Source organism: Telmatherina bonti, assembly GCF_933228915.1.
Source record: "Telmatherina bonti genome assembly, chromosome: 15".
Taxonomy (NCBI): domain Eukaryota; kingdom Metazoa; phylum Chordata; class Actinopteri; order Atheriniformes; family Telmatherinidae; genus Telmatherina; species Telmatherina bonti.
The window spans coordinates 38,189,327-38,261,415 of record NC_136613.1 but is presented as its reverse complement, the minus strand read 5'-3'; positions in this window follow the sequence as shown (position 1 = coordinate 38,261,415).

Sequence of the window (72,089 nt, the reverse complement as noted above, 5' to 3'; positions counted from 1 at the left end):
CCACTTCTGGGGTTTCTAAAACCAGTCCACTTCCAGGATTTCTAAAACCAGTCCACTTCTGGGGTTTCTAAAACCAGTCCACTTCTGGGATTTCTAAAACCAGTCCACTTCCAGCATTTCTAAAACCAGTCCACTTCCAGGATTTCTAAAACAAGTCCACTTCCAGGATTTCTAAAACCAGTCCACTTCTGGGATTTCTGAAACCAGTCCACATCTGAGATTTCTGAAACCAGTCCACTTCAGGGATTTCTGAAACCAGTCCACTTCTGAGATTTCTAAAACCAGTCCACTTCTGGGATTTCTAAAACTAGTCCACTTCTGGGGTTTCTAAAACCAGTCCACTTCCAGGATTTCTGAAACCAATCCACTTCCGGGATTTCTAAAACCAGTCCACTTCTGGGATTTCTAAAACTAGTGCACTTCCAGGATTTCTAAAACCAGTCCACTTCCAGGATTTCTAAAAGCAGTCCACTTCTGGGATTTCTAAAACCAGTCCACTTCCAGGATTTCTAAAAACCAGTCCACTTCCAGGATTTCTAAAACCAGTCCACTTCCAGGATTTCTGAAACCAGTCCACTTCCAGGATTTCTGAAACCAGTCCACTTCTGGGGTTTCTAAAACCAGTCCACTTCTGGGATTTCTAAAACCAGTCCACTTCTGGGGTTTCTAACACCAGTCCACTTCTGGGGTTTCTAAAACCAGTCCACTTCTGGGATTTCTAAAACCAGTCCACTTCTGGGGATTCTAAAACCAGTCCACTTCCAGGATTTCTAAAACCAGTCCACTTCCAGGATTTCTAAAACCAGTCCACTTCTGGGGTTTCTAAAACCAGTCCACTTCTGGGATTTCTAAAACCAGTCCACTTCTGGGGTTTCTAAAACCAGTCCACTTCTGGGATTTCTAAAACCAGTCCACTTCTGGGGTTTCTAAAACCAGTCCACTTCCAGGATTTCTAAAACCAGTCCACTTCTGGGGTTTCTGAAACCAGTCCACTTCTGGGATTTCTAAAACCAGTCCTCTTCCAGTATATCTAAAACCAGTCCACTTCTGGGATTTCTAAAACTAGTCCACTTCTGGGATTTCTGAAACCAGTCCACTTCTGGGGTTTCTAAAACCAGTCCACTTCCAGGATTTCTGAAACCAATCCACTTCCGGAATTTCTAAAACCAGTCCACTTCTGGGATTTCTAAAACCAGTCCACTTCTGGGGTTTCTAAAACCAGTCCACTTCCAGTATTTCTAAAACAAGTCCACTTCCAGGATTTCTAAAACTAGTCCACTTCAGGGATTTCTGAAACCAGTCCACTTCCAGTATTTCTAAAACAAGTCCACTTCCAGGATTTCTAAAACCAGTCCACTTCAGGGATTTCTGAAACCAGTCCACTTCTGAGATTTCTGAAACCAGTCCACTTCAGGGGTTTCTAAAACCAGTCCACTTCTGGGGTTTCTAAAACCAGTCCACTTCCAGTATTTCTAAAACCAGTCCACTTCTGGGGTTTCTAAAACCAGTCCACTTCCAGGATTTCTAAAACTAGTCCACTTCTGGGATTTCTGAAACCAGTCCACTTCTGGGGTTTCTAAAACCAGTCCACTTCTGGGGTTTCTAAAACCAGTCCACTTCTGGGGTTTCTAAAACCAGTCCACTTCCAGTATTTCTAAAACAAGTCCACTTCCAGGATTTCTAAAACCAGTCCACTTCTGGGATTTCTAAAACTAGTCCAATTCTGGGATTTTTTAAACCAGTCCACTTCTGGGGTTTCTAAAACCAGTCCACTTCCAGGATTTCTGAAACCAATCCACATCCGGGATTTCTAAAACCAGTCCACTTCTGGGATTTCTAAAACCAGTCCACTTCTGGGGTTTCTAAAACCAGTCCACTTCCAGTATTTCTAAAACAAGTCCACTTCCAGGATTTCTAAACCTAGTCCACTTCAGGGATTTCTGAAACCAGTCCACTTCCAGTATTTCTAAAAATAGTCCACTTCCAGGATTTCTAAAACTAGTCCACTTCAGGGATTTCTGAAACCAGTCCACTTCTGAGATTTCTGAAACCAGTCCACTTCAGGGGTTTCTAAAACCAGTCCACTTCTGGGGTTTCTAAAACCAGTCCACTTCCAGTATTTCTAAAACCAGTCCACTTCTGGGGTTTCTAAAACCAGTCCACTTCCAGGATTTCTAAAACTAGTCCACTTCTGGGATTTCTGAAACCAGTCCACTTCTGGGGTTTCTAAAACCAGTCCACTTCTGGGGTTTCTAAAACCAGTCCACTTCTGGGGTTTCTAAAACCAGTCCACTTCCAGTATTTCTAAAACAAGTCCACTTCCAGGATTTCTAAAACCAGTCCACTTCTGGGATTTCTAAAACTAGTCCACTTCCAGGATTTCTGAAACCAATCCACTTCCGGGATTTCTAAAACCAGTCCACTTCTGGGGTTTCTAAAACCAGTCCACTTCCAGTATTTCTAAAACCAGTCCACTTCTGGGGTTTCTAAAACCAGTCCACTTCCAGGATTTCTAAAACTAGTCCACTTCTGGGATTTCTGAAACAAGTCCACTTCTGGGGTTTCTAAAACCAGTCCACTTCTGGGGTTTCTAAAACCAGTCCACTTCTGGGGTTTCTAAAACCAGTCCACTTCCAGTATTTCTAAAACAAGTCCACTTCCAGGATTTCTAAAACAAGTCCACTTCAGGGATTTCTGAAACCAGTCCACTTCTGGGGTTTCTGAAACCAGTCCAATTCCAGTATTTCTAAAACAAGTCCACTTCCAGGATTTCTAAAACTAGTCCACTTCTGGGATTTCTGAAACCAGTCCAATTCTGAGATTTCTGAAACCAGTCCACTTCTGAGATTTCTGAAACCAGTCCACTTCAGGGATTTCTGAAACAAGTCCACTTCCAGTATTTCTAAAACAAGTCCACTTCCAGGATTTCTGAAACCAGTCCACTTCTGGGATTTCTAAAACCAGTCCACTTCCAGGATTTCTAAAACCAGTCCACTTCTGGGATTTCTAAAACCAGTCCACTTCCGGGATTTCTAAAACCAGTCCACTTCTGGGGTTTCTAAAACTAGTCCACTTCTGGGATTTCTAAAACTAGTCCACTTCTGGGGTTTCTAAAACCAGTCCACTTCCAGGATTTCTAAAACCAGTCCACTTCTGGGGTTTCTAAAACCAGTCTACTTCCAGGATTTCTGAAACCAGTCCACTTCCGGGATTTCTAAAACTAGTCCACTTCCAGGATTTCTAAAACCAGTCCACTTCTGGGGTTTCTAAAACCAGTCCACTTCCAGGATTTCTAAAACCAGTCCACTTCTGGGATTTCTAAAACGAGTCCACTTCTGGGGTTTCTAAAACCAGTCCACTTCAGGGATTTCTGAAACCAGTCCACTTCCAGGATTTCTAAAACAAGTCCACTTCCAGGATTTCTAAAACCAGTCCACTTCTGGGGTTTCTATAACCAGTCCACTTCTGGGATTTCTAAAACCAGTCCACTTCTGGGGTTTCAAAAACCAGTCCACTTCTGGGATTTCTAAAACCAGTCCACTTCCAGGATTTCTAAAACCAGTCCACTTCTGGGATTTCTAAAAGCAGTCCACTTCCGGGATTTCTAAAACCAGTCCACTTCTGGGGTTTCTAAAACTAGTCCACTTCTGGGATTTCTAAAACTAGTCCACTTCTGGGGTTTCTAAAACCAGTCCACTTCCAGGATTACTAAAACCAGTCCACTTCTGGGGTTTCTAAAACCAGTCCACTTCCAGGATTTCTGAATCCAGTCCACTTCTGATATATCTAAATCGAGTCCACTTCTGAGATTTCTGAAACCAGTCCACTTCTGAGATTTCTGAAACCAGTCCACTTCAGGGATTTCTGAAACAAGTCCACTTCCAGTATTTCTAAAACAAGTCCACTTCCAGGATTTCTAAAACAAGTCCACTTCCAGGATTTCTAAAACCAGTCCACTTATGGGATTTCTGAAACCAGTCCACTTCTGGGGTTTCTAAAACCAGTCCACTTCCAGGATTTCTAAAACCAGTCCACTTCTGGGATTTCTGAAACCAGTCCACTTCCGGGATTTCTAAAACTAGTCCACTTCTGGGATTTCTAAAACTAGTCCACTTCCAGGATTTCTAAAACCAGTCCACTTCTGGGGTTTCTAAAACCAGTCCACTTCCAGGATTTCTAAAACCAGTCCACTTCTGGGATTTCTAAAACGAGTCCACTTCTGGGGTTTCTAAAACCAGTCCACTTCCAGGATTTCTAAAACAAGTCCACTTCCAGGATTTCTAAAACCAGTCCACTTCTGGGGTTTCTAAAACCAGTCCACTTCTGGGATTTCTAAAACCAGTCTACTTCTGGGGTTTCTAAAACCAGTCCACTTCTGGGATTTCTAAAACCAGTCCACTTCCAGTATTTCTAAAACCAGTCCACTTCTGGGGTTTCTAAAACTAGTCCACTTCTGGGATTTCTGAAACCAGTCCACTTCTGGGGTTTCTAAAACCAGTCCACTTCCAGGATTTCTGAAACCAATCCACTTCCGGAATTTCTAAAACCAGTCCACTTCTGGGATTTCTAAAACCAGTCCACTTCTGGGGTTTCTAAAACCAGTCCACTTCCAGTATTTCTAAAACAAGTCCACTTCCAGGATTTCTAAAACTAGTCCACTTCAGGGATTTCTGAAACCAGTCCACTTCCAGTATTTCTAAAACAAGTCCACTTCCAGGATTTCTAAAACCAGTCCACTTCAGGGATTTCTGAAACCAGTCCACTTCTGAGATTTCTGAAACCAGTCCACTTCAGGGGTTTCTAAAACCAGTCCACTTCTGGGGTTTCTAAAACCAGTCCACTTCCAGTATTTCTAAAACCAGTCCACTTCTGGGGTTTCTAAAACCAGTCCACTTCCAGGATTTCTAAAACTAGTCCACTTCTGGGATTTCTGAAACCAGTCCACTTCTGGGGTTTCTAAAACCAGTCCACTTCTGGGGTTTCTAAAACCAGTCCACTTCTGGGGTTTCTAAAACCAGTCCACTTCCAGTATTTCTAAAACAAGTCCACTTCCAGGATTTCTAAAACCAGTCCACTTCTGGGATTTCTAAAACTAGTCCAATTCTGGGATTTTTTAAACCAGTCCACTTCTGGGGTTTCTAAAACCAGTCCACTTCCAGGATTTCTGAAACCAATCCACATCCGGGATTTCTAAAACCAGTCCACTTCTGGGATTTCTAAAACCAGTCCACTTCTGGGGTTTCTAAAACCAGTCCACTTCCAGTATTTCTAAAACAAGTCCACTTCCAGGATTTCTAAACCTAGTCCACTTCAGGGATTTCTGAAACCAGTCCACTTCCAGTATTTCTAAAAATAGTCCACTTCCAGGATTTCTAAAACTAGTCCACTTCAGGGATTTCTGAAACCAGTCCACTTCTGAGATTTCTGAAACCAGTCCACTTCAGGGGTTTCTAAAACCAGTCCACTTCTGGGGTTTCTAAAACCAGTCCACTTCCAGTATTTCTAAAACCAGTCCACTTCTGGGGTTTCTAAAACCAGTCCACTTCCAGGATTTCTAAAACTAGTCCACTTCTGGGATTTCTGAAACCAGTCCACTTCTGGGGTTTCTAAAACCAGTCCACTTCTGGGGTTTCTAAAACCAGTCCACTTCTGGGGTTTCTAAAACCAGTCCACTTCCAGTATTTCTAAAACAAGTCCACTTCCAGGATTTCTAAAACCAGTCCACTTCTGGGATTTCTAAAACTAGTCCACTTCCAGGATTTCTGAAACCAATCCACTTCCGGGATTTCTAAAACCAGTCCACTTCTGGGGTTTCTAAAACCAGTCCACTTCCAGTATTTCTAAAACCAGTCCACTTCTGGGGTTTCTAAAACCAGTCCACTTCCAGGATTTCTAAAACTAGTCCACTTCTGGGATTTCTGAAACAAGTCCACTTCTGGGGTTTCTAAAACCAGTCCACTTCTGGGGTTTCTAAAACCAGTCCACTTCTGGGGTTTCTAAAACCAGTCCACTTCCAGTATTTCTAAAACAAGTCCACTTCCAGGATTTCTAAAACAAGTCCACTTCAGGGATTTCTGAAACCAGTCCACTTCTGGGGTTTCTGAAACCAGTCCAATTCCAGTATTTCTAAAACAAGTCCACTTCCAGGATTTCTAAAACTAGTCCACTTCTGGGATTTCTGAAACCAGTCCAATTCTGAGATTTCTGAAACCAGTCCACTTCTGAGATTTCTGAAACCAGTCCACTTCAGGGATTTCTGAAACAAGTCCACTTCCAGTATTTCTAAAACAAGTCCACTTCCAGGATTTCTGAAACCAGTCCACTTCTGGGATTTCTAAAACCAGTCCACTTCCAGGATTTCTAAAACCAGTCCACTTCTGGGATTTCTAAAACCAGTCCACTTCCGGGATTTCTAAAACCAGTCCACTTCTGGGGTTTCTAAAACTAGTCCACTTCTGGGATTTCTAAAACTAGTCCACTTCTGGGGTTTCTAAAACCAGTCCACTTCCAGGATTTCTAAAACCAGTCCACTTCTGGGGTTTCTAAAACCAGTCTACTTCCAGGATTTCTGAAACCAGTCCACTTCCGGGATTTCTAAAACTAGTCCACTTCCAGGATTTCTAAAACCAGTCCACTTCTGGGGTTTCTAAAACCAGTCCACTTCCAGGATTTCTAAAACCAGTCCACTTCTGGGATTTCTAAAACGAGTCCACTTCTGGGGTTTCTAAAACCAGTCCACTTCAGGGATTTCTGAAACCAGTCCACTTCCAGGATTTCTAAAACAAGTCCACTTCCAGGATTTCTAAAACCAGTCCACTTCTGGGGTTTCTATAACCAGTCCACTTCTGGGATTTCTAAAACCAGTCCACTTCTGGGGTTTCAAAAACCAGTCCACTTCTGGGATTTCTAAAACCAGTCCACTTCCAGGATTTCTAAAACCAGTCCACTTCTGGGATTACTAAAAGCAGTCCACTTCCGGGATTTCTAAAACCAGTCCACTTCTGGGGTTTCTAAAACTAGTCCACTTCTGGGATTTCTAAAACTAGTCCACTTCTGGGGTTTCTAAAACCAGTCCACTTCCAGGATTACTAAAACCAGTCCACTTCTGGGGTTTCTAAAACCAGTCCACTTCCAGGATTTCTGAATCCAGTCCACTTCTGATATATCTAAATCGAGTCCACTTCTGAGATTTCTGAAACCAGTCCACTTCTGAGATTTCTGAAACCAGTCCACTTCAGGGATTTCTGAAACAAGTCCACTTCCAGTATTTCTAAAACAAGTCCACTTCCAGGATTTCTAAAACAAGTCCACTTCCAGGATTTCTAAAACCAGTCCACTTATGGGATTTCTGAAACCAGTCCACTTCTGGGGTTTCTAAAACCAGTCCACTTCCAGGATTTCTAAAACCAGTCCACTTCTGGGATTTCTGAAACCAGTCCACTTCCGGGATTTCTAAAACTAGTCCACTTCTGGGATTTCTAAAACTAGTCCACTTCCAGGATTTCTAAAACCAGTCCACTTCTGGGGTTTCTAAAACCAGTCCACTTCCAGGATTTCTAAAACCAGTCCACTTCTGGGATTTCTAAAACGAGTCCACTTCTGGGGTTTCTAAAACCAGTCCACTTCCAGGATTTCTAAAACAAGTCCACTTCCAGGATTTCTAAAACCAGTCCACTTCTGGGGTTTCTAAAACCAGTCCACTTCTGGGATTTCTAAAACCAGTCTACTTCTGGGGTTTCTAAAACCAGTCCACTTCTGGGATTTCTAAAACCAGTCCACTTCCAGTATTTCTAAAACCAGTCCACTTCTGGGGTTTCTAAAACTAGTCCACTTCTGGGATTTCTAAAACTAGTCCACTTCTGGGGTTTCTAAAACCAGTCCACTTCCAGGATTTCTAAAACCAGTCCACTTCTGGGGTTTCTAAAACCAGTCCACTTCTGGGATTTCTGAAACCAGTCCACTTCCGGGATTTCTAAAACCAGTCCACTTCTGGGATTTCTAAAACCAGTCCACTTCTGGGGTTTCTAAAACCAGTCCACTTCTGGGGTTTCTAAAACCAGTCCACTTCCAGTATTTCTAAAACAAGTCCACTTCCAGGATTTCTAAAACTAGTCCACTTCTGGGATTTCTGAAACCAGTCCACTTCTGAGATTTCTGAAACCAGTCCACTTCAGGGATTTCTGAAACCAGTCCACTTCTGAGATTTCTGAAACCAGTCCACTTCAGGGGTTTCTAAAACCAGTCCACTTCTGGGGTTTCTAAAACCAGTCCACTTCCAGTATTTCTAAAACCAGTCCACTTCTGGGATTGCTAAAACTAGTCCACTTCTGGGGTTTCTAAAACCAGTCCACTTCCAGTATTTCTAAAACCAGTCCACTTCTGGGATTGCTAAAACTAGTCCACTTCTGGGGTTTCTAAAACCAGTCCACTTCCAGTATTTCTAAAACCAGTCCACTTCTGGGATTGCTAAAACTAGTCCACTTCTGGGATTTCTAAAACCAGTCCACTTCTGGGATTTCTGAAACCAGTCCACTTCTGGGGTTTCTAAAACCAGTCCACTTCTGGGGTTTCTAAAACCAGTCCACTTCCAGTATTTCTAAAACCAGTCCACTTCTGGGATTGCTAAAACTAGTCCACTTCTGGGGTTTCTAAAACCAGTCCACTTCCAGTATTTCTAAAACCAGTCCACTTCTGGGATTGCTAAAACTAGTCCACTTCTGGGGTTTCTAAAACCAGTCCACTTCCAGTATTTCTAAAACCAGTCCACTTCTGGGATTGCTAAAACTAGTCCACTTCTGGGATTTCTAAAACCAGTCCACTTCTGGGATTTCTGAAACCAGTCCACTTCTGGGGTTTCTAAAACCAGTCCACTTCTGGGGTTTCTAAAACCAGTCCACTTCTGGGGTTTCTAAAACCAGTCCACTTCTGGGGTTTCTAAAACCAGTCCACTTCCAGTATTTCTAAAACAAGTCCACTTCCAGGATTTCTAAAACTAGTCCACTTCTGGGATTTCTGAAACCAGTCCACTTCCACTATTTCTAAAACCAGTCCACTTCCAGGATTTCTGAAACCAGTCCACTTCCAGGATTTCTGAAACCAGTCCACTTCTGGGATTTCTAAAACCAGTCCACTTCTGGGATTTCTAAAACCAGTCCACTTCTGGGATTTCTAAAACCAGTCCACTTCTGGGGTTTCTAAAACCAGTCCACTTCTGGGGTTTCTAAAACCAGTCCACTTCTGGGATTTCTAAAACCAGTCCACTTCTGGGGTTTCTAAAGCCAGTCCACTTCCAGGATTTCTAAAACCAGTCCACTTCCAGGATTTCTAAAACCAGTCCACTTCTGGGATTTCTAAAACCAGTCCACTTCTGGGATTTCTGAAACCAGTCCACTTCTGGGGTTTCTAAAACCAGTCCACTTCCAGGATTTCTAAAACCAGTCCACTTCTGGGATTTCTAAAACGAGTCCACTTCTGGGGTTTCTAAAACCAGTCCACTTCAGGGATTTCTAAAACCAGTCCACTTCTGGGGTTTCTAAAACCAGTCCACTTCCAGTATTTCTAAAACAAGTCCACTTCCAGGATTTCTAAAACTAGTCCACTTCTGGGATTTCTGAAACCAGTCCACTTCCACTATTTCTAAAACAAGTCCACTTCCAGGATTTCTGAAACCAGTCCACTTCCAGGATTTCTGAAACCAGTCCACTTCTGGGATTTCTAAAACCAGTCCACTTCTGGGATTTCTAAAACCAGTCCACTTCTGGGATTTCTAAAACCAGTCCACTTCTGGGGTTTCTAAAACCAGTCCACTTCTGGGGTTTCTAAAACCAGTCCACTTCTGGGATTTCTAAAACCAGTCCACTTCTGGGGTTTCTAAAACAAGTCCACTTCCAGGATTTCTAAAACCAGTCCACTTCCAGGATTTCTAAAACCAGTCCACTTCTGGGATTTCTAAAACCAGTCCACTTCTGGGATTTCTGAAACCAGTCCACTTCTGGGGTTTCTAAAACCAGTCCACTTCCAGGATTTCTAAAACCAGTCCACTTCTGGGATTTCTAAAACGAGTCCACTTCTGGGGTTTCTAAAACCAGTCCACTTCAGGGATTTCTGAAACCAGTCCACTTCCAGGATTTCTAAAACAAGTCCACTTCCAGGATTTCTACAACCAGTCCACTTCTGGGGTTTCTAAAACCAGTCCACTTCTGGGATTTCTAAAACCAGTCCACTTCTGGGGTTTCTAAAACCAGTCCACTTCTGGGATTTCTAAAACCAGTCCACTTCCAGGATTTCTAAAACCAGTCCACTTCTGGGATTTCTAAAACCAGTCCACTTCCGGGATTTCTAAAACCAGTCCACTTCTGGGGTTTCTAAAACTAGTCCACTTCTGGGATTTCTAAAACTAGTCCACTTCCAGGATTTCTGAAACCAGTCCACTTCTGGGGTTTCTAAAACCAGTCCACTTCTGGGGTTTCTAAAACCAGTCCACTTCCAGTATTTCTAAAACCAGTCCACTTCTGGGATTGCTAAAACTAGTCCACTTCTGGGGTTTCTAAAACCAGTCCACTTCCAGTATTTCTAAAACCAGTCCACTTCTGGGATTGCTAAAACTAGTCCACTTCTGGGGTTTCTAAAACCAGTCCACTTCCAGTATTTCTAAAACCAGTCCACTTCTGGGGTTTCTAAAACCAGTCCACTTCCAGTATTTCTAAAACAAGTCCACTTCCAGGATTTCTAAAACTAGTCCACTTCTGGGATTTCTGAAACCAGTCCACTTCTGAGATTTCTGAAACCAGTCCACTTCCGGGATTTCTGAAACCAGTCCACTTCTGAGATTTCTGAAACCAGTCCACTTCAGGGGTTTCTAAAACCAGTCCACTTCTGGGGTTTCTAAAACCAGTCCACTTCCAGTATTTCTAAAACCAGTCCACTTCTGGGATTTCTAAAACTAGTCCACTTCTGGGGTTTCTAAAACCAGTCCACTTCCAGTATTTCTAAAACCAGTCCACTTCTGGGATTGCTAAAACTAGTCCACTTCTGGGGTTTCTAAAACCAGTCCACTTCCAGTATTTCTAAAACCAGTCCACTTCTGGGATTGCTAAAACTAGTCCACTTCTGGGATTTCTAAAACCAGTCCACTTCTGGGATTTCTGAAACCAGTCCACTTCTGGGGTTTCTAAAACCAGTCCACTTCTGGGGTTTCTAAAACCAGTCCACTTCCAGTATTTCTAAAACCAGTCCACTTCTGGGATTGCTAAAACTAGTCCACTTCTGGGGTTTCTAAAACCAGTCCACTTCCAGTATTTCTAAAACCAGTCCACTTCTGGGATTGCTAAAACTAGTCCACTTCTGGGGTTTCTAAAACCAGTCCACTTCCAGTATTTCTAAAACCAGTCCACTTCTGGGATTGCTAAAACTAGTCCACTTCTGGGATTTCTAAAACCAGTCCACTTCTGGGATTTCTGAAACCAGTCCACTTCTGGGGTTTCTAAAACCAGTCCACTTCTGGGGTTTCTAAAACCAGTCCACTTCTGGGGTTTCTAAAACCAGTCCACTTCTGGGGTTTCTAAAACCAGTCCACTTCCAGTATTTCTAAAACAAGTCCACTTCCAGGATTTCTAAAACTAGTCCACTTCTGGGATTTCTGAAACCAGTCCACTTCCACTATTTCTAAAACCAGTCCACTTCCAGGATTTCTGAAACCAGTCCACTTCCAGGATTTCTGAAACCAGTCCACTTCTGGGATTTCTAAAACCAGTCCACTTCTGGGATTTCTAAAACCAGTCCACTTCTGGGATTTCTAAAACCAGTCCACTTCTGGGGTTTCTAAAACCAGTCCACTTCTGGGGTTTCTAAAACCAGTCCACTTCTGGGATTTCTAAAACCAGTCCACTTCTGGGGTTTCTAAAACCAGTCCACTTCCAGGATTTCTAAAACCAGTCCACTTCCAGGATTTCTAAAACCAGTCCACTTCTGGGATTTCTAAAACCAGTCCACTTCTGGGATTTCTGAAACCAGTCCACTTCTGGGGTTTCTAAAACCAGTCCACTTCCAGGATTTCTAAAACCAGTCCACTTCTGGGATTTCTAAAACGAGTCCACTTCTGGGGTTTCTAAAACCAGTCCACTTCAGGGATTTCTAAAACCAGTCCACTTCTGGGGTTTCTAAAACCAGTCCACTTCCAGTATTTCTAAAACAAGTCCACTTCCAGGATTTCTAAAACTAGTCCACTTCTGGGATTTCTGAAACCAGTCCACTTCCACTATTTCTAAAACAAGTCCACTTCCAGGATTTCTGAAACCAGTCCACTTCCAGGATTTCTGAAACCAGTCCACTTCTGGGATTTCTAAAACCAGTCCACTTCTGGGATTTCTAAAACCAGTCCACTTCTGGGATTTCTAAAACCAGTCCACTTCTGGGGTTTCTAAAACCAGTCCACTTCTGGGGTTTCTAAAACCAGTCCACTTCTGGGATTTCTAAAACCAGTCCACTTCTGGGGTTTCTAAAACCAGTCCACTTCCAGGATTTCTAAAACCAGTCCACTTCCAGGATTTCTAAAACCTGTCCACTTCTGGGATTTCTAAAACCAGTCCACTTCTGGGATTTCTGAAACCAGTCCACTTCTGGGGTTTCTAAAACCAGTCCACTTCCAGGATTTCTAAAACCAGTCCACTTCTGGGATTTCTAAAACGAGTCCACTTCTGGGGTTTCTAAAACCAGTCCACTTCTGGGGTTTCTAAAACCAGTCCACTTCCAGTATTTCTAAAACCAGTCCACTTCTGGGATTGCTAAAACTAGTCCACTTCTGGGGTTTCTAAAACCAGTCCACTTCCAGTATTTCTAAAACCAGTCCACTTCTGGGATTGCTAAAACTAGTCCACTTCTGGGATTTCTAAAACCAGTCCACTTCTGGGATTTCTGAAACCAGTCCACTTCTGGGGTTTCTAAAACCAGTCCACTTCTGGGGTTTCTAAAACCAGTCCACTTCTGGGGTTTCTAAAACCAGTCCACTTCTGGGGTTTCTAAAACCAGTCCACTTCCAGTATTTCTAAAACAAGTCCACTTCCAGGATTTCTAAAACTAGTCCACTTCTGGGATTTCTGAAACCAGTCCACTTCCAATATTTCTAAAACCAGTCCACTTCCAGGATTTCTGAAACCAGTCCACTTCCAGGATTTCTGAAACCAGTCCACTTCTGGGATTTCTAAAACCAGTCCACTTCTGGGATTTCTAAAACCAGTCCACTTCTGGGATTTCTAAAACCAGTCCACTTCTGGGGTTTCTAAAACCAGTCCACTTCTGGGGTTTCTAAAACCAGTCCACTTCTGGGATTTCTAAAACCAGTCCACTTCTGGGGTTTCTAAAACCAGTCCACTTCCAGGATTTCTAAAACCAGTCCACTTCCAGGATTTCTAAAACCAGTCCACTTCTGGGATTTCTAAAACCAGTCCACTTCTGGGATTTCTGAAACCAGTCCACTTCTGGGGTTTCTAAAACCAGTCCACTTCCAGGATTTCTAAAACCAGTCCACTTCCAGGATTTCTAAAACCAGTCCACTTCTGGGATTTCTAAAACGAGTCCACTTCTGGGGTTTCTAAAACCAGTCCACTTCAGGGATTTCTAAAACCAGTCCACTTCTGGGGTTTCTAAAACCAGTCCACTTCCAGTATTTCTAAAACAAGTCCACTTCCAGGATTTCTAAAACTAGTCCACTTCTGGGATTTCTGAAACCAGTCCACTTCCACTATTTCTAAAACAAGTCCACTTCCAGGATTTCTGAAACCAGTCCACTTCCAGGATTTCTGAAACCAGTCCACTTCTGGGATTTCTAAAACCAGTCCACTTCTGGGATTTCTAAAACCAGTCCACTTCTGGGATTTCTAAAACCAGTCCACTTCTGGGGTTTCTAAAACCAGTCCACTTCTGGGGTTTCTAAAACCAGTCCACTTCTGGGATTTCTAAAACCAGTCCACTTCTGGGGTTTCTAAAACCAGTCCACTTCCAGGATTTCTAAAACCAGTCCACTTCCAGGATTTCTAAAACCAGTCCACTTCTGGGATTTCTAAAACCAGTCCACTTCTGGGATTTCTGAAACCAGTCCACTTCTGGGGTTTCTAAAACCAGTCCACTTCCAGGATTTCTAAAACCAGTCCACTTCTGGGATTTCTAAAACGAGTCCACTTCTGGGGTTTCTAAAACCAGTCCACTTCAGGGATTTCTGAAACCAGTCCACTTCCAGGATTTCTAAAACAAGTCCACTTCCAGGATTTCTAAAACCAGTCCACTTCTGGGGTTTCTAAAACCAGTCCACTTCTGGGATTTCTAAAACCAGTCCACTTCTGGGGTTTCTAAAACCAGTCCACTTCTGGGATTTCTAAAACCAGTCCACTTCCAGGATTTCTAAAACCAGTCCACTTCTGGGATTTCTAAAACCAGTCCACTTCCGGGATTTCTAAAACCAGTCCACTTCTGGGGTTTCTAAAACTAGTCCACTTCTGGGATTTCTAAAACTAGTCCACTTCTGGGGTTTCTAAAACCAGTCCACTTCCAGGATTTCTAAAACCAGTCCACTTCTGGGGTTTCTAAAACCAGTCCACTTCCAGGATTTCTGAAACCAGTCCACTTCCGGGATTTCTAAAACTAGTCCACTTCTGGGATTTCTAAAACCAGTCCACTTCTGGGATTTCTGAAACCAGTCCACTTCTGGGGTTTCTAAAACCAGTCCACTTCTGGGGTTTCTAAAACCAGTCCACTTCCAGTATTTCTAAAACCAGTCCACTTCTGGGATTGCTAAAACTAGTCCACTTCTGGGGTTTCTAAAACCAGTCCACTTCCAGTATTTCTAAAACCAGTCCACTTCTGGGATTGCTAAAACTAGTCCACTTCTGGGGTTTCTAAAACCAGTCCACTTCCAGTATTTCTAAAACCAGTCCACTTCTGGGATTGCTAAAACTAGTCCACTTCTGGGATTTCTAAAACCAGTCCACTTCTGGGATTTCTGAAACCAGTCCACTTCTGGGGTTTCTAAAACCAGTCCACTTCTGGGGTTTCTAAAACCAGTCCACTTCTGGGGTTTCTAAAACCAGTCCACTTCTGGGGTTTCTAAAACCAGTCCACTTCCAGTATTTCTAAAACAAGTCCACTTCCAGGATTTCTAAAACTAGTCCACTTCTGGGATTTCTGAAACCAGTCCACTTCCACTATTTCTAAAACAAGTCCACTTCCAGGATTTCTGAAACCAGTCCACTTCCAGGATTTCTGAAACCAGTCCACTTCTGGGATTTCTAAAACCAGTCCACTTCTGGGGTTTCTAAAACCAGTCCACTTCTGGGGTTTCTAAAACTAGTCCACTTCTGGGATTTCTAAAACTAGTCCACTTCTGGGGTTTCTAAAACCAGTCCACTTCCAGGATTTCTAAAACCAGTCCACTTCTGGGGTTTCTAAAACCAGTCCACTTCCAGGATTTCTGAAACCAGTCCACTTCCGGGATTTCTAAAACTAGTCCACTTCTGGGATTTCTAAAACTAGTCCACTTCCAGGATTTCTAAAACCAGTCCACTTCTGGGGTTTCTAAAACCAGTCCACTTCCTGGATTTCTAAAACCAGTCCACTTCTGCGATTTCTAAAACCAGTCCACTTCCAGGATTTCTAAAACCAGTCCACTTCTGGGATTTCTAAAACCAGTCCACTTCTGGGATTTCTAAAACCAGTCCACTTCTGGGGTTTCTAAAACTAGTCCACTTCTGGGATTTCTAAAACTAGTCCACTTCTGGGGTTTCTAAAACCAGTCCACTTCCAGGATTTCTCAAACCAGTCCACTTCTGGGGTTTCTAAAACCAGTCCACTTCCAGGATTTCTGAAACCAGTCCACTTCCGGGATTTCTAAAACTAGTCCACTTCTGGGATTTCTAAAACTAGTCCACTTCCAGGATTTCTAAAACCACTCCACTTCTGGGATTTCTAAAACCACTCCACTTCCGGGATTTCTAAAACCAGTCCACTTCTGGGGTTTCTAAAACCAGTCCACTTCCAGGATTTCTAAAACCAGTCCACTTCTGGGGTTTCTAAAACCAGTCCACTTCTGGGATTTCTAAAACCAGTCCACTTCTGGGGTTTCTAAAACCAGTCCACTTCCAGGATTTCTAAAACCAGTCCACTTCCAGGATTTCTAAAACCAGTCCACTTCCAGGATTTCTAAAACCAGTCCACTTCTGGGATTTCTTAAACCAGTCCACTTCTGGGATTTCTGAAACCAGTCCACTTCCAGGATTTCTAAAACCAGTCCACTTCCAGGATTTCTAGAACCAGTCCACTTCCAGGATTTCTAAAACTAGTCCAATTCTGGTATTTCTGAAACCAGTCCACTTCCAGGATTTCTAAAACCAGTCCACTTCAGGGGTTTCTAAAACCAGTCCACTTCTGGGGTTTCTGAAACCAGTCCACTTCCAGGATTTCTAAAACTAGTCCACTTCTGGGATTTCTGAAACCAGTCCACTTCTGGGGTTTCTAAAACCAGTCCACTTCTGGGGTTTCTAAAACCAGTCCACTTCTGGGGTTTCTAAAACCAGTCCACTTCCAGTATTTCTAAAACAAGTCCACTTCCAGGATTTCTAAAACTAGTCCACTTCTGGGATTTCTGAAACCAGTCCACTTCTGAGATTTCTAAAACCAGTCCACTTCCAGGATTTCTGAAACCAGTCCACTTCTGGGATTTGTGAAACCAGTCCACTTCTGGGATTTGTGAAACCAGTCCACTTCCGGGATTTGTAAAACCAGTCCACTTCCGGGATTTGTAAAACCAGTCCACTTCCGGGATTTGTAAAACCAGTTCACTTCCGGGATTTGTAAAACCAGTCCACTTCAGGGATTTCTGAAACCAGTCCACTTCCAGGATTTCTAAAACAAGTCCACTTCCAGGATTTCTAAAACCAGTCCACTTCTGGGGTTTCTAAAACCAGTCTACTTCCAGGATTTCTGAAACCAGTCCACTTCCGGGATTTCTAAAACTAGTCCACTTCCAGGATTTCTAAAACCAGTCCACTTCTGGGGTTTCTAAAACCAGTCCACTTCCAGGATTTCTAAAACCAGTCCACTTCTGGGATTTCTAAAACGAGTCCACTTCTGGGGTTTCTAAAACCAGTCCACTTTAGGGATTTCTGAAACCAGTCCACTTCCAGGATTTCTAAAACAAGTCCACTTCCAGGATTTCTAAAACCAGTCCACTTCTGGGGTTTCTATAACCAGTCCACTTCTGGGATTTCTAAAACCAGTCCACTTCTGGGGTTTCAAAAACCAGTCCACTTCTGGGATTTCTAAAACCAGTCCACTTCCAGGATTTCTAAAACCAGTCCACTTCTGGGATTTCTAAAAGCAGTCCACTTCCGGGATTTCTAAAACCAGTCCACTTCTGGGGTTTCTAAAACTAATCCACTTCTGGGATTTCTAAAACTAGTCCACTTCTGGGGTTTCTAAAACCAGTCCACTTCCAGGATTTCTAAAACCAGTCCACTTCTGGGGTTTCTAAAACCAGTCCACTTCCAGGATTTCTGAAACCAGTCCACTTCTGATATATCTAAATCGAGTCCACTTCTGAGATTTCTGAAACCAGTCCATTTCTGAGATTTCTGAAACCAGTCCACTTCAGGGATTTCTGAAACAAGTCCACTTCCAGTATTTCTAAAACAAGTCCACTTCCAGGATTTCTAAAACAAGTCCACTTCCAGGATTTCTGAAACCAGTCCACTTCTGAGATTTCTGAATCCAGTCCACTTCTGGGATTTCTGAAACCAGTCCACTTCTGGGGTTTCAAAAACCAGTCCACTTCCAGGATTTCTAAAACCAGTCCACTTCTGGGATTTCTGAAACCAGTCCACTTCCAGGATTTCAAAAACAAGTCCACTTCCAGGATTTCTAAAACGAGTCCACTTCTGGGGTTTCTAAAACCAGTCCACTTCAGGGATTTCTGAAACCAGTCCACTTCCTGGATTTCTAAAACAAGTCCACTTCCAGGATTTCTAAAACCAGTCCACTTCTGGGGTTTCTATAACCAGTCCACTTCTAGGATTTCTAAAACCAGTCCACTTCTGGGGTTTCAAAAACCAGTCCACTTCTGGGATTTCTAAAACCAGTCCACTTCCAGGATTTCTAAAACCAGTCCACTTCCAGGATTTCTAAAACCAGTCCACTTCTGGGGTTTCTAAAACCAGTCCACTTCTGGGATTTCTAAAACCAGTCTACTTCTGGGGTTTCTAAAACCAGTCCAGTTCTGGGATTTCTAAAACCAGTCCACTTCCAGTATTTCTAAAACCAGTCCACTTCTGGGGTTTCTAAAACTAGTCCACTTCTGGGATTTCTAAAACTAGTCCACTTCTGGGGTTTCTAAAACCAGTCCACTTCCAGGATTTCTAAAACCAGTCCACTTCTGGGGTTTCTAAAACCAGTCCACTTCCAGGATTTCTGAAACCAGTCCACTTCCGGGATTTCTAAAACCAGTCCACTTCTGGGATTTCTAAAACTAGTCCACTTCCAGGATTTCTAAAACCACTCCACTTCCAGGATTTCTAAAACCAGTCCACTTCCAGTATTTCTAAAACCAGTCCACTTCTGGGGTTTCTAAAACTAGTCCACTTCTGGGATTTCTAAAACCAGTCCACTTCTGGGATTTCTAAAACTAGTCCACTTCCAGGATTTCTAAAACCACTCCACTTCTGGGATTTCTAAAACCACTCCACTCCTTGGATTTCTGAAACCAGTCCACTTCTGGGGTTTCTAAAACCAGTCCACTTCCAGGATTTCTAAAACCAGTCCACTTCTGGGGTTTCTAAAACCAGTCCACTTCTGGGATTTCTAAAACCAGTCCACTTCTGGGGTTTCTAAAACCAGTCCACTTCCAGGATTTCTAAAACCAGTCCACTTCTGGGATTTCTAAAACGAGTCCACTTCTGGGGTTTCTAAAACCAGTCCACTTCAGGGATTTCTGAAACCAGTCCACTTCCAGGATTTCTAAAACCAGTCCACTTCCAGGATTTCTGAAACCAGTCCACTTCCAGGATTTCTAAAACCAGTCCACTTCTGGGGTTTCTAAAACCAGTCCACTTCCAGGATTTCTGAAACCAGTCCACTTCCGGGATTTCTAAAACCAGTCCACTTCTGGGATTTCTAAAACCAGTCCACTTCTGGGGTTTCTAAAACCAGTCCACTTCTGGGGTTTCTAAAACCAGTCCACTTCCAGTATTTCTAAAACAAGTCCACTTCCAGGATTTCTAAAACTAGTCCACTTCTGGGATTTCTAAAACCAGTCCACTTCTGGGATTTCTGAAACCAGTCCACTTCTGGGGTTTCTAAAACCAGTCCACTTCTGGGGTTTCTAAAACCAGTCCACTTCCAGTATTTCTAAAACCAGTCCACTTCTGGGATTGCTAAAACTAGTCCACTTCTGGGGTTTCTAAAACCAGTCCACTTCCAGTATTTCTAAAACCAGTCCACATCTGGGATTGCTAAAACTAGTCCACTTCTGGGATTTCTAAAACCAGTCCACTTCTGGGATTTCTGAAACCAGTCTACTTCTGGGGTTTCTAAAACCAGTCCACTTCTGGGGTTTCTAAAACCAGTCCACTTCTGGGGTTTCTAAAACCAGTCCACTTCCAGTATTTCTAAAACAAGTCCACTTCCAGGATTTCTAAAACTAGTCCACTTCTGGGATTTCTGAAACCAGTCCACTTCCACTATTTCTAAAACAAGTCCACTTCCAGGATTTCTGAAACCAGTCCACTTCCAGGATTTCTGAAACCAGTCCACTTCTGGGATTTCTAAAACCAGTCCACTTCTGGGATTTCTAAAACCAGTCCACTTCTGGGATTTCTAAAACCAGTCCACTTCTGGGGTTTCTAAAACCAGTCCACTTCTGGGATTTCTAAAACCAGTCCACTTCTGGGGTTTCTAAAACCAGTCCACTTCCAGGATTTCTAAAACCAGTCCACTTCCAGGATTTCTAAAACCAGTCCACTTCTGGGGTTTCTAAAACCAGTCCACTTCTGGGATTTCTAAAACCAGTCCACTTCTGGGATTTCTGAAACCAGTCCACTTCTGGGGTTTCTAAAACCAGTCCACTTCCAGGATTTCTAAAACCAGTCCACTTCTGGGATTTCTAAAACGAGTCCACTTCTGGGGTTTCTAAAACCAGTCCACTTCAGGGATTTCTGAAACCAGTCCACTTCCAGGATTTCTAAAACAAGTCCACTTCCAGGATTTCTAAAACCAGTCCACTTCTGGGGTTTCTAAAACCAGTCCACTTCTGGGATTTCTAAAACCAGTCCACTTCTGGGGTTTCTAAAACCAGTCCACTTCTGGGATTTCTAAAACCAGTCCACTTCCAGGATTTCTAAAACCAGTCCACTTCTGGGATTTCTAAAACCAGTCCACTTCCGGGATTTCTAAAACCAGTCCACTTCTGGGGTTTCTAAAACTAGTCCACTTCTGGGATTTCTAAAACTAGTCCACTTCTGGGGTTTCTAAAACCAGTCCACTTCCAGGATTTCTAAAACCAGTCCACTTCTGGGGTTTCTAAAACCAGTCCACTTCCAGGATTTCTGAAACCAGTCCACTTCCGGGATTTCTAAAACTAGTCCACTTCTGGGATTTCTAAAACTAGTCCACTTCCAGGATTTCTAAAACCAGTCCACTTCTGGGGTTTCTAAAACCAGTCCACTTCCAGGATTTCTAAAACCAGTCCACTTCTGGGATTTCTAAAACGAGTCCACTTCTGGGGTTTCTAAAACCAGTCAACTTCTGGGGTTTCTAAAACCAGTCCACTTCTGGGATTTCTAAAACTAGTCCACTTCTGGGATTTCTAAAACTAGTCCACTTCTGGGGTTTCTAAAACCAGTCCACTTCCAGGATTTCTAAAACCAGTCCACTTCTGGGGTTTCTAAAACCAGTCCACTTCCAGGATTTCTGAAACCAGTCCACTTCCGGGATTTCTAAAACCAGTCCACTTCTGGGATTTCTAAAACTAGTCCACTTCCAGGATTTCTAAAACCACTCCACTTCCAGGATTTCTAAAACCACTCCACTTCTGGGATTTCTAAAACCAGTCCACTTCTGGGATTTCTAAAACTAGTCCACTTCCAGGATTTCTAAAACCACTCCACTTCTGGGATTTCTAAAACCACTCCACTTCTGGGATTTCTGAAACCAGTCCACTTCTGGGGTTTCTAAAACCAGTCCACTTCCAGGATTTCTAAAACCAGTCCACTTCTGGGGTTTCTAAAACCAGACCACTTCTGGGATTTCTAAAACCAGTCCACTTCTGGGGTTTCTAAAACCAGTCCACTTCCAGGATTTCTAAAACCAGTCCACTTCTGGGGTTTCTGAAACCAGTCCACTTCCAGGATTTCTAAAACCAGTCCACTTCTGGGATTTCTGAAACCAGTCCACTTCTGGGATTTCTGAAACCAGTCCACTTCTGGGATTTCTGAAACCAGTCCACTTCCAGGATTTCTAAAACCAGTCCACTTCTGGGGTTTCTAAAACCAGTCCACTTCCAGGATTTCTGAAACCAGTCCACTTCCGGGACTTCTAAAACCAGTCCACTTCTGGGATTTCTAAAACCAGTCCACTTCTGGGGTTTCTAAAACCAGTCCACTTCTGGGGTTTCTAAAACCAGTCCACTTCCAGTATTTCTAAAACAAGTCCACTTCCAGGATTTCTAAAACTAGTCCACTTCTGGGATTTCTAAAACCAGTCCACTTCTGGGATTGCTAAAACTAGTCCACTTCTGGGGTTTCTAAAACCAGTCCACTTCCAGTATTTCTAAAACCAGTCCACTTCTGGGATTGCTAAAACTAGTCCACTTCTGGGGTTTCTAAAACCAGTCCACTTCCAGTATTTCTAAAACCAGTCCACTTCTGGGATTGCTAAAACTAGTCCACTTCTGGGATTTCTAAAACCAGTCCACTTCTGGGATTTCTGAAACCAGTCCACTTCTGGGGTTTCTAAAACCAGTCCACTTCTGGGGTTTCTAAAACCAGTCCACTTCTGGGGTTTCTAAAACCAGTCCACTTCCAGTATTTCTAAAACAAGTCCACTTCCAGGATTTCTAAAACTAGTCCACTTCTGGGATTTCTGAAACCAGTCCACTTCCACTATTTCTAAAACAAGTCCACTTCCAGGATTTCTGAAACCAGTCCACTTCCAGTATTTCTGAAACCAGTCCACTTCTGGGATTTCTAAAACCAGTCCACTTCTGGGATTTCTAAAACCAGTCCACTTCTGGGATTTCTAAAACCAGTCCACTTCTGGGGTTTCTAAAACCAGTCCACTTCTGGGGTTTCTAAAACCAGTCCACTTCTGGGATTTCTAAAACCAGTCCACTTCTGGGGTTTCTAAAACCAGTCCACTTCCAGGATTTCTAAAACCAGTCCACTTCCAGGATTTCTAAAACCAGTCCACTTCTGGGGTTTCTAAAACCAGTCCACTTCTGGGATTTCTAAAACCAGTCCACTTCTGGGATTTCTGAAACCAGTCCACTTCTGGGGTTTCTAAAACCAGTCCACTTCCAGGATTTCTAAAACCAGTCCACTTCAGGGATTTCTGAAACCAGTCCACTTCCAGGATTTCTAAAACAAGTCCACTTCCAGGATTTCTAAAACCAGTCCACTTCTGGGGTTTCTAAAACCAGTCCACTTCTGGGATTTCTAAAACCAGTCCACTTCTGGGGTTTCTAAAACCAGTCCACTTCTGGGATTTCTAAAACCAGTCCACTTCCAGGATTTCTAAAACCAGTCCACTTCTGGGATTTCTAAAACCAGTCCACTTCTGGGATTTCTAAAACCAGACCACTTCTGGGGTTTCTAAAACTAGTCCACTTCTGGGATTTCTAAAACTAGTCCACTTCTGGGGTTTCTAAAACCAGTCCACTTCCAGGATTTCTAAAACCAGTCCACTTCTGGGGTTTCTAAAACCAGTCCACTTCCAGGATTTCTGAAACCAGTCCACTTCCGGGATTTCTAAAACTAGTCCACTTCTGGGATTTCTAAAACTAGTCCACTTCCAGGATTTCTAAAACCAGTCCACTTCTGGGGTTTCTAAAACCAGTCCACTTCCAGGATTTCTAAAACCAGTCCACTTCTGGGATTTCTAAAACGAGTCCACTTCTGGGGTTTCTAAAACCAGTCCACTTCTGGGGTTTCTAAAACCAGTCCACTTCTGGGATTTCTAAAACCAGTCCACTTCCAGGATTTCTAAAACCAGTCCACTTCTGGGATTTCTAAAACCAGTCCACTTCTGGGATTTCTAAAACCAGTCCACTTCTGGGGTTTCTAAAACTAGTCCACTTCTGGGATTTCTAAAACTAGTCCACTTCTGGGGTTTCTAAAACCAGTCCACTTCCAGGATTTCTAAAACCAGTCCACTTCTGGGGTTTCTAAAACCAGTCCACTTCCAGGATTTCTGAAACCAGTCCACTTCCGGGATTTCTAAAACTAGTCCACTTCTGGGATTTCTAAAACTAGTCCACTTCCAGGATTTCTAAAACCACTCCACTTCTGGGATTTCTAAAACCACTCCACTTCTGGGATTTCTAAAACCAGTCCACTTCTGGGGTTTCTAAAACCAGTCCACTTCTGGGGTTTCTGAAACCAGTCCACTTCCAGGATTTCTAAAACTAGTCCACTTCTGGGATTTCTGAAACCAGTCCACTTCTGGGGTTTCTAAAACCAGTCCACTTCTGGGGTTTCTAAAAACAGTCCACTTCTGGGGTTTCTAAAACCAGTCCACTTCCAGTATTTCTAAAACAAGTCCACTTCCAGGATTTCTAAAACCAGTCCACTTCAGGGATTTCTGAAACCAGTCCACTTCTGAGATTTCTGAAACCAGTCCACTTCAGGGGTTTCTAAAACCAGTCCACTTCTGGGGTTTCTAAAACCAGTCCACTTCCAGTATTTCTAAAACCAGTCCACTTCTGGGATTGCTAAAACTAGTCCACTTCTGGGGTTTCTAAAACCAGTCCACTTCCAGGATTTCTAAAACTAGTCCACTTCTGGGATTTCTGAAACCAGTCCACTTCTGGGGTTTCTAAAAACCAGTCCACTTCTGGGGTTTCTAAAACCAGTCCACTTCTGGGGTTTCTAAAACCAGTCCACTTCCAGTATTTCTAAAACAAGTCCACTTCCAAGATTTCTAAAACTAGTCCACTTCTGGGATTTCTGAAACCAGTCCACTTCCACTATTTCTAAAACAAGTCCACTTCCAGGATTTCTAAAACTAGTCCACTTCTGGGATTTCTGAAAGCAGTCCACTTCAGGGGTTTCTAAAACCAGTCCACTTCTGGGGTTTCTAAAACCAGTCCACTTCCAGTATATCTAAAACCAGTCCACTTCTGGGATTTCTAAAACTAGTCCACTTCTGGGATTTCTGAAACCAGTCCACTTCCAGGATTTCTAAAACTAGTCCACTTCTGGGGTTTCTAAAACCAGTCCACTTCTGGGGTTTCTAAAACCAGTCCACTTCCAGGATTTCTAAAACCAGTCCACTTCTGGGATTTCTAAAACCAGTCCACTTCCAGGATTTCTAAAACCAGTCCACTTCTGGGATTTCTGAAACCAGTCCACTTCTGAGATTTCTGAAACCAGTCCACTTCAGGGATTTCTGAAACCAGTCCACTTCTGAGATTTCTAAAACCAGTCCACTTCTGGGATTTCTAAAACTAGTCCACTTCTGGGGTTTCTAAAACCAGTCCACTTCCAGGATTTCTGAAACCAATCCACTTCCGGGATTTCTAAAACCAGTCCACTTCTGGGATTTCTAAAACTAGTCCACTTCCAGGATTTCTAAAACCAGTCCACTTCTGGGATTTCTAAAACCAGTCCACTTCTGGGATTTCTAAAACCAGTCCACTTCCAGGATTTCTAAAACCAGTCCACTTCCAGGATTTCTAAAACCAGTCCACTTCTGGGATTTCTGAAACCAGTCCACTTCTGGGATTTCTGAAACCAGTCCACTTCTGGGGTTTCTAAAACCAGTCCACTTCCAGGATTTCTAAAACCAGTCCACTTCTGGGATTGCTAAAACGAGTCCACTTCTGGGGTTTCTAAAACCAGTCCACTTCAGGGATTTCTGAAACCAGTCCACTTCCAGGATTTCTAAAACAAGTCCACTTCCAGGATTTCTAAAACCAGTCCACTTCTGGGGTTTCTAAAACCAGTCCACTTCTGGGATTTCTAAAACCAGTCCACTTCTGGGGTTTCAAAAACCAGTCCACTTCTGGGATTTCTAAAACCAGTCCACTTCCAGGATTTCTAAAACCAGTCCACTTCTGGGATTTCTAAAACCAGTCCACTTCCGGGATTTCTAAAACCAGTCCACTTCTGGGGTTTCTAAAACTAGTCCACTTCTGGGATTTCTAAAACTAGTCCACTTCTGGGGTTTCTAAAACCAGTCCACTTCCAGGATTTCTAAAACCAGTCCACTTCCAGGATTTCTGAAACCAGTCCACTTCTGGGATTTCTAAAACCAGTCCACTTCTGGGGTTTCAAAAACCAGTCCACTTCTGGGATTTCTAAAACCAGTCCACTTCCAGGATTTCTAAAACCAGTCCACTTCTGGGATTTCTAAAACCAGTCCACTTCCGGGATTTCTAAAACCAGTCCACTTCTGGGGTTTCTAAAACCAGTCCACTTCCAGGATTTCTAAAACCAGTCCACTTCCAGGATTTCTGAAACCAGTCCACTTCCGGGATTTCTAAAACTAGTCCACTTCTGGGATTTCTAAAACTAGTCCACTTCCAGGATTTCTAAAACCAGTCCACTTCTGGGGTTTCTAAAACCAGTCCACTTCCTGGATTTCTAAAACCAGTCCACTTCTGCGATTTCTAAAACGAGTCCACTTCTGGGGTTTCTAAAACCAGTCCACTTCAGGGATTTCTGAAACCAGTCCACTTCCAGGATTTCTAAAACAAGTCCACTTCCAGGATTTCTAAAACCAGTCCACTTCTGGGGTTTCTAAAACCAGTCCACTTCTGGGATTTCTAAAACCAGTCTACTTCTGGGGTTTCTAAAACCAGTCCACTTCTGGGATTTCTAAAACCAGTCCACTTCCAGGATTTCTAAAACCAGTCCACTTCTGGGATTTCTAAAACCAGTCCACTTCTGGGATTTCTATAACCAGTCCACTTCTGGGGTTTCTAAAACTAGTCCACTTCTGGGATTTCTAAAACTAGTCCACTTCTGGGGTTTCTAAAACCAGTCCACTTCCAGGATTTCTAAAACCAGTCCACTTCTGGGGTTTCTAAAACCAGTCCACTTCCAGGATTTCTGAAACCAGTCCACTTCCGGGATTTCTAAAACTAGTCCACTTCTGGGATTTCTAAAACTAGTCCACTTCCAGTATTTCTAAAACCAGTCCACTTCTGGGATTGCTAAAACTAGTCCACTTCTGGGGTTTCTAAAACCAGTCCACTTCCAGGATTTCTAAAACTAGTCCACTTCTGGGATTTCTGAAACCAGTCCACTTCTGGGGTTTCTAAAACCAGTCCACTTCTGGGGTTTCTAAAACCAGTCCACTTCTGGGGTTTCTAAAACCAGTCCACTTCCAGTATTTCTAAAACAAGTCCACTTCCAGGATTTCTAAAACTAGTCCACTTCTGGGATTTCTGAAACCAGTCCACTTCCACTATTTCTAAAACAAGTCCACTTCCAGGATTTCTAAAACTAGTCCACTTCTGGGATTTCTGAAACCAGTCCACTTCAGGGGTTTCTAAAACCAGTCCACTTCTGGGGTTTCTAAAACCAGTCCACTTCCAGTATATCTAAAACCAGTCCACTTCTGGGATTTCTAAAACTAGTCCACTTCTGGGATTTCTGAAACCAGTCCACTTCCAGGATTTCTAAAACTAGTCCACTTCTGGGGTTTCTAAAACCAGTCCACTTCTGGGGTTTCTAAAACCAGTCCACTTCCAGGATTTCTAAAACCAGTCCACTTCTGGGATTTCTAAAACCAGTCCACTTCCAGGATTTCTAAAACCAGTCCACTTCTGGGATTTCTGAAACCAGTCCACTTCTGAGATTTCTGAAACCAGTCCACTTCAGGGATTTCTGAAACCAGTCCACTTCTGAGATTTCTAAAACCAGTCCACTTCTGGGATTTCTAAAACTAGTCCACTTCTGGGGTTTCTAAAACCAGTCCACTTCCAGGATTTCTGAAACCAATCCACTTCCGGGATTTCTAAAACCAGTCCACTTCTGGGATTTCTAAAACTAGTCCACTTCCAGGATTTCTAAAACCAGTCCACTTCTGGGATTTCTGAAACCAGTCCACTTCTGGGGTTTCTAAAACCAGTCCACTTCTGGGATTTCTGAAACCAGTCCACTTCCAGGATTTCTAAAACCAGTCCACTTCCAGGATTTCTAAAACCAGTCCACTTCCAGGATTTCTAAAACTAGTCCAATTCTGGTATTTCTGAAACCAGTCCACTTCCAGGATTTCTAAAACCAGTCCACTTCAGGGGTTTCTAAAACCAGTCCTCTTCTGGGGTTTCTGAAACCAGTCCACTTCCAGGATTTCTAAAACTAGTCCACTTCTGGGATTTCTGAAACCAGTCCACTTCTGGGGTTTCTAAAACCAGTCCACTTCTGGGGTTTCTAAAACCAGTCCACTTCTGGGGTTTCTAAAACCAGTCCACTTCCAGTATTTCTAAAACAAGTCCACTTCCAGGATTTCTAAAACTAGTCCACTTCTGGGATTTCTGAAACCAGTCCACTTCTGAGATTTCTGAAACCAGTCCACTTCAGGGATTTCTGAAACCAGTCCACTTCTGAGATTTCTGAAACCAGTCCACTTCAGGGGTTTCTAAAACCAGTCCACTTCTGGGGTTTCTAAAACCAGTCCACTTCCAGTATTTCTAAAACCAGTCCACTTCTGGGATTGCTAAAACTAGTCCACTTCTGGGGTTTCTAAAATCAGTCCACTTCCAGGATTTCTAAAACTAGTCCACTTCTGGGATTTCTGAAACCAGTCCACTTCTGGGGTTTCTAAAACCAGTCCACTTCTGGGGTTTCTAAAACCAGTCCACTTCTGGGGTTTCTAAAACCAGTCCACTTCCAGTATTTCTAAAACAAGTCCACTTCCAGGATTTCTAAAACTAGTCCACTTCTGGGATTTCTGAAACCAGTCCACTTCCACTATTTCTAAAACAAGTCCACTTCCAGGATTTCTAAAACTAGTCCACTTCTGGGATTTCTGAAACCAGTCCACTTCAGGGGTTTCTAAAACCAGTCCACTTCTGGGGTTTCTAAAACCAGTCCACTTCCAGTATATCTAAAACCAGTCCACTTCTGGGATTTCTAAAACTAGTCCACTTCTGGGATTTCTGAAACTAGTCCACTTCCAGGATTTCTAAAACTAGTCCACTTCTGGGGTTTCTAAAACCAGTCCACTTCTGGGGTTTCTAAAACCAGTCCACTTCCAGGATTTCTAAAACCAGTCCACTTCCGGGATTTCTAAAACAAGTCCACTTCCAGGATTTCTAAAACCAGTCCACTTCTGGGATTTCTGAAACCAGTCCACTTCTGAGATTTCTGAAACCAGTCCACTTCAGGGATTTCTGAAACCAGTCCACTTCTGAGATTTCTAAAACCAGTCCACTTCTGGGATTTCTAAAACTAGTCCACTTCTGGGGTTTCTAAAACCAGTCCACTTCCAGGATTTCTGAAACCAATCCACTTCCGGGATTTCTAAAATCAGTCCACTTCTGGGATTTCTAAAACTAGTCCACTTCCAGGATTTCTAAAACCAGTCCACTTCTGGGATTTCTAAAACCAGTCCACTTCTGGGATTTCTAAAACCAGTCCACTTCCAGGATTTCTAAAACCAGTCCACTTCCAGGATTTCTAAAACCAGTCCACTTCTGGGATTTCTAAAACCAGTCCACTTCCAGGATTTCTAAAAACCAGTCCACTTCCGGGATTTCTAAAACCAGTCCACTTCCAGGATTTCTGAAACCAGTCCACTTCCAGGATTTCTGAAACCAGTCCACTTCTGGGATTTCTAAAACCAGTCCACTTCTGGGATTTCTAAAACCAGTCCACTTCTGGGGTGTCTGAAACCAGTCCACTTCCAGGATTTCTAAAACCAGTCCACTTCTGGGATTTCTAAAACCAGTCCACTTCTGGGGTTTCTAAAACCAGTCCACTTCTGGGATTTCTAAAACCAGTCCACTTCTGGGGTTTCTAAAACCAGTCCACTTCCAGGATTTCTAAAACCAGTCCACTTCTGGGGTTTCTGAAACCAGTCCACTTCCAGGATTTCTAAAACCAGTCCACTTCTGGGATTTCTGAAACCAGTCCACTTCTGGGATTTCTGAAACCAGTCCACTTCTGGGATTTCTAAAACCAGTCCACTTCCAGGATTTCTAAAACCAGTCCACTTCCAGGATTTCTAAAACAAGTCCACTTCCAGGATTTCTAAAACCAGTCCACTTCAGGGGTTTCTAAAACCAGTCCACTTCTGGGGTTTCTAAAACCAGTCCACTTCCAGTATTTCTAAAACCAGTCCACTTCTGGGGTTTCTAAAACCAGTCCACTTCCAGGATTTCTAAAACAAGTCCACTTCCACTATTTCTAAAACAAGTCCACTTCCAGGATTTCTAAAACCAGTCCACTTCTGGGATTTCTAAAACGAGTCCACTTCTGGGGTTTCTAAAACCAGTCCACTTCAGGGATTTCTGAAACCAGTCCACTTCCAGGATTTCTAAAACCAGTCCACTTCTGGGGTTTCTAAAACCAGTCCACTTCTGGGATTTCTAAAACCAGTCCACTTCTGGGGTTTCTAAAACCAGTCTACTTCTGGGATTTCTAAAACCAGTCCACTTCTGGGATTTCTGAAACCAGTCCACTTCCGGGATTTCTAAAACCAGTCCACTTCTGGGGTTTCTAAAACTAGTCCACTTCTGGGATTTCTAAAACCGGTCCACTTCTGGGGTTTCTAAAACCAGTCCACTTCCAGGATTTCTAAAACCAGTCCACTTCTGGGGTTTCTAAAACCAGTCCACTTCCAGGATTTCTGAAACCAGTCCATTTCTGGGATTTCTAAAACGAGTCCACTTCCGGGATTTCTAAAACCAGTCCACTTCAGGGATTTCTGAAACCAGTCCACTTCCAGTATTTCTAAAACAAGTCCACTTCCAGTATTTCTAAAACCAGTCCACTTCCAGGATTTCTGAAACCAGTCCACTTCTGGGGTTTCTAAAACTAGTCCACTTCTGGGATTTCTAAAACCAGTCCACTTCCAGGATTTCTAAAACCAGTCCACTTCTGGGATTTCTAAAACCAGTCCACTTCTGGGATTTCTAAAACCAGTCCACTTCTGGGGTTTCTAAAACCAGTCCACTTCCAGGATTTCTAAAACCAGTCCACTTCTGGGGTTTCTAAAACCAGTCCACTTCCAGGATTTCTAAAACCAGTCCACTTCTGGGGTTTCTGAAACCAGTCCACTTCCAGGATTTCCAAAACCAGTCCACTTCTGGGATTTCTGAAACCAGTCCACTTCTGGGATTTCTGAAACCAGTCCACTTCTGGGATTTCTGAAACCAGTCCACTTCCAGGATTTCTAAAACCAGTCCACTTCCAGGATTTCTAAAACCAGTCCACTTCCAGGATTTCTAAAACTAGTCCAATTCTGGTATTTCTGAAACCAGTCCACTTCCAGGATTTCTAAAACCAGTCCACTTCAGGGGTTTCTAAAACCAGTCCACTTCTGGGGTTTCTAAAACCAGTCCACTTCCAGGATTTCTAAAACCAGTCCACTTCTGGGATTTCTAAAACGAGTCCACTTCTGGGGTTTCTAAAACCAGTCCACTTCAGGGATTTCTGAAACCAGTCCACTTCCAGGATTTCTAAAACCAGTCCACTTCTGGGGTTTCTAAAACCAGTCCACTTCTGGGATTTCTAAAACCAGTCCACTTCTGGGGTTTCTAAAACCAGTCCACTTCTGGGATTTCTAAAACCAGTCCACTTCTGGGATTTCTGAAACCAGTCCACTTCCGGGATTTCTAAAACCAGTCCACTTCTGGGGTTTCTAAAACTAGTCCACTTCTGGGATTTCTAAAACAAGTCCACTTCTGGGGTTTCTAAAACCAGTCCACTTCCAGGATTTCTAAAACCAGTCCACTTCTGGGGTTTCTAAAACCAGTCCACTTCCAGGATTTCTGAAACCAGTCCATTTCTGGGATTTCTAAAACGAGTCCACTTCCGGGATTTCTAAAACCAGTCCACTTCAGGTATTTCTGAAACCAGTCCACTTCCAGTATTTCTAAAACAAGTCCACTTCCAGTATTTCTAAAACCAGTCCACTTCCAGGATTTCTGAAACCAGTCCACTTCCGGGATTTCTAAAACTAGTCCACTTCTGGGGTTTCTAAAACCAGTCCACTTCCAGGATTTCTAAAACAAGTCCACTTCAGGGGTTTCTAAAACTAGTCCACTTCTGGGGTTTCTAAAACCAGTCCACTTCTGGGATTTCTAAAACCAGTCCACTTCTGGGATTTCTAAAACTAGTCCACTTCTGGGGTTTCTAAAACCAGTCCACTTCCAGGATTTCTAAAACAAGTCCACTTCAGGGGTTTCTAAAACTAGTCCACTTCTGGGGTTTCTAAAACCAGTCCACTTCCAGTATTTCTAAAACCAGTCCACTTCTGGGATTTCTAAAACTAGTCCACTTCTGGGGTTTCTAAAACCAGTCCACTTCCAGGATTTCTAAAACTAGTCCACTTCTGGGATTTCTGAAACCAGTCCACTTCTGGGGTTTCTAAAACCAGTCCACTTCCAGTATTTCTAAAACAAGTCCACTTCTGGGATTTCTAAAACTAGTCCACTTCTGGGATTTCTGAAACCAGTCCACTTCTGAATTTCTGAAACCAGTCCACTTCAGGGATTTCTGAAACCAGTCCACTTCTGAGATTTCTGAAACCAGTCCACTTCAGGGGTTTCTAAAACCAGTCCACTTCTGGGGTTTCTAAAACCAGTCCACTTACAGTATTTCTAAAACCAGTCCACTTCTGGGATTGCTAAAACCAGTCCACTTCTGGGATTTCTGAAACCAGTCCACTTCTGGGGTTTCTAAAACCAGTCCACTTCTGGGGTTTCTAAAAACCAGTCCACTTCTGGGGTTTCTAAAACCAGTCCACTTCCACTATTTCTAAAACAAGTCCACTTCCAGGATTTCTAAAACTAGTCCACTTCTGGGATTTCTGAAACCAGTCCACTTCAGGGATTTCTGAAACCAGTCCACTTCCAGTATTTCTAAAACAAGTCCACTTCCAGGATTTCTAAAACTAGTCCACTTCGGGGATTTCTGAAACCAGTCCACTTCTGAGATTTCTGAAACCAGTCCACTTCAGGGATTTCTGAAACCAGTCCACTTCTGGGATTTCTGAAACCAGTCCACTTCTGGGGTTTCTAAAACCAGTCCACTTCCGGGATTTCTAAAACCAGTCCACTTCTGGGATTTCTAAAACGAGTCCACTTCCGGGATTTCTAAAACAAGTCCACTTCCAGGATTTCTGAAACCAGTCCACTTCTGAGATTTCTGAAACCAGTCCACTTCCAGTATTTCTAAAACCAGTCCACTTCTGGGGTTTCTAAAACCAGTCCACTTCTGGGGTTTCTAAAACCAGTCCACTTCCAGGATTTCTAAAACCAGTCCACTTCTGGGGTTTCTAAAACCAGTCCACTTCTGGGGTTTCTAAAACCAGTCCACTTCCAGGATTTCTGAAACCAGTCCACTTCCGGGATTTCTAAAACCAGTCCACTTCTGGGGTTTCTAAAACCAGTCCACTTCTGGGGTTTCTAAAACCAGTCCACTTCTGGGGTTTCTAAAACTAGTCCACTTCTGGGATTTCTAAAACCAGTCCACTTCCGGGATTTCTAAAACCAGTCCACTTCTGGGATTTCTAAAACCAGTCCACTTCCAGGATTTCTAAAACCAGTCCACTTCCAGGATTTCTAAAACCAGTCCACTTCTGGGATTTCTGAAACCAGTCCACTTCTGGGGTTTCTGAAACCAGTCCACTTCTGGGGTTTCTAAAACCAGTCCACTTCTGGGATTTCTAAAACCAGTCCACTTCTGGGATTTCTAAAACCAGTACACTTCTGGGATTTCTAAAACTAGTCCACTTCTGGGATTTCTGAAACCAGTCCACTTCTGGGATTTCTAAAACCAGTCCACTTCCGGGATTTCTAAAACCAGTCCACTTCTGCGATTTCTAAAACCAGTCCACTTCTGGGATTTCTGAAACCAGTCCACTTCTGGGATTTCTAAAACCAGTCCACTTCTGGGGTTTCTAAAACCAGTCCACTTCTGGGATTTCTAAAACCAGTCCACTTCTGGGATTTCTGAAACCAGTCCACTTCCGGGATTTCTAAAACCAGTCCACTTCTGGGGTTTCTAAAACCAGTCCACTTCCGGGATTTCTGAAACCAGTCCACTTCCAGGATTTCTAAAACCAGTCCACTTCTGGGATTTCTAAAACCAGTCCACTTCTGGGATTTCTAAAACCAGTCCACTTCCAGGATTTCTAAAACCAGTCCACTTCCAGCATTTCTGAAACCAGTCCACTTGTGGAATTTCTAAAACCAGTCCACTTCCGGGATTTCTAAAACCAGTCCACTTCTGGGATTTCTAAAACCAGTCCACTTGCGGGATTTCTGAAACCAGTCCACTTCTGGGATTTCTAAAACCAGTCCACTTCCAGGATTTCTGAAACCAGTCCACTTCTGGGATTTCTAAAACCAGTCCACTTCCGGGATTTCTAAAACCAGTCCACTTCTGGGATTTCTAAAACCAGTCCACTTCTGGGATTTCTGAAACCAGTCCACTTCTGGGATTTCTAAAACCAGTCCACTTCCAGGATTTCTGAAACCAGTCCACTTCTGGGATTTCTAAAACCAGTCCACTTCCAGGATTTCTAAAACCAGTCCACTTAAGGGATTTCTAAAACCAGTCCACTTCTGGGATTTCTAAAACCAGTCCACTTCCAGGATTTCTAAAACCAGTCCACTTCCAGGATTTCTAAAACCAGTCCACTTCCAGGATTTCTGAAACCAGTCCACTTCTGGGGTTTCTAAAACCAGTCCACTTCTGGGATTTCTAAAACCAGTCCACTTCTGGGATTTCTAAAACCAGTCCACTTCTGGGATTTCTGAAACCAGTCCACTTCCGGGATTTCTAAAACCAGTCCACTTCCGGGATTTCTAAAACCAGTCCACTTCCAGGATTTCTAAAACCAGTGCACTTCTGGGATTTCTAAAACCAATCCACTTCTGGGATTTCTAAAACCAGTCCACTTCCGGGATTTCTAAAACCAGTCCACTTCTGGGATTTCTAAAACCAGTCCACTTCTGGGATTTCTAAAACCAGTCCACTTCTGGGATTTCTAAAACCAGTCCACTTCTGGGATTTCTAAAACCAGTCCACTTCTGGGAGTCCACTTCTGGGATTTCTAAAACTAGTCCACTTCTGGGATTTCTGAAACCAGTCCACTTCTGGGATTTCTAAAACCAGTCCACTTCTGGGATTTCTAAAACCAGTCCACTTCTGGGATTTCTGAAACCAGTCCACTTCCGGGATTTCTAAAACCAGTCCACTTCTGGGATTTCTAAAACCAGTCCACTTCCAGGATTTCTAAAACCAGTCCACTTCCAGCATTTCTGAAACCAGTCCACTTCTGGAATTTCTAAAACCAGTCCACTTCCGGGATTTCTAAAACCAGTCCACTTCTGGGATTTCTAAAACCAGTCCACTTCTGGGATTTCTAAAACCAGTCCACTTCTGGGATTTCTAAAACCAGTCCACTTCTGGGATTTCTAAAACTAGTCCACTTCTGGGATTTCTGAAACCAGTCCACTTCTGGGATTTCTAAAACCAGTCCACTTCCGGGATTTCTAAAACCAGTCCACTTCTGCGATTTCTAAAACCAGTCCACTTCTGGGATTTCTGAAACCAGTCCACTTCTGGGATTTCTAAAACCAGTCCACTTCTGGGGTTTCTAAAACCAGTCCACTTCTGGGATTTCTAAAACCAGTCCACTTCTGGGATTTCTGAAACCAGTCCACTTCCGGGATTTCTAAAACCAGTCCACTTCTGGGGTTTCTAAAACCAGTCCACTTCCGGGATTTCTGAAACCAGTCCACTTCCAGGATTTCTAAAACCAGTCCACTTCTGGGATTTCTAAAACCAGTCCACTTCTGGGATTTCTAAAACCAGTCCACTTCCAGGATTTCTAAAACCAGTCCACTTCCAGCATTTCTGAAACCAGTCCACTTCTGGAATTTCTAAAACCAGTCCACTTCCGGGATTTCTAAAACCAGTCCACTTCTGGGATTTCTAAAACCAGTCCACTTCCGGGATTTCTGAAACCAGTCCACTTCTGGGATTTCTAAAACCAGTCCACTTCCAGGATTTCTGAAACCAGTCCACTTCTGGGATGTCTAAAACCAGTCCACTTCCGGGATTTCTAAAACCAGTCCACTTCTGGGATTTCTAAAACCAGTCCACTTCTGGGATTTCTGAAACCAGTCCACTTCCGGGATTTCTAAAACCAGTCCACTTCTGGGGTTTCTAAAACCAGTCCACTTCCGGGATTTCTGAAACCAGTCCACTTCCAGGATTTCTAAAACCAGTCCACTTCTGGGATTTCTAAAACCAGTCCACTTCTGGGATTTCTAAAACCAGTCCACTTCCAGGATTTCTAAAACCAGTCCACTTCCAGCATTTCTGAAACCAGTCCACTTCTGGAATTTCTAAAACCAGTCCACTTCCGGGATTTCTAAAACCAGTCCACTTCTGGGATTTCTAAAACCAGTCCACTTCCGGGATTTCTGAAACCAGTCCACTTCTGGGATTTCTAAAACCAGTCCACTTCCAGGATTTCTGAAACCAGTCCACTTCTGGGATGTCTAAAACCAGTCCACTTCCGGGATTTCTAAAACCAGTCCACTTCTGGGATTTCTAAAACCAGTCCACTTCTGGGATTTCTGAAACCAGTCCACTTCTGGGATTTCTAAAACCAGTCCACTTCCAGGATTTCTGAAACCAGTCCACTTCTGGGATTTCTAAAACCAGTCCACTTCCAGGATTTCTAAAACCAGTCCACTTAAGGGATTTCTAAAACCAGTCCACTTCTGGGATTTCTAAAACCAGTCCACTTCCAGGATTTCTAAAACCAGTCCACTTCCAGGATTTCTAAAACCAGTCCACTTCCAGGATTTCTGAAACCAGTCCACTTCTGGGGTTTCTAAAACCAGTCCACTTCTGGGATTTCTAAAACCAGTCCACTTCTGGGGTTTCTAAAACCAGTCCACTTCTTGGGTTTCTAAAACCAGTCCACTTCTGGGATTTCTAAAACCAGTCCACTTCTGGGGTTTCTAAAACCAGTCCACTTCCAGTATTTCTAAAACCAGTCCACTTCTGGGGTTTCTAAAACCAGTCCACTTCTGGGGTTTCTAAAACCAGTCCGCTTCTGGGATTTCTAAAACCAGTCCACTTCTGGGGTTTCTAAAACCAGTCCACTTCTGGGGTTTCTAAAACCAGTCCACTTCTGGGATTTCTAAAACCAGTCCACTTCTGGGGTTTCTAAAACCAGTCCACTTCTGGGATTTCTAAAACTAGTCCACTTCTGGGGTTTCTCAAACCAGTCCACTTCTGGGATTTCTGAAACCAGTCCACTTCTGGGATTTCTGAAACCAGTCCACTTCTGGGATTTCTAAAACCAGTCCACTTCCGGGATTTCTAAAACCAGTCCACTTCCAGGATTTCTGAAACCAGTCCACTTCTGGGATTTGTGAAACCAGTCCACTTCTGGGATTTGTGAAACCAGTCCACTTCCGGGATTTGTAAAACCAGTCCACTTCCGGGATTTGTAAAACCAGTCCACTTCCGGGATTTGTAAAACCAGTTCACTTCCGGGATTTGTAAAACCAGTCCACTTCTGGGGTTTCTAAAACCAGTCCACTTCTGGGGTTTCTAAAACCAGTCCACTTCTGGGATTTCTAAAACCAGTCCACTTCTGGGATTTCTGAAACCAGTCCACTTCCGGGATTTCTAAAACCAGTCCACTTCTGGGGTTTGTAAAACCAGTCCACTTCTGGGGTTTCTAAAACCAGTCCACTTCTGGGGTTTCTACAACCAGTCCACTTCTGGGATTTCTAAAACCAGTCCACTTCTGGGATTTCTGAAACCAGTCCACTTCCGGGATTTCTAAAACCAGTCCACTTCCGGGATTTGTAAAACCAGTCCACTTCCAGGATTTCTAAAACCAGTGCACTTCTGGGATTTCTAAAACCAGTCCACTTCTGGGATTTCTAAAACCAGTCCACTTCCGGGATTTCTAAAACCAGTCCACTTCCGGGATTTCTAAAACCAGTCCACTTCTGGGATTTCTAAAACCAGTCCACTTCTGGGATTTCTAAAACCAGTCCACTTCTGGGATTTCTAAAACCAGTCCACTTCTGGGATTTCTAAAACCAGTCCACTTCTGGGATTTCTAAAACCAGTCCACTTCTGGGGTTTCTAAAACCAGTCCACTTCTGGGATTTCTAAAACTAGTCCACTTCTGGGGTTTCTCAAACCAGTCCACTTCTGGGATTTCTGAAACCAGTCCACTTCTGGGATTTCTGAAACCAGTCCACTTCTGGGATTTCTAAAACCAGTCCACTTCCGGGATTTCTAAAACCAGTCCACTTCCAGGATTTCTGAAACCAGTCCACTTCTGGGATTTCTGAAACCAGTCCACTTCTGGGATTTCTAAAACCAGTCCACTTCCGGGATTTCTAAAACCAGTCCACTTCTGCGATTTCTAAAACCAGTCCACTTCTGGGATTTCTGAAACCAGTCCACTTCTGGGATTTCTAAAACCAGTCCACTTCTGGGGTTTCTAAAACCAGTCCACTTCTGGGATTTCTAAAACCAGTCCACTTCTGGGATTTCTGAAACCAGTCCACTTCGGGGATTTCTAAAACCAGTCCACTTCTGGGGTTTCTAAAACCAGTCCACTTCCGGGATTTCTGAAACCAGTCCACTTCCAGGATTTCTAAAACCAGTCCACTTCTGGGATTTCTAAAACCAGTCCACTTCTGGGATTTCTAAAACCAGTCCACTTCCAGGATTTCTAAAACCAGTCCACTTCCAGCATTTCTGAAACCAGTCCACTTCTGGAATTTCTAAAACCAGTCCACTTCCGGGATTTCTAAAACCAGTCCACTTCTGGGATTTCTAAAACCAGTCCACTTCCGGGATTTCTGAAACCAGTCCACTTCTGGGATTTCTAAAACCAGTCCACTTCCAGGATTTCTGAAACCAGTCCACTTCTGGGATTTCTAAAACCAGTCCACTTCCGGGATTTCTAAAACCAGTCCACTTCTGGGATTTCTAAAACCAGTCCACTTCTGGGATTTCTGAAACCAGTCCACTTCTGGGATTTCTAAAACCAGTCCACTTCCAGGATTTCTGAAACCAGTCCACTTCTGGGATTTCTAAAACCAGTCCACTTCCAGGATTTCTAAAACCAGTCCACTTAAGGGATTTCTAAAACCAGTCCACTTCTGGGATTTCTAAAACCAGTCCACTTCCAGGATTTCTAAAACCAGTCCACTTCTGGGGTTTCTAAAACCAGTCCACTTCTGGGATTTCTAAAACCAGTCCACTTCTGGGGTTTCTAAAACCAGTCCACTTCTTGGGTTTCTAAAACCAGTCCACTTCTGGGATTTCTAAAACCAGTCCACTTCTGGGGTTTCTAAAACCAGTCCACTTCCAGTATTTCTAAAACCAGTCCACTTCTGGGGTTTCTAAAACCAGTCCACTTCTGGGGTTTCTAAAACCAGTCCACTTCTGGGATTTCTAAAACCAGTCCACTCTGGGGTTTCTAAAACCAGTCCACTTCTGGGGTTTCTAAAACCAGTCCACTTCTGGGATTTCTAAAACCAGTCCACTTCTGGGGTTTCTAAAACCAGTCCACTTCCAGGATTTCTGAAACCAGTCCACTTCCGGGATTTCTAAAACTAGTCCACTTCTGGGATTTCTAAAACCAGTCCACTTCCGGGATTTCTAAAACCAGTCCACTTCCAGGATTTCTAAAACCAGTCCACTTCCAGGATTTCTAAAACCAGTCCACTTCTGGGATTTCTAAAACCAGTCCGCTTCTGGGGTTTCTGAAACCAGTCCACTTCTGGGGTTTCTAAATCCAGTCCACTTCTGGGATTTCTAAAACCAGTCCACTTCTGGGATTTCTAAAACTAGTCCACTTCTGGGGTTTCTCAAACCAGTCCACTTCTGGGATTTCTGAAACCAGTCCACTTCTGGGATTTCTGAAACCAGTCCACTTCTGGGATTTCTAAAACCAGTCCACTTCCGGGATTTCTAAAACCAGTCCACTTCCAGGATTTCTGAAACCAGTCCACTTCTGGGATTTGTGAAACATGTCCACTTCTGGGATTTGTGAAACCAGTCCACTTCCGGGATTTGTAAAACCAGTCCACTTCCGGGATTTGTAAAACCAGTTCACTTCCGGGATTTGTAAAACCAGTCCACTTCTGGGGTTTCTAAAACCAGTCCACTTCCAGGATTTCTGAAACCAGTCCACTTCCGGGATTTCTAAAACTAGTCCACTTCTGGGATTTCTAAAACCAGTCCACTTCCGGGATTTCTAAAACCAGTCCACTTCCAGGATTTCTAAAACCAGTCCACTTCCAGGATTTCTAAAACCAGTCCACTTCTGGGATTTCTAAAACCAGTCCGCTTCTGGGGTTTCTGAAACCAGTCCACTTCTGGGGTTTCTAAATCCAGTCCACTTCTGGGATTTCTAAAACCAGTCCACTTCTGGGATTTCTAAAACTAGTCCACTTCTGGGGTTTCTCAAACCAGTCCACTTCTGGGATTTCTGAAACCAGTCCACTTCTGGGATTTCTGAAACCAGTCCACTTCTGGGATTTCTAAAACCAGTCCACTTCCGGGATTTCTAAAACCAGTCCACTTCCAGGATTTCTGAAACCAGTCCACTTCTGGGATTTGTGAAACCAGTCCACTTCTGGGATTTGTGAAACCAGTCCACTTCCGGGATTTGTAAAACCAGTCCACTTCCGGGATTTGTAAAACCAGTCCACTTCCGGGATTTGTAAAACCAGTTCACTTCCGGGATTTGTAAAACCAGTCCACTTCTGGGGTTTCTAAAACCAGTCCACTTCCGGGATTTCTAAAACCAGTCCACTTCTGGGGTTTCTAAAACCAGTCCACTTCTGGGGTTTCTAAAACCAGTCCACTTCTGGGATTTCTAAAACCAGTCCACTTCTGGGATTTCTGAAACCAGACCACTTCCGGGATTTCTAAAACCAGTCCACTTCTGGGGTTTGTAAAACCAGTCCACTTCTGGGGTTTCTAAAACCAATCCACTTCTGGGGTTTCTAAAACCAGTCCACTTCTGGGATTTCTAAAACCAGTCCACTTCTGGGATTTCTGAAACCAGTCCACTTCCGGGATTTCTAAAACCAGTCCACTTCCGGGATTTGTAAAACCAGTCCACTTCCAGGATTTCTAAAACCAGTGCACTTCTGGGAATTCTAAAACCAGTCCACTTCTGGGATTTCTAAAACCAGTCCACTTCCGGGATTTCTAAAACCAGTCCACTTCAGGGATTTCTAAAACCAGTCCACTTCTGGGATTTCTAAAACCAGTCCACTTCTGGGATTTCTAAAACCAGTCCACTTCTGGGATTTCTAAAACCAGTCCACTTCTGGGATTTCTAAAACCAGTCCACTTCTGGGATTTCTAAAACTAGTCCACTTCTGGGATTTCTGAAACCAGTCCACTTCTGGGATTTCTAAAACCAGTCCACTTCCGGGATTTCTAAAACCAGTCCACTTCTGCGATTTCTAAAACCAGTCCACTTCTGGGATTTCTGAAACCATTCCACTTCTGGGATTTCTAAAACCAGTCCACTTCTGGGGTTTCTAAAACCAGTCCACTTCTGGGATTTCTAAAACCAGTCCACTTCTGGGATTTCTGAAACCAGTCCACTTCCGGGATTTCTAAAACCAGTCCACTTCTGGGGTTTCTAAAACCAGTCCACTTCCAGGATTTCTGAAACCAGTCCACTTCTGGGGTTTCTAAAACCAGTCCACTTCTGGGATTTCTAAAACCAGTCCACTTCTGGGGTTTCTAAAACCAGTCCACTTCTTGGGTTTCTAAAACCAGTCCACTTCTGGGATTTCTAAAACCAGTCCACTTCTGGGGTTTCTAAAACCAGTCCACTTCCAGTATTTCTAAAACCAGTCCACTTCTGGGGTTTCTAAAACCAGTCCACTTCTGGGGTTTCTAAAACCAGTCCGCTTCTGGGATTTCTAAAACCAGTCCACTTCTGGGGTTTCTAAAACCAGTCCACTTCTGGGGTTTCTAAAACCAATCCACTTCTGGGATTTCTAAAACCAGTCCACTTCTGGGGTTTCTAAAACCAGTCCACTTCCAGGATTTCTGAAACCAGTCCACTTCCGGGATTTCTAAAACTAGTCCACTTCTGGGATTTCTAAAACCAGTCCACTTCCGGGATTTCTAAAACCAGTCCACTTCCATGATTTCTAAAACCAGTCCACTTCCAGGATTTCTAAAACCAGTCCACTTCTGGGATTTCTAAAACCAGTCCGCTTCTGGGGTTTCTGAAACCAGTCCACTTCTGGGGTTTCTAAATCCAGTCCACTTCTGGGATTTCTAAAACCAGTCCACTTCTGGGATTTCTAAAACTAGTCCACTTCTGGGGTTTCTCAAACCAGTCCACTTCTGGGATTTCTGAAACCAGTCCACTTCTGGGATTTCTGAAACCAGTCCACTTCTGGGATTTCTAAAACCAGTCCACTTCCGGGATTTCTAAAACCAGTCCACTTCCAGGATTTCTGAAACCAGTCCACTTCTGGGATTTGTGAAACCAGTCCACTTCTGGGATTTGTGAAACCAGTCCACTTCCGGGATTTGTAAAACCAGTCCACTTCCGGGATTTGTAAAACCAGTCCACTTCCGGGATTTGTAAAACCAGTTCACTTCCGGGATTTGTAAAACCAGTCCACTTCTGGGGTTTCTAAAACCAGTCCACTTCCGGGATTTCTAAAACCAGTCCACTTCTGGGATTTCTAAAACCAGTCCACTTCTGGGATTTCTGAAACCAGTCCACTTCTGGGATTTCTAAAACCAGTCCACTTCCAGGATTTCTGAAACCAGTCCACTTCTGGGATTTCTAAAACCAGTCCACTTCCAGGATTTCTAAAACCAGTCCACTTAAGGGATTTCTAAAACCAGTCCACTTCTGGGATTTCTAAAACCAGTCCACTTCCAGGATTTCTAAAACCAGTCCACTTCCAGGATTTCTAAAACCAGTCCAGTTCCAGGATTTCTGAAACCAGTCCACTTCTGGGGTTTCTAAAACCAGTCCACTTCTGGGATTTCTAAAACCAGTCCACTTCTGGGATTTCTAAAACCAGTCCACTTCTGGGGTTTCTAAAACCAGTCCACTTCCAGTATTTCTAAAACCAGTCCACTTCTGGGGTTTCTAAAACCAGTCCACTTCTGGGGTTTCTAAAACCAGTCCGCTTCTGGGATTTCTAAAACCAGTCCACTTCTGGGGTTTCTAAAACCAGTCCACTTCTGGGGTTTCTAAAACCAGTCCACTTCTGGGATTTCTAAAACCAGTCCACTTCTGGGGTTTCTAAAACCAGTCCACTTCCAGGATTTCTGAAACCAGTCCACTTCCGGGATTTCTAAAACTAGTCCACTTCTGGGATTTCTAAAACCAGTCCACTTCCGGGATTTCTAAAACCAGTCCACTTCCAGGATTTCTAAAACCAGTCCACTTCCAGGATTTCTAAAACCAGTCCACTTCCGGGATTTCTAAAACCAGTCCGCTTCTGGGGTTTCTAAAACCAGTCCACTTCTGGGATTTCTAAAACCAGTCCACTTCTGGGATTTCTGAAACCAGTCCACTTCTGGGATTTCTAAAACCAGTCCACTTCCGGGATTTCTAAAACCAGTCCACTTCTGGGATTTCTAAAACCAGTCCACTTCTGGGATTTCTAAAACCAGTCCACTTCCGGGATTTCTAAAACCTGTCCACTTCTGGGATTTCTAAAACCAGTCCACTTCCGGGATTTCTAAAACCAGTCCACTTCTGGGGTTTCTAAAACCAGTCCACTTCTGGGATTTCTAAAACCAGTCCACTTCTGGGATTTCTGAAACCAGTCCACTTCTGGGGTTTCTAAAACCAGTCCACTTCTGGGATTTCTAAAACCAGTCCACTTCTTGGTTTTCTAAAACCAGTCCACTTCTGGGATTTCTAAAACCAGTCCACTTCCAGGATTTCTAAAACCAGTCCACTTCTGGGGTTTCTAAAACCAGTCCACTTCTGCGATTTCTAAAACCAGTCCACTTCTTGGTTTTCTAAAACCAGTCCACTTCCGGGATTTCTAAAACCAGTCCACTTCTGGGATTTCTAAAACCAGTCCACTTCTTGGTTTTCTAAAACCAGTCCACTTCTGGGATTTCTAAAACCAGTCCACTTCCAGGATTTCTAAAACCAGTCCACTTCTGGGGTTTCTAAAACCAGTCCACTTCTGCGATTTCTAAAACCAGTCCACTTCTTGGTTTTCTAAAACCAGTCCACTTCCGGGATTTCTAAAACCAGTCCACTTCTGGGATTTCTAAAACCAGTCCACTTCCGGGATTTCTAAAACCAGTCCACTTCCAGGATTTCTAAAACCAGTCCACTTCTGGGATTTCTAAAACCAGTCCACTTCTGGGATTTCTAAAACCAGTCCACTTCTGGGATTTCTGAAACCAGTCCACTTCTGGGGTTTCTAAAACCAGTCCACTTCTGGGGTTTCTAAAACCAGTCCACTTCTGGGGTTTCTAAAACCAGTCCACTTCTGGGATTTCTAAAACCAGTCCACTTCTGGGATTTCTAAAACCAGTCCACTTCCGGGATTTCTAAAACCAGTCCACTTCTGGGGTTTCTAAAACCAGTCCACTTCTGGGATTTCTAAAACCAGTCCACTTCTGGGATTTCTGAAACCAGTCCACTTCTGGGGTTTCTAAAACCAGTCCACTTCTGGGATTTCTAAAACCAGTCCACTTCTTGGTTTTCTAAAACCAGTCCACTTCTGGGATTTCTAAAACCAGTCCACTTCCAGGATTTCTAAAACCAGTCCACTTCTGGGGTTTCTAAAACCAGTCCACTTCTGGGATTTCTAAAACCAGTCCACTTCTTGGTTTTCTAAAACCAGTCCACTTCCGGGATTTCTAAAACCAGTCCACTTCTGGGATTTCTAAAACCAGTCCACTTCCAGGATTTCTAAAACCAGTCCACTTCTGGGATTTCTAAAACCAGTCCACTTCTGGGATTTCTAAAACCAGTCCACTTCTGGGATTTCTGAAACCAGTCCACTTCTGGGGTTTCTAAAACCAGTCCACTTCTGGGGTTTCTAAAACCAGTCCACTTCTGGGGTTTCTAAAACCAGTCCACTTCCAGGATTTCTAAAACCAGTCCACTTCCAGGATTTCTAAAACCAGTCCACTTCTGGGATTTCTGAAACCAGTCCACTTCTGGGATTTCAAAAAACCAGTCCACTTCCAGGATTTCTAAAACCAGTCCACTTCTGGGGTTTCTAAAACCAGTCCACTTCTGGGATTTCTAAAACCAGTCCTCTTCCAGGATTTCTAAAACCAGTCCACTTCTGGGATTTCTAAAACCAGTCCACTTCCAGGGTTTCTAAAACCAGTCCACTTCTGGGATTTCTAAAACCAGTCCACTTCTGGGGTGTCTAAAACCAGTCCACTTCTGGGATTTCTAAAACCAGTCCACTTCTGGGATTTCTAAAACCAGTCCACTTCTGGGATTTCTAAAACCAGTCCACTTCTGGGATTTCTGAAACCAGTCCACTTCTGGGATTTCTAAAACCAGTCCACTTCCGGGATTTCTAAAACCAGTCCACTTCTGGGATTTCTAAAACCAGTCCACTTCTGGGATTTCTAAAACCAGTCCACTTCCGGGATTTCTAAAACCAGTCCACTTCTGGGATTTCTAAAACCAGTCCACTTCCGGGATTTCTAAAACCAGTCCACTTCTGGGGTTTCTAAAACCAGTCCACTTCTGGGATTTCTAAAACCAGTCCACTTCTGGGATTTCTGAAACCAGTCCACTTCTGGGGTTTCTAAAACCAGTCCACTTCTGGGATTTCTAAAACCAGTCCACTTCTTGGTTTTCTAAAACCAGTCCACTTCTGGGATTTCTAAAACCAGTCCACTTCCAGGATTTCTAAAACCAGTCCACTTCTGGGGTTTCTAAAACCAGTCCACTTCTGCGATTTCTAAAACCAGTCCACTTCTTGGTTTTCTAAAACCAGTCCACTTCCGGGATTTCTAAAACCAGTCCACTTCTGGGATTTCTAAAACCAGTCCACTTCCGGGATTTCTAAAACCAGTCCACTTCCAGGATTTCTAAAACCAGTCCACTTCTGGGATTTCTAAAACCAGTCCACTTCTGGGATTTCTAAAACCAGTCCACTTCTGGGATTTCTGAAACCAGTCCACTTCTGGGGTTTCTAAAACCAGTCCACTTCTGGGGTTTCTAAAACCAGTCCACTTCTGGGGTTTCCAAAACCAGTCCACTTCCAGGATTTCTAAAACCAGTCCACTTCCAGGATTTCTAAAACCAGTCCACTTCCAGGATTTCTAAAACCAGTCCACTTCTGGGATTTCTAAAACCAGTCCACTTCTGGGATTTCTGAAACCAGTCCACTTCTGGGATTTCTAAAAACCAGTCCACTTCTGGGGTTTCTAAAACCAGTCCGCTTCTGGGATTTCTAAAACCAGTCCACTTCTGGGGTTTCTAAAACCAGTCCACTTCTGGGGTTTCTAAAACCAGTCCACTTCTGGGATTTCTAAAACCAGTCCACTTCCGGGATTTCTGAAACCAGTCCACTTCTGGGGTTTCTAAAACCAGTCCACTTCCAGGATTTCTAAAACCAGTCCACTTCTGGGGTTTCTAAAACCAGTCCACTTCTGGGATTTCTAAAACCAGTCCACTTCTGGGATTTCTGAAACCAGTCCACTTCTGGGGTTTCTAAAACCAGTCCACTTCTGGGATTTCTAAAACCAGTCCACTTCTTGGTTTTCTAAAACCAGTCCACTTCTGGGATTTCTAAAACCAGTCCACTTCCAGGATTTCTAAAACCAGTCCACTTCTGGGGTTTCTAAAACCAGTCCACTTCTGCGATTTCTAAAACCAGTCCACTTCTTGGTTTTCTAAAACCAGTCCGCTTCCGGGATTTCTAAAACCAGTCCACTTCTGGGATTTCTAAAACCAGTCCACTTCCGGGATTTCTAAAACCAGTCCACTTCCAGGATTTCTAAAACCAGTCCACTTCTGGGATTTCTAAAACCAGTCCACTTCTGGGATTTCTAAAACCAGTCCACTTCTGGGATTTCTGAAACCAGTCCACTTCTGGGGTTTCTAAAACCAGTCCACTTCTGGGGTTTCTAAAACCAGTCCACTTCTGGGGTTTCTAAAACCAGTCCACTTCCAGGATTTCTAAAACCAGTCCAGTTCCAGGATTTCTGAAACCAGTCCACTTCTGGGGTTTCTAAAACCAGTCCACTTCTGGGATTTCTAAAACCAGTCCACTTCTGGGATTTCTAAAACCAGTCCACTTCTGGGGTTTCTAAAACCAGTCCACTTCCAGTATTTCTAAAACCAGTCCACTTCTGGGGTTTCTAAAACCATTCCACTTCTGGGGTTTCTAAAACCAGTCCGCTTCTGGGATTTCTAAAACCAGTCCACTTCTGGGATTTCTGAAACCAGTCCACTTCTGGGATTTCTAAAACCAGTCCACTTCCGGGATTTCTAAAACCAGTCCACTTCTGGGATTTCTAAAACCAGTCCACTTCTGGGATTTCTAAAACCAGTCCACTTCCGGGATTTCTAAAACCAGTCCACTTCTGGGATTTCTAAAACCAGTCCACTTCCGGGATTTCTAAAACCAGTCCACTTCTGGGGTTTCTAAAACCAGTCCACTTCTGGGATTTCTAAAACCAGTCCACTTCTGGGATTTCTGAAACCAGTCCACTTCTGGGGTTTCTAAAACCAGTCCACTTCTGGGATTTCTAAAACCAGTCCACTTCTTGGTTTTCTAAAACCAGTCCACTTCTGGGATTTCTAAAACCAGTCCACTTCCAGGATTTCTAAAACCAGTCCACTTCTGGGGTTTCTAAAACCAGTCCACTTCTTGGTTTTCTAAAACCAGTCCACTTCTGGGATTTCTAAAACCAGTCCACTTCCAGGATTTCTAAAACCAGTCCACTTCTGGGGTTTCTAAAACCAGTCCACTTCTGCGATTTCTAAAACCAGTCCACTTCTTGGTTTTCTAAAACCAGTCCACTTCCGGGATTTCTAAAACCAGTCCACTTCTGCGATTTCTAAAACCAGTCCACTTCTTGGTTTTCTAAAACCAGTCCACTTCTGGGATTTCTAAAACCAGTCCACTTCCGGGATTTCTAAAACCAGTCCACTTCCAGGATTTCTAAAACCAGTCCACTTCTGGGATTTCTAAAACCAGTCCACTTCTGGGATTTCTAAAACCAGTCCACTTCTGGGATTTCTGAAACCAGTCCACTTCTGGGGTTTCTAAAACCAGTCCACTTCTGGGGTTTCTAAAACCAGTCCACTTCCAGTATTTCTAAAACCAGTCCACTTCCAGTATTTCTAAAACCAGTCCACTTCCAGGATTTCTAAAACCAGTCCACTTCCAGGATTTCTAAAACCAGTCCACTTCTGGGATTTCTAAAACCAGTCCACTTCAGGGATTTCGAAAACCAGTCCACTTCCAGTATTTCTAAAACCAGTCCACTTCCAGTATTTCTAAAACCAATCCAGTTCCAGTATTTCTAAAACCAGTCCACTTCCAGTATTTCTAAAACCAGTCCACTTCTGGGGTTCCTAAAACCAGTCCACTTCCAGGATTTCTAAAACCAGTCCACTTCTGGGATTTCTAAAACCAGTCCACTTCCAGGATTTCTAAAACCAGTCCACTTCCAGCATCTCTAAAACCAGTCCACTTCTGGGGTTTCCAAAACCAGTCCAGTTCCAGCATCTCTAAAACCAGTCCACTTCTGGGATTTCTAAAACCAGTCCACTTCTGGGATTTCTAAAACCAGTCCACTTCCAGGATTTCTAAAACCAGTCCACTTCTGGGGTTTCTAAAACCAGTCCACTTCCGGGGTTTCTAAAACCAGTCCACTTCTGGGATTTCTGAAACCAGTCCACTTCTGGGATTTCTAAAACCAGTCCACTTCTGGGATTTCTAAAACCAGTCCACTTCTGGGATTTCTAAAACCAGACCCCTTCTGTGATTTCTAAAACCAGTCCACTTCTGGGATTTCTAAAACCAGTCCACTTCTGGGATTTCTAAAACCAGTCCACTTCCAGGATTTCTAAAACCAGTCCACTTCCAGGATTTCTAAAACCAGTCCACTTCTGGGGTTTCTAAAACCAGTCCACTTCTGGGGTTTCTAAAACCAGTCCACTTCTGGGGTTTCTAAAACCAGTCCACTTCTGGGATTTCTAAAACCAGTCCACTTCTGGGATTTCTAAAACCAGTCCACTTCCAGGATTTCTAAAACCAGTCCACTTCTGGGATTTCTAAGACCAGTCCACTTCCGGGGTTTCTAAAACCAGTCCACTTCCAGGATTTCTAAAACCAGTCCACTTCTGGGATTTGTAAGACCAGTCCACTTCCGGGGTTTCTAAAACCAGTCCACTTCTGGGATTTCTGAAACCAGTCCACTTCTGGGATTTCTAAAACCAGTCCACTTCTGGGATTTCTAAAACCAGTCCACTTCTGGGATTTCTAAAACCAGTCCACTTCTGGGATTTCTAAAACCAGTCCACTTCTGGGATTTCTAAAACCAGTCCACTTCTGGGGTTTCTAAAACCAGTCCACTTCTGGGGTTCCTAAAACCAGTTCACTTCCAGGATTTCTAAAACCAGTCCACTTCTGGGATTTCTAAAACCAGTCCACTTCCAGGATTTCTAAAACCAGTCCACTTCTGGGTATTCTAAAACCAGTCCACTTCTGGGATTTCTAAAACCAGTCCACTTCTGGGATTTCTAAAACCAGTCCACTTCTGGGATTTCTGAAACCAGTCCACTTCTGGGGTTTCTAAAACCAGTCCACTTCTGGGGTTTCTAAAACCAGTCCACTTCTGGGGTTCCTAAAACCAGTTCACTTCCAGGATTTCTAAAACCAGTCCACTTCTGGGATTTCTAAAGCCAGTCCACTTCCAGGATTTCTAAAACCAGTCCACTTCTGGGTATTCTAAAACCAGTCCACTTCTGGGATTTCTAAAACCAGTCCACTTCTGGGATTTCTAAAACCAGTCCACTTCTGGGATTTCTGAAACCAGTCCACTTCTGGGGTTTCTAAAACCAGTCCACTTCTGGGGTTTCTAAAACCAGTCCACTTCTGGGGTTTCTAAAACCAGTCCACTTCTGGGGTTTCTAAAACCAGTCCACTTCTTGGTTTTCTAAAACCAGTCCACTTCTGGGATTTCTAAAACCAGTCCACTTCTGGGATTTCTAAAACCAGTCCACTTCTGGGATTTCTAAAACCAGTCCACTTCTGGGATTTCTGAAACCAGTCCACTTCTGGGGTTTCTAAAACCAGTCCACTTCTGGGGTTTCTAAAACCAGTCCACTTCTGGGGTTCCTAAAACCAGTTCACTTCCAGGATTTCTAAAACCAGTCCACTTCTGGGATTTCTAAAACCAGTCCACTTCCAGGATTTCTAAAACCAGTCCACTTCTGGGTATTCTAAAACCAGTCCACTTCTGGGGTTTCTAAAACCAGTCCACTTCTGGGGTTTCTAAAACCAGTCCACTTCTGGGATTTCTAAAACCAGTCCACTTCTGGGATTTCTAAAACCAGTCCACTTCCAGGATTTCTAAAACCAGTCCACTTCTGGGGTTTCTAAAACCAGTCCACTTCCGGGGTTTCTAAAACCAGTCCACTTCTGGGATTTCTGAAACCAGTCCACTTCTGGGATTTCTAAAACCAGTCCACTTCTGGGATTTCTAAAACCAGTCCACTTCCGGGATTTCTAAAACCAGTCCACTTCTGGGGTTTCTAAAACCAGTCCACTTCTGGGGTTTCTAAAACCAGTCCACTTCCAGGATTTCTAAAAGCAGTCCACTTCTGGGATTTCTAAAAGCAGTCCACTTCCAGGATTTCTAAAACCAGTCCACTTCTGGGATTTCTAAAACCAGTCCACTTCTGGGGTTTCTAAAACCAGTCCACTTCCGGGGTTTCTAAAACCAGTCCACTTCTGGGATTTCTAAAACCAGTCCACTTCTGGGATTTCTAAAACCAGTCCACTTCTGGGGTTTCTAAAACCAGTCCACTTCTGGGGTTTCTAAAACCAGTCCACTTCCAGGATTTCTAAAGCCAGTCCACTTCTGGGATTTCTAAAACCAGTCCACTTCCAGGATTTCTAAAACCAGTCCACTTCTGGGATTTCTAAAACCAGTCCACTTCCGGGATTTCTAAAACCAGTCCACTTCTGGGATTTCTAAAACCAGTCCACTTCTGGGATTTCTAAAACCAGTCCACTTCCAGGATTTCTAAAACCAGTCCACTTCTGGGATTTCTAAAACCAGTCCACTTCTGGGATTTCTAAAACCAGTCCACTTCTGGGATTTCTGAAACCAGTCCACTTCTGGGGTTTCTAAAACCAGTCCACTTCTGGGGTTTCTAAAACCAGTCCACTTCTGGGGTTTCTAAAACCAGTCCACTTCCAGGATTTCTAAAACCAGTCCACTTCCAGGATTTCTAAAACCAGTCCACTTCTGGGATTTCTGAAACCAGTCCACTTCTGGGATTTCAAAAAACCAGTCCACTTCCAGGATTTCTAAAACCAGTCCACTTCTGGGGTTTCTAAAACCAGTCCACTTCTGGGATTTCTAAAACCAGTCCTCTTCCAGGATTTCTAAAACCAGTCCACTTCTGGGATTTCTAAAACCAGTCCACTTCCAGGGTTTCTAAAACCAGTCCACTTCTGGGATTTCTAAAACCAGTCCACTTCTGGGGTGTCTAAAACCAGTCCACTTCTGGGATTTCTAAAACCAGTCCACTTCTGGGATTTCTAAAACCAGTCCACTTCTGGGATTTCTAAAACCAGTCCACTTCTGGGATTTCTGAAACCAGTCCACTTCTGGGATTTCTAAAACCAGTCCACTTCCGGGATTTCTAAAACCAGTCCACTTCTGGGATTTCTAAAACCAGTCCACTTCTGGGATTTCTAAAACCAGTCCACTTCCGGGATTTCTAAAACCAGTCCACTTCTGGGATTTCTAAAACCAGTCCACTTCCGGGATTTCTAAAACCAGTCCACTTCTGGGGTTTCTAAAACCAGTCCACTTCTGGGATTTCTAAAACCAGTCCACTTCTGGGATTTCTGAAACCAGTCCACTTCCAGGATTTCTAAAACCAGTCCACTTCTGGGGTTTCTAAAACCAGTCCACTTCTTGGTTTTCTAAAACCAGTCCACTTCTGGGTTTTCGAAAACCAGTCCACTTCCGGGATTTCTAAAACCAGTCCACTTCTGGGGTTTCTAAAACCAGTCCACTTCTGCGATTTCTAAAACCAGTCCACTTCTTGGTTTTCAAAAACCAGTCCACTTCTGGGATTTCTAAAACCAGTCCACTTCTGGGATTTCTAAAACCAGTCCACTTCCGGGATTTCTAAAACCAGTCCACTTCCAGGATTTCTAAAACCAGTCCACTTCTGGGATTTCTAAAACCAGTCCACTTCTGGGATTTCTAAAACCAGTCCACTTCTGGGATTTCTGAAACCAGTCCACTTCTGGGGTTTCTAAAACCAGTCCACTTCTGGGGTTTCTAAAACCAGTCCACTTCTGGGGTTTCTAAAACCAGTCCACTTCCAGGATTTCTAAAACCAGTCCACTTCTGGGGTTTCTAAAACCAGTCCACTTCTGGGGTTTCTAAAACCAGTCCGCTTCTGGGATTTCTAAAACCTGTCCACTTCTGGGGTTTCTAAAACCAGTCCACTTCTGGGGTTTCTAAAACCAGTCCACTTCTGGGATTTCTAAAACCAGTCCACTTCTGGGGTTTCTAAAACCAGTCCACTTCCAGGATTTCTGAAACCAGTCCACTTCCGGGATTTCTAAAACTAGTCCACTTCTGGGATTTCTAAAACCAGTCCACTTCCGGGATTTCTAAAACCAGTCCACTTCCAGGATTTCTAAAACCAGTCCACTTCCAGGATTTCTAAAACCAGTCCACTTCCGGGATTTCTAAAACCAGTCCGCTTCTGGGGTTTCTAAAACCAGTCCACTTCTGGGATTTCTAAAACCAGTCCACTTCTGGGATTTCTGAAACCAGTCCACTTCTGGGATTTCTAAAACCAGTCCACTTCCGGGATTTCTAAAACCAGTCCACTTCTGGGATTTCTAAAACCAGTCCACTTCTGGGATTTCTAAAACCAGTCCACTTCCGGGATTTCTAAAACCTGTCCACTTCTGGGATTTCTAAAACCAGTCCACTTCTGGGATTTCTAAAACCAGTCCACTTCTGGGGTTTCTAAAACCAGTCCACTTCTGGGATTTCTAAAACCAGTCCACTTCTGGGATTTCTGAAACCAGTCCACTTCTGGGGTTTCTAAAACCAGTCCACTTCTGGGATTTCTAAAACCAGTCCACTTCTTGGTTTTCTAAAACCAGTCCACTTCTGGGATTTCTAAAACCAGTCCACTTCCAGGATTTCTAAAACCAGTCCACTTCTGGGGTTTCTAAAACCAGTCCACTTCTGCGATTTCTAAAACCAGTCCACTTCTTGGTTTTCTAAAACCAGTCCACTTCCGGGATTTCTAAAACCAGTCCACTTCTGGGATTTCTAAAACCAGTCCACTTCTTGGTTTTCTAAAACCAGTCCACTTCTGGGGTTTCTAAAACCAGTCCACTTCTGCGATTTCTAAAACCAGTCCTCTTCTTGGTTTTCTAAAACCAGTCCACTTCCGGGATTTCTAAAACCAGTCCACTTCTGGGATTTCTAAAACCAGTCCACTTCCGGGATTTCTAAAACCAGTCCACTTCCAGGATTTCTAAAACCAGTCCACTTCTGGGATTTCTAAAACCAGTCCACTTCTGGGATTTCTAAAACCAGTCCACTTCTGGGATTTCTGAAACCAGTCCACTTCTGGGGTTTCTAAAACCAGTCCACTTCTGGGGTTTCTAAAACCAGTCCACTTCTGGGGTTTCTAAAACCAGTCCACTTCTGGGATTTCTAAAACCAGTCCACTTCTGGGATTTCTAAAACCAGTCCACTTCCGGGATTTCTAAAACCAGTCCACTTCTGGGGTTTCTAAAACCAGTCCACTTCTGGGATTTCTAAAACCAGTCCACTTCTGGGATTTCTGAAACCAGTCCACTTCTGGGGTTTCTAAAACCAGTCCACTTCTGGGATTTCTAAAACCAGTCCACTTCTTGGTTTTCTAAAACCAGTCCACTTCTGGGATTTCTAAAACCAGTCCACTTCCAGGATTTCTAAAACCAGTCCACTTCTGGGGTTTCTAAAACCAGTCCACTTCTGGGATTTCTAAAACCAGTCCACTTCTTGGTTTTCTAAAACCAGTCCACTTCCGGGATTTCTAAAACCAGTCCACTTCTGGGATTTCTAAAACCAGTCCACTTCCAGGATTTCTAAAACCAGTCCACTTCCGGGATTTCTAAAACCAGTCCACTTCTGGGATTTCTAAAACCAGTCCACTTCTGGGATTTCTGAAACCAGTCCACTTCTGGGGTTTCTAAAACCAGTCCACTTCTGGGGTTTCTAAAACCAGTCCACTTCTGGGGTTTCTAAAACCAGTCCACTTCCAGGATTTCTAAAACCAGTCCACTTCCAGGATTTCTAAAACCAGTCCACTTCTGGGATTTCTGAAACCAGTCCACTTCTGGGATTTCAAAAAACCAGTCCACTTCCAGGATTTCTAAAACCAGTCCACTTCTGGGGTTTCTAAAACCAGTCCACTTCTGGGATTTCTAAAACCAGTCCTCTTCCAGGATTTCTAAAACCAGTCCACTTCTGGGATTTCTAAAACCAGTCCACTTCTGGGATTTCTAAAACCAGTCCACTTCCGGGATTTCTAAAACCAGTCCACTTCTGGGGTTTCTAAAACCAGTCCACTTCTGGGATTTCTAAAACCAGTCCACTTCTGGGATTTCTGAAACCAGTCCACTTCTGGGGTTTCTAAAACCAGTCCACTTCTGGGATTTCTAAAACCAGTCCACTTCTTGGTTTTCTAAAACCAGTCCACTTCTGGGATTTCTAAAACCAGTCCACTTCCAGGATTTCTAAAACCAGTCCACTTCTGGGGTTTCTAAAACCAGTCCACTTCTGCGATTTCTAAAACCAGTCCACTTCTTGGTTTTCTAAAACCAGTCCACTTCCGGGATTTCTAAAACCAGTCCACTTCTGGGATTTCTAAAACCAGTCCACTTCCGGGATTTCTAAAACCAGTCCACTTCCAGGATTTCTAAAACCAGTCCACTTCTGGGATTTCTAAAACCAGTCCACTTCTGGGATTTCTAAAACCAGTCCACTTCTGGGATTTCTGAAACCAGTCCACTTCTGGGGTTTCTAAAACCAGTCCACTTCTGGGGTTTCTAAAACCAGTCCACTTCTGGGGTTTCTAAAACCAGTCCACTTCCAGGATTTCTAAAACCAGTCCACTTCCAGGATTTCTAAAACCAGTCCACTTCTGGGATTTCTAAAACCAGTCCACTTCTTGGTTTTCTAAAACCAGTCCACTTCTGGGATTTCTAAAACCAGTCCACTTCCAGGATTTCTAAAACCAGTCCACTTCTGGGGTTTCTAAAACCAGTCCACTTCTGCGATTTCTAAAACCAGTCCACTTCTTGGTTTTCTAAAACCAGTCCGCTTCCGGGATTTCTAAAACCAGTCCACTTCTGGGATTTCTAAAACCAGTCCACTTCTGGGATTTCTAAAACCAGTCCACTTCTGGGATTTCTAAAACCAGTCCACTTCTGGGATTTCTAAAACCAGTCCACTTCTGGGATTTCTAAAACCAGTCCACTTCTGGGGTTTCTAAAACCAGTCCACTTCCAGTATTTCTAAAACCAGTCCACTTCTGGGGTTTCTAAAACCAGTCCACTTCTGGGGTTTCTAAAACCAGTCCGCTTCTGGGATTTCTAAAACCAGTCCACTTCTGGGATTTCTGAAACCAGTCCACTTCTGGGATTTCTAAAACCAGTCCACTTCCGGGATTTCTAAAACCAGTCCACTTCTGGGATTTCTAAAACCAGTCCACTTCTGGGATTTCTAAAACCAGTCCACTTCCGGGATTTCTAAAACCAGTCCACTTCTGGGATTTCTAAAACCAGTCCACTTCCGGGATTTCTAAAACCAGTCCACTTCTGGGGTTTCTAAAACCAGTCCACTTCTGGGATTTCTAAAACCAGTCCACTTCTGGGATTTCTGAAACCAGTCCACTTCTGGGGTTTCTAAAACCAGTCCACTTCTGGGATTTCTAAAACCAGTCCACTTCTTGGTTTTCTAAAACCAGTCCACTTCTGGGATTTCTAAAACCAGTCCACTTCCAGGATTTCTAAAACCAGTCCACTTCTGGGGTTTCTAAAACCAGTCCACTTCTGCGATTTCTAAAACCAGTCCACTTCTTGGTTTTCTAAAACCAGTCCACTTCCGGGATTTCTAAAACCAGTCCACTTCTGGGATTTCTAAAACCAGTCCACTTCTTGGTTTTCTAAAACCAGTCCACTTCTGGGATTTCTAAAACCAGTCCACTTCCAGGATTTCTAAAACCAGTCCACTTCTGGGGTTTCTAAAACCAGTCCACTTCTGCGATTTCTAAAACCAGTCCACTTCTTGGTTTTCTAAAACCAGTCCACTTCCGGGATTTCTAAAACCAGTCCACTTCTGGGATTTCTAAAACCAGTCCACTTCCGGGATTTCTAAAACCAGTCCACTTCCAGGATTTCTAAAACCAGTCCACTTCTGGGATTTCTAAAACCAGTCCACTTCTGGGATTTCTAAAACCAGTCCACTTCTGGGATTTCTGAAACCAGTCCACTTCTGGGGTTTCTAAAACCAGTCCACTTCTGGGGTTTCTAAAACCAGTCCACTTCTGGGGTTTCTAAAACCAGTCCACTTCTGGGATTTCTAAAACCAGTCCACTTCTGGGATTTCTAAAACCAGTCCACTTCCGGGATTTCTAAAACCAGTCCACTTCTGGGGTTTCTAAAACCAGTCCACTTCTGGGATTTCTAAAACCAGTCCACTTCTGGGATTTCTGAAACCAGTCCACTTCTGGGGTTTCTAAAACCAGTCCACTTCTGGGATTTCTAAAACCAGTCCACTTCTTGGTTTTCTAAAACCAGTCCACTTCTGGGATTTCTAAAACCAGTCCACTTCCAGGATTTCTAAAACCAGTCCACTTCTGGGGTTTCTAAAACCAGTCCACTTCTGGGATTTCTAAAACCAGTCCACTTCTTGGTTTTCTAAAACCAGTCCACTTCCGGGATTTCTAAAACCAGTCCACTTCTGGGATTTCTAAAACCAGTCCACTTCCAGGATTTCTAAAACCAGTCCACTTCTGGGATTTCTAAAACCAGTCCACTTCTGGGATTTCTAAAACCAGTCCACTTCTGGGATTTCTGAAACCAGTCCACTTCTGGGGTTTCTAAAACCAGTCCACTTCTGGGGTTTCTAAAACCAGTCCACTTCTGGGGTTTCTAAAACCAGTCCACTTCCAGGATTTCTAAAACCAGTCCACTTCCAGGATTTCTAAAACCAGTCCACTTCTGGGATTTCTGAAACCAGTCCACTTCTGGGATTTCAAAAAACCAGTCCACTTCCAGGATTTCTAAAACCAGTCCACTTCTGGGGTTTCTAAAACCAGTCCACTTCTGGGATTTCTAAAACCAGTCCTCTTCCAGGATTTCTAAAACCAGTCCACTTCTGGGATTTCTAAAACCAGTCCACTTCCAGGGTTTCTAAAACCAGTCCACTTCTGGGATTTCTAAAACCAGTCCACTTCTGGGGTGTCTAAAACCAGTCCACTTCTGGGATTTCTAAAACCAGTCCACTTCTGGGATTTCTAAAACCAGTCCACTTCTGGGATTTCTAAAACCAGTCCACTTCTGGGATTTCTGAAACCAGTCCACTTCTGGGATTTCTAAAACCAGTCCACTTCCGGGATTTCTAAAACCAGTCCACTTCTGGGATTTCTAAAACCAGTCCACTTCTGGGATTTCTAAAACCAGTCCACTTCCGGGATTTCTAAAACCAGTCCACTTCTGGGATTTCTAAAACCAGTCCACTTCCGGGATTTCTAAAACCAGTCCACTTCTGGGGTTTCTAAAACCAGTCCACTTCTGGGATTTCTAAAACCAGTCCACTTCTGGGATTTCTGAAACCAGTCCACTTCTGGGGTTTCTAAAACCAGTCCACTTCTGGGATTTCTAAAACCAGTCCACTTCTTGGTTTTCTAAAACCAGTCCACTTCTGGGATTTCTAAAACCAGTCCACTTCCAGGATTTCTAAAACCAGTCCACTTCTGGGGTTTCTAAAACCAGTCCACTTCTGCGATTTCTAAAACCAGTCCACTTCTTGGTTTTCTAAAACCAGTCCACTTCCGGGATTTCTAAAACCAGTCCACTTCTGGGATTTCTAAAACCAGTCCACTTCCGGGATTTCTAAAACCAGTCCACTTCCAGGATTTCTAAAACCAGTCCACTTCTGGGATTTCTAAAACCAGTCCACTTCTGGGATTTCTAAAACCAGTCCACTTCTGGGATTTCTGAAACCAGTCCACTTCTGGGGTTTCTAAAACCAGTCCACTTCTGGGGTTTCTAAAACCAGTCCACTTCTGGGGTTTCTAAAACCAGTCCACTTCCAGGATTTCTAAAACCAGTCCACTTCCAGGATTTCTAAAACCAGTCCACTTCTGGGATTTCTGAAACCAGTCCACTTCTGGGATTTCTAAAAACCAGTCCACTTCTGGGGTTTCTAAAACCAGTCCGCTTCTGGGATTTCTAAAACCAGTCCACTTCTGGGGTTTCTAAAACCAGTCCACTTCTGGGGTTTCTAAAACCAGTCCACTTCTGGGATTTCTAAAACCAGTCCACTTCCGGGATTTCTGAAACCAGTCCACTTCTGGGGTTTCTAAAACCAGTCCACTTCCGGGATTTCTAAAACCAGTCCACTTCTGGGGTTTCTAAAACCAGTCCACTTCTGGGATTTCTAAAACCAGTCCACTTCTGGGATTTCTGAAACCAGTCCACTTCTGGGGTTTCTAAAACCAGTCCACTTCTGGGATTTCTAAAACCAGTCCACTTCTTGGTTTTCTAAAACCAGTCCACTTCTGGGATTTCTAAAACCAGTCCACTTCCAGGATTTCTAAAACCAGTCCACTTCTGGGGTTTCTAAAACCAGTCCACTTCTGCGATTTCTAAAACCAGTCCACTTCTTGGTTTTCTAAAACCAGTCCGCTTCCGGGATTTCTAAAACCAGTCCACTTCTGGGATTTCTAAAACCAGTCCACTTCCGGGATTTCTAAAACCAGTCCACTTCCAGGATTTCTAAAACCAGTCCACTTCTGGGATTTCTAAAACCAGTCCACTTCTGGGATTTCTAAAACCAGTCCACTTCTGGGATTTCTGAAACCAGTCCACTTCTGGGGTTTCTAAAACCAGTCCACTTCTGGGGTTTCTAAAACCAGTCCACTTCTGGGGTTTCTAAAACCAGTCCACTTCCAGGATTTCTAAAACCAGTCCAGTTCCAGGATTTCTGAAACCAGTCCACTTCTGGGGTTTCTAAAACCAGTCCACTTCTGGGATTTCTAAAACCAGTCCACTTCTGGGATTTCTAAAACCAGTCCACTTCTGGGGTTTCTAAAACCAGTCCACTTCCAGTATTTCTAAAACCAGTCCACTTCTGGGGTTTCTAAAACCAGTCCACTTCTGGGGTTTCTAAAACCAGTCCGCTTCTGGGATTTCTAAAACCAGTCCACTTCTGGGATTTCTGAAACCAGTCCACTTCTGGGATTTCTAAAACCAGTCCACTTCCGGGATTTCTAAAACCAGTCCACTTCTGGGATTTCTAAAACCAGTCCACTTCTGGGATTTCTAAAACCAGTCCACTTCCGGGATTTCTAAAACCAGTCCACTTCTTGGTTTTCTAAAACCAGTCCACTTCTGGGATTTCTAAAACCAGTCCACTTCCAGGATTTCTAAAACCAGTCCACTTCTGGGGTTTCTAAAACCAGTCCACTTCTGCGATTTCTAAAACCAGTCCACTTCTTGGTTTTCTAAAACCAGTCCACTTCCGGGATTTCTAAAACCAGTCCACTTCTGGGATTTCTAAAACCAGTCCACTTCTTGGTTTTCTAAAACCAGTCCACTTCTGGGATTTCTAAAACCAGTCCACTTCCAGGATTTCTAAAACCAGTCCACTTCTGGGGTTTCTAAAACCAGTCCACTTCTGCGATTTCTAAAACCAGTCCACTTCTTGGTTTTCTAAAACCAGTCCACTTCCGGGATTTCTGAAACCAGTCCACTTCCAGGATTTCTAAAACCAGTCCACTTCTGGGGTTTCTAAAACCAGTCCACTTCTGCGATTTCTAAAACCAGTCCACTTCTGGGATTTCTAAAACCAGTCCACTTCTGGGATTTCTGAAACCAGTCCACTTCCAGGATTTCTAAAACCAGTCCACTTCTGGGGTTTCTAAAACCAGTCCACTTCTGGGATTTCTAAAACCAGTCCACTTCTTGGTTTTCTAAAACCAGTCCACTTCCGGGATTTCTAAAACCAGTCCACTTCTGGGATTTCTAAAACCAGTCCACTTCCAGGATTTCTAAAACCAGTCCACTTCTGGGATTTCTAAAACCAGTCCACTTCTGGGATTTCTAAAACCAGTCCACTTCTGGGATTTCTGAAACCAGTCCACTTCTGGGGTTTCTAAAACCAGTCCACTTCTGGGGTTTCTAAAACCAGTCCACTTCTGGGGTTTCTAAAACCAGTCCACTTCCAGGATTTCTAAAACCAGTCCACTTCCAGGATTTCTAAAACCAGTCCACTTCTGGGATTTCTAAAACCAGTCCACTTCCAGGGTTTCTAAAACCAGTCCACTTCTGGGATTTCTAAAACCAGTCCACTTCTGGGGTGTCTAAAACCAGTCCACTTCTGGGATTTCTAAAACCAGTCCACTTCTGGGATTTCTAAAACCAGTCCACTTCTGGGATTTCTAAAACCAGTCCACTTCTGGGATTTCTGAAACCAGTCCACTTCTGGGATTTCTAAAACCAGTCCACTTCCGGGATTTCTAAAACCAGTCCACTTCTGGGATTTCTAAAACCAGTCCACTTCTGGGATTTCTAAAACCAGTCCACTTCCGGGATTTCTAAAACCAGTCCACTTCTGGGATTTCTAAAACCAGTCCACTTCCGGGATTTCTAAAACCAGTCCACTTCTGGGGTTTCTAAAACCAGTCCACTTCTGGGATTTCTAAAACCAGTCCACTTCTGGGATTTCTGAAACCAGTCCACTTCTGGGGTTTCTAAAACCAGTCCACTTCTGGGATTTCTAAAACCAGTCCACTTCTTGGTTTTCTAAAACCAGTCCACTTCTGGGATTTCTAAAACCAGTCCACTTCCAGGATTTCTAAAACCAGTCCACTTCTGGGGTTTCTAAAACCAGTCCACTTCTGCGATTTCTAAAACCAGTCCACTTCTTGGTTTTCTAAAACCAGTCCACTTCCGGGATTTCTAAAACCAGTCCACTTCTGGGATTTCTAAAACCAGTCCACTTCCGGGATTTCTAAAACCAGTCCACTTCCAGGATTTCTAAAACCAGTCCACTTCTGGGATTTCTAAAACCAGTCCACTTCTGGGATTTCTAAAACCAGTCCACTTCTGGGATTTCTGAAACCAGTCCACTTCTGGGGTTTCTAAAACCAGTCCACTTCTGGGGTTTCTAAAACCAGTCCACTTCTGGGGTTTCTAAAACCAGTCCACTTCCAGGATTTCTAAAACCAGTCCACTTCCAGGATTTCTAAAACCAGTCCACTTCCAGGATTTCTAAAACCAGTCCACTTCTGGGATTTCTAAAACCAGTCCACTTCTGGGATTTCTGAAACCAGTCCACTTCTGGGATTTCTAAAAACCAGTCCACTTCTGGGGTTTCTAAAACCAGTCCGCTTCTGGGATTTCTAAAACCAGTCCACTTCTGGGGTTTCTAAAACCAGTCCACTTCTGGGGTTTCTAAAACCAGTCCACTTCTGGGATTTCTAAAACCAGTCCACTTCCGGGATTTCTGAAACCAGTCCACTTCTGGGGTTTCTAAAACCAGTCCACTTCCGGGATTTCTAAAACCAGTCCACTTCTGGGGTTTCTAAAACCAGTCCACTTCTGGGATTTCTAAAACCAGTCCACTTCTGGGATTTCTGAAACCAGTCCACTTCTGGGGTTTCTAAAACCAGTCCACTTCCGGGATTTCTAAAACCAGTCCACTTCTGGGGTTTCTAAAACCAGTCCACTTCTGGGATTTCTAAAACCAGTCCACTTCTGGGATTTCTGAAACCAGTCCACTTCTGGGATTTCTAAAACCAGTCCACTTCAGGGATTTCTAAAACCAGTCCACTTCTTGGTTTTCTAAAACCAGTCCACTTCTGGGATTTCTAAAACCAGTCCACTTCTGGGGTTTCTAAAACCAGTCCACTTCTGCGATTTCTAAAACCAGTCCACTTCTTGGTTTTCTAAAACCAGTCCGCTTCCGGGATTTCTAAAACCAGTCCACTTCTGGGATTTCTAAAACCAGTCCACTTCCGGGATTTCTAAAACCAGTCCACTTCCAGGATTTCTAAAACCAGTCCACTTCTGGGATTTCTAAAACCAGTCCACTTCTGGGATTTCTAAAACCAGTCCACTTCTGGGATTTCTGAAACCAGTCCACTTCTGGGGTTTCTAAAACCAGTCCACTTCTGGGATTTCTAAAACCAGTCCACTTCCAGGATTTCTAAAACCAGTCCACTTCTGGGGTTTCTAAAACCAGTCCACTTCTGGGATTTCTGAAACCAGTCCTCTTCCAGGATTTCCAAAACCAGTCCACTTCTTGGGTTTCTAAAACCAGTCCACTTCTGGGGTTTCTAAAACCAGTCCACTTCTGGGATTTCTAAAACCAGTCCACTTCTGGGATTTCTAAAACCAGTCCACTTCTGGGGTTTCTAAAACCAGTCCACTTCTGGGGTTTCTAAAACCAGTCCACTTCTGGGATTTCTGAAACCAGTCCACTTCTGGGGTTTCTAAAACCAGTCCACTTCTGGGATTTCTAAAACCAGTCCACTTCTGGGGTTTCTAAAACCAGTCCACTTCTGGGATTTCCAAAACCAGTCCACTTCTGGGGTTTCTAAAACCAGTCCACTTCTGGGATTTCTAAAACCAGTCTACTTCTGGGGTTTCTAAAACCAGTCCACTTCTGGGCTTTCTAAAACTAGTGCACTTCTGGGATTTCTAAAACCAGTGCACTTCCAGGATTTCTAAAACTAGTCCACTTCTGGGGTTTCTAAAACCAGTGCACTTCCAGGATTTCTAAAACCAGTCCACTTCTGGGATTTCTAAAACCAGTCCACTTCTGGGATTTCTAAAACCAGTCCACTTCTGGGATTTCTAAAACCAGTCCACTTCTGGGGTTTCTAAAACTAGTCCACTTCTGGGATTTCTAAAACCAGTCCACTTCTGGGATTTCTAAAACCAGTCCACTTCCAGGATTTCTAAAACCAGTCCACTTCTGGGGTTTCTAAAACCAGTCCACTTCCAGGATTTCTAAAACCAGTCCACTTCTGGGGTTTCTAAAACCAGTCCACTTCTGGGATTTCTAAAACCAGTCCACTTCCAGGATTTCTAAAACCAGTCCACTTCTGGGATTTCTAAAACCAGTCCACTTCTGGGATTTCTAAAACCAGTCCACTTCTGGGATTTCTGAAACCAGTCCACTTCTGGGGTTTCTAAAACCAGTCCACTTCTGGGATTTCTAAAACCAGTCCACTTCTGGGATTTCTAAAACCAGTCCACTTCTGGGATTTCTAAAACCAGTCCACTTCTGGGATTTCTAAAACCAGTCCACTTCTGGGATTTCTAAAACCAGTCCACTTCTGGGATTTCTAAAACCAGTCCACTTCTGGGATTTCTAAAACCAGTCCACTTCCAGGATTTCTAAAACCAGTCAACTTCTGGGGTTTCTAAAACCAGTCCACTTCCGGGGTTTCTAAAACCAGTCCACTTCCAGGATTTCTAAAACCAGTCCACTTCCGGGGTTTCTAAAACCACTCCACTTCTGGGATTTCTAAAACCAGTCCACTTCTGGGATTTCTAAAACCAGTCCACTTCTGGGATTTCTAAAACCAGTCCACTTCCGGGATTTCTAAAACCAGTCCACTTCTGGGATTTCTGAAACCAGTCCACTTCTGGGGTTTCTAAAACCAGTCCACTTCTGGGGTTTATAAAACCAGTCCACTTCCAGTATTTCTAAAACCAGTCCACTTCTGGGATTTCTAAAACCAGTCCACTTCCAGGATTTCTAAAACCAGTCCACTTCTGGGATTTCTAAAACCAGTCCACTTCTGGGATTTCTAAAACCAGTCCACTTCTGGGATTTCTAAAACCAGTCCACTTCTGGGATTTCTAAAACCAGTCCACTTCCGGGCTTTCTAAAACCAGTTCACTTCTGGGATTTCTAAAACCAGTCCACTTCTGGGATTTCTAAAACCAGTCCACTTCTGGGATTTCTGAAACCAGTCCACTTCTGGGGTTTCTAAAACCAGTCCACTTCTGGGGTTTATAAAACCAGTCCACTTCCAGTATTTCTAAAACCAGTCCACTTCTGGGATTTCTAAAACCAGTCCACTTCCAGGATTTCTAAAACCAGTCCACTTCTGGGATTTCTAAAACCAGTCCACTTCTGGGATTTCTAAAACCAGTCCACTTCTGGGATTTCTAAAACCAGTCCACTTCTGGGATTTCTAAAACCAGTCCACTTCCGGGCTTTCTAAAACCAGTTCACTTCTGGGATTTCTAAAACCAGTCCACTTCTGGGGTTTCTAAAACCAGTCCACTTCCAGGATTTCTAAAACCAGTCCACTTCTGGGATTTCTAAAACCAGTCCACTTCCAGGATTTCTAAAACCATTCCACTTCTGGGATTTCTAAAACCAGTCCACTTCTGGGGTTTCTAAAACCAGTCCACTTCTGGGATTTCTAAAACCAGTCCACTTCTGGGATTTCTAAAACCAGTCCACTTCTGGGGTTTCTAAAACCAGTCCACTTCCAGGATTTCTAAAACCAGTCCACTTCTGGGGTTTCTAAAACCAGTCCACTTCCAGGATTTCTAAAACCAGTCCACTTCTGGGATTTCTAAAACCAGTCCACTTCCAGGATTTCTAAAACCAGTCCACTTCTGGGATTTCTAAAACCAGTCCACTTCCAGGATTTCTAAAACCAGTCCACTTCTGGGTATTCTACAACCAGTCCACTTCTGGGGTTTCTAAAACCAGTCCACTTCTGGGGTTTCTAAAACCAGTCCACTTCTGGGATTTCTAAAACCAGTCCACTTCTGGGATTTCTAAAACCAGTCCACTTCTGGGATTTCTAAAACCAGTCCACTTCTGGGATTTCTAAAACCAGTCCACTTCCGGGATTTCTAAAACTAGTCCACTTCCGGGATTTCTAAAACCAGTCCACTTCTGGGATTTCTAAAACCAGTCCACTTCCAGGATTTCTAAAACCAGTCCACTTCTGGGTATTCTAAAACCAGTCCACTTCTGGGGTTTCTAAAACCAGTCCACTTCTGGGGTTTCTAAAACCAGTCCACTTCTGGGATTTCTAAAACCAGTCCACTTCTGGGGTTTCTAAAACCAGTTCACTTCTGGGGTTTCTAAAACCAGTCCACTTCTGGGGTTTCTAAAACCAGTCCACTTCTGGGATTTCTGAAACCAGTCCACTTCCAGGATTTCTAAAACTAGTCCACTTCTGGGGTTTCTAAAACCAGTCCACTTCTGGGGTTTCTGAAACCAGTCCACTTCCAGGATTTCTAAAACCAGTCCACTTCTGGGGTTTCTAAAACCAGTCCACTTCCAGGATTTCTAAAAGCAGTCCACTTCTGGGATTTCTAAAACCAGTCCACTTCCAGGATTTCTAAAACCAGTCCACTTCTGGGATTTCTAAAACCAGTCCACTTCCAGGATTTCTAAAACCAGTCCACTTCTGGGGTTTCTAAAACCAGTCCACTTCTGGGGTTTCTAAAACCAGTCCACTTCTGGGATTTCTGAAACCAGTCCACTTCTGGGATTTCTAAAACCAGTCCACTTCTGGGATTTCTAAAACCAGTCCAGTTCCAGGATTTCTAAAACCAGTCCACTTCTGGGGTTTCTAAAACCAGTCCACTTCCAGTATTTCTAGCACCAGTCCACTTCCAGGATTTCTAAAACCAGTCCACTTCTGGGATTTCTGAAACCAGTCCACTTCTCGGGTTTCTAAAACCATTTCACTTCTGGGGTTTCTAAAACCAGTCCACTTCTGGGATTTCTAAAACCAGTCCACTTCCAGTATTTCTAAAACCAGTCCACTTCCAGTATTTCTAAAACCAGTCCACTTCCAGGATTTCTTAAACCAGTCCACTTCCAGGATTTCTAAAACCAGTCCACTTCTGGGATTTCTAAAACCAGTCCACTTCAGGGATTTCTAAAACCAGTCCACTTCCAGTATTTCTAAAACCAGTCCACTTCCAGTATTTCTAAAACCAATCCAGTTCCAGTATTTCTAAAACCAGTCCACTTCCAGTATTTCTAAAACCAGTCCACTTCTGGGGTTTCTAAAACCAGTCCACTTCTGGGATTTCTAAAACCAGTCCACTTCCAGGATTTCTAAAACCAGTCCACTTCTGGGGTTTCTAAAACCAGTCCACTTCCAGCATCTCTAAAACCAGTCCACTTCTGGGGTTTCCAAAACCAGTCCACTTCCAGCATCTCTAAAACCAGTCCACTTCTGGGGTTTCTAAAACCAGTCCACTTCCAGGATTTCTAAAACCAGTCCACTTCTGGGGTTTCTAAAACCAGTCCACTTCCAGGATTTCTAAAACCAGTCCACTTCTGGGATTTCTAAAACCAGTCCACTTCCAGGATTTCTAAAACCAGTCCACTTCTGGGATTTCTAAAACCAGTCCACTTCCAGGATTTCTAAAACCAGTCCACTTCTGGGTATTCTAAAACCAGTCCACTTCTGGGGTTTCTAAAACCAGTCCACTTCTGGGGTTTCTAAAACCAGACCACTTCTGGGATTTCTAAAACCAGTCCACTTCTGGGATTTCTAAAACCAGTCCACTTCCAGGATTTCTAAAACCAGTCCACTTCTGGGGTTTCTAAAACCATTCCACTTCCGGGGTTTCTAAAACCAGTCCACTTCTGGGATTTCTGAAACCAGTCCACTTCTGGGATTTCTAAAACCAGTCCACTTCTGGGATTTCTAAAACTAGTCCACTTCCGGGATTTCTAAAACCAGTCCACTTCTGGAATTTCTAAAACCAGTCCACTTCTGGGGTTTCTAAAACCAGTCCACTTCTGGGGTTTATAAAACCAGTCCACTTCCAGGATTTCTAAAAGCAGTCCACTTCTGGGATTTCTAAAACCAGTCCACTTCCAGGATTTCTAAAACCAGTCCACTTCTGGGATTTCTAAAACCAGTCCACTTCCAGGATTTCTAAAACCAGTCCACTTCTGGGGTTTCTAAAACCAGTCCACTTCTGGGGTTTCTAAAACCAGTCCACTTCTGGGATTTCTGAAACCAGTCCACTTCTGGGATTTCTAAAACCAGTCCACTTCCAGGATTTCTAAAACCAGTCCACTTCCGGGGTTTCTAAAACCAGTCCACTTCTGGGATTTCTAAAACCAGTCCACTTCTGGGATTTCTAAAACCAGTCCACTTCCAGGATTTCTAAAACCAGTCCACTTCTGGGATTTCTGAAACCAGTCCACTTCTCGGGTTTCTAAAACCATTTCACTTCTGGGGTTTCTAAAACCAGTCCACTTCTGGGATTTCTAAAACCAGTCCACTTCCAGTATTTCTAAAACCAGTCCACTTCCAGTATTTCTAAAACCAGTCCACTTCCAGGATTTCTAAAACCAGTCCACTTCCAGGATTTCTAAAACCAGTCCACTTCTGGGATTTCTAAAACCAGTCCACTTCAGGGATTTCTAAAACCAGTCCACTTCCAGTATTTCTAAAACCAGTCCACTTCCAGTATTTCTAAAACCAATCCAGTTCCAGTATTTCTAAAACCAGTCCACTTCCAGTATTTCTAAAACCAGTCCACTTCTGGGGTTCCTAAAACCAGTCCACTTCCAGGATTTCTAAAACCAGTCCACTTCTGGGATTTCTAAAACCAGTCCACTTCCAGGATTTCTAAAACCAGTCCACTTCCAGCATCTCTAAAACCAGTCCACTTCTGGGGTTTCCAAAACCAGTCCAGTTCCAGCATCTCTAAAACCAGTCCACTTCTGGGATTTCTAAAACCAGTCCACTTCTGGGATTTCTAAAACCAGTCCACTTCCAGGATTTCTAAAACCAGTCCACTTCTGGGGTTTCTAAAACCAGTCCACTTCCGGGGTTTCTAAAACCAGTCCACTTCTGGGATTTCTGAAACCAGTCCACTTCTGGGATTTCTAAAACCAGTCCACTTCTGGGATTTCTAAAACCAGTCCACTTCTGGGATTTCTAAAACCAGACCCCTTCTGTGATTTCTAAAACCAGTCCACTTCTGGGATTTCTAAAACCAGTCCACTTCTGGGATTTCTAAAACCAGTCCACTTCCAGGATTTCTAAAACCAGTCCACTTCCAGGATTTCTAAAACCAGTCCACTTCTGGGGTTTCTAAAACCAGTCCACTTCTGGGGTTTCTAAAACCAGTCCACTTCTGGGGTTTCTAAAACCAGTCCACTTCTGGGATTTCTAAAACCAGTCCACTTCTGGGATTTCTAAAACCAGTCCACTTCCAGGATTTCTAAAACCAGTCCACTTCTGGGATTTCTAAGACCAGTCCACTTCCGGGGTTTCTAAAACCAGTCCACTTCCAGGATTTCTAAAACCAGTCCACTTCTGGGATTTGTAAGACCAGTCCACTTCCGGGGTTTCTAAAACCAGTCCACTTCTGGGATTTCTGAAACCAGTCCACTTCTGGGATTTCTAAAACCAGTCCACTTCTGGGATTTCTAAAACCAGTCCACTTCTGGGATTTCTAAAACCAGTCCACTTCTGGGATTTCTAAAACCAGTCCACTTCTGGGATTTCTAAAACCAGTCCACTTCTGGGGTTTCTAAAACCAGTCCACTTCTGGGGTTCCTAAAACCAGTTCACTTCCAGGATTTCTAAAACCAGTCCACTTCTGGGATTTCTAAAACCAGTCCACTTCCAGGATTTCTAAAACCAGTCCACTTCTGGGTATTCTAAAACCAGTCCACTTCTGGGGTTTCTAAAACCAGTCCACTTCTGGGGTTTCTAAAACCAGTCCACTTCTGGGATTTCTAAAACCAGTCCACTTCTGGGATTTCTAAAACCAGTCCACTTCCAGGATTTCTAAAACCAGTCCACTTCTGGGGTTTCTAAAACCAGTCCACTTCCGGGGTTTCTAAAACCAGTCCACTTCTGGGATTTCTGAAACCAGTCCACTTCTGGGATTTCTAAAACCAGTCCACTTCTGGGATTTCTAAAACCAGTCCACTTCCGGGATTTCTAAAACCAGTCCACTTCTGGGGTTTCTAAAACCAGTCCACTTCTGGGGTTTCTAAAACCAGTCCACTTCCAGGATTTCTAAAAGCAGTCCACTTCTGGGATTTCTAAAACCAGTCCACTTCCAGGATTTCTAAAACCAGTCCACTTCTGGGATTTCTAAAACCAGTCCACTTCTGGGGTTTCTAAAACCAGTCCACTTCCGGGGTTTCTAAAACCAGTCCACTTCTGGGATTTCTAAAACCAGTCCACTTCTGGGATTTCTAAAACCAGTCCACTTCTGGGGTTTCTAAAACCAGTCCACTTCTGGGGTTTCTAAAACCAGTCCACTTCCAGGATTTCTAAAGCCAGTCCACTTCTGGGATTTCTAAAACCAGTCCACTTCCAGGATTTCTAAAACCAGTCCACTTCTGGGATTTCTAAAACCAGTCCACTTCCGGGATTTCTAAAACCAGTCCACTTCTGGGATTTCTAAAACCAGTCCACTTCTGGGATTTCTAAAACCAGTCCAGTTCTGGGGTTTCAAAAACCAGTCCACTTCCAGGATTTCTAAAACTAGTCCACTTCTGGGATTTCTGAAACCAGTCCACTTCTGGGATTTCTAAAACCAGTCCACTTCCAGGATTTCTAAAAACCAGTCCACTTCCGGGGTTTCTAAAACCAGTCCACTTCTGGGATTTCTAAAACCAGTCCACTTCTGGGATTTCTAAAACCAGTCCACTTCCGGGATTTCTAAAACCAGTCCACTTCTGGGATTTCTAAAACCAGTCCACTTCTGGGGTTTCTAAAACCAGTCCACTTCTGGGGTTTCTAAAACCAGTCCACTTCCAGGATTTCTAAAACCAGTCCACTTCTGGGATTTCTAAAACCAGTCCACTTCCAGGATTTCTAAAACCAGTCCACTTCTGGGATTTCTAAAACCAGTCCACTTCCAGGATTTCTAAAACCAGTCCACTTCTGGGGTTTCTAAAACCAGTCCACTTCTGGGATTTCTAAAACCAGCCCACTTCCAGGATTTCTAAAACCAGTCCACTTCTGGGATTTCTAAAACCAGTCCACTTCTGGGATTTCTAAAACCAGTCCACTTCTGGGGTTTCTAAAACCAGTCCACTTCAGGGATTTCTAAAACCAGTCCACTTCCAGGATTTCTGAAACCAGTCCACTTCTGGGGTTTCTAAAACCAGTCCACTTCCGGGGTTTCTAAAACCAGTCCACTTCTGGGATTTCTAAAACCAGTCCACTTCTGGGATTTCTAAAACCAGTCCAGTTCTGGGGTTTCTAAAACCAGTCCACTTCCAGGATTTCTAAAACTAGTCCACTTCTGGGATTTCTGAAACCAGTCCACTTCTGGGATTTCTAAAACTAGTCCACTTCTGGGATTTCTGAAACCAGTCCACTTCTGGGATTTCTAAAACTAGTCCACTTCTGGGATTTCTAAAACCAGTCCACTTCCGGGATTTCTAAAACTAGTCCACTTCTGGGATTTCTGAAACCAGTCCACTTCTGGGATTTCTAAAACTAGTCCACTTCTGGGATTTCTGAAACCAGTCCACTTCTGGGATTTCTAAAACTAGTCCACTTCTGGGATTTCTGAAACCAGTCCACTTCTGGGATTTCTAAAACTAGTCCACTTCTGGGATTTCTGAAACCAGTCCACTTCTGGGATTTCTAAAACCAGTCCACTTCTGGGATTTCTGAAACCAGTCCACTTCCGGGATTTCTAAAACCAGTCCACTTCTGGGATTTCTAAAACCAGTCCACTTCTGGGATTTCTAAAACCAGTCCACTTCTGGGATTTCTAAAACCAGTCCACTTCTGGGGTTTCTAAAACCAGTCCACTTCTGGGATTTCTAAAACCAGTCCACTTCTGGGGTTTCTAAAACCAGTCCACTTCTGGGATTTCTAAAACCAGTCCACTTCTGGGGTTTCTAAAACCATTCCACTTCTGGGATTTCTAAAACCAGTCCACTTCCAGGGTTTCTAAAACCAGTCCACTTCTGGGATTTCTAAAACCAGTCCACTTCTGGGATTTCTGAAACCAGTCCACTTCTGGGGTTTCTGAAACCAGTCCACTTCTGGGGTTTCTAAAACCAGTCCACTTCCAGGATTTCTGAAACCAGTCCACTTCCGGGATTTCTAAAACCAGTCCACTTCTGGGGTTTCTAAAACCAGTCCACTTCTGGGGTTTCTAAAACCAGTCCACTTCTGGGGTTTCTAAAACTAGTCCACTTCTGGGATTTCTAAAACCAGTCCACTTCCGGGATTTCTAAAACCAGTCCACTTCTGGGATTTCTAAAACCAGTCCACTTCCAGGATTTCTAAAACCAGTCCACTTCCAGGATTTCTAAAACCAGTCCACTTCTGGGATTTCTGAAACCAGTCCACTTCTGGGATTTCTGAAACCAGTCCACTTCTGGGGTTTCTAAAACCAGTCCACTTCTGGGATTTCTAAAACCAGTCCACTTCTGGGATTTCTAAAACCAGTCCACTTCTGGGATTTCTAAAACAGTCCACTTCTGGGATTTCTGAAACCAGTCCACTTCTGGGATTTCTAAAACCAGTCCACTTCCGGGATTTCTAAAACCAGTCCACTTCTGCGATTTCTAAAACCAGTCCACTTCTGGGATTTCTGAAACCAGTCCACTTCTGGGATTTCTAAAACCAGTCCACTTCTGGGGTTTCTAAAACCAGTCCACTTCTGGGATTTCTAAAACCAGTCCACTTCTGGGGTTTCTAAAACCAGTCCACTTCCAGGATTTCTAAAGCCAGTCCACTTCTGGGATTTCTGAAACCAGTCCACTTCCAGGATTTCTAAAACCAGTCCACTTCTGGGATTTCTAAAACCAGTCCACTTCCGGGATTTCTAAAACCAGTCCACTTCTGGGATTTCTAAAACCAGTCCACTTCTGGGATTTCTAAAACCAGTCCAGTTCTGGGGTTTCAAAAACCAGTCCACTTCCAGGATTTCTAAAACCAGTCCACTTCCAGGATTTCTAAAAACCAGTCCACTTCTGGGGTTTCTAAAACCAGTCCACTTCTGGGGTTTCTAAAACCAGTCCACTTCCGGGGTTTCTAAAACCAGTCCACTTCTGGGATTTCTAAAACCAGTCCACTTCTGGGATTTCTAAAACCAGTCCACTTCTGGGATTTCTAAAACCAGTCCACTTCCGGGATTTCTAAAACCAGTCCACTTCTGGGATTTCTAA